Here is a 70929-nt window from a genome sequence, read left to right on the forward strand (position 1 = left end):
TGTCTCTCTCTCTCTCTCTCTCTCCTCTCTCTCTCTATGTCTCTCTGTCTCTCTCTCTCTCTCTGTCTCGCCTCTCTGTCTCTCTCTCTCTGTCTCTCTCTCTGTCTCTCTCTCTCTGTCTCTCCTCTGCTCTCTATGTCTATGCTCTCTCTGTCTCCTCTCTCTCTCTCTATGTCTCTCTCTATGTCTTCTCTTTTCTATGTCTCTCTCTCTCTCTGTCTCTCTCTAATGTCTCCTCTCTATGCTCCTCTCTCTATGTCTATGTCCTCTCTCTCTCTCTCCTCTGTCTCTTCTCTCTCTCTGTCTCTCTCTATGTCTCTCTGTCGTCTCTCTCTCCTCTCTCTGTCTCTCTCTCTTCTCTGTTATGTTGTGTGTTTTCGGTTGCGTTGTTTTTTTTCTGTCTGTTTGTCAGCAGAATTACTACTCCAAAAGTTATGAACGGATGTCACTGAAATTTTGTGGAGCGGTTGGAAATGACAAGAGGAAGCAGTGGATTAAATTTTGGCGGCGATTCAAATCACGATCTGGATCCAGGAATTTTTTTAAGGATTCTTCAGTATTGCGGGATACAGGCAGAGCTTCCCCTTTAAGAGACACCACCCACTTTTCTCTGCCCCGTGTGTGTGTATGCGGGCTAGCGTGGGAGATGAGCGCGAGGGAAAAAGGTGTGTTCAGTGGAAAAAGGAATAAAGTTCTGTTGCTAAAATCCTTCGACTTGCTGCATTTCTCCGCCTTGCTAAGGTGACCCACATGGATGAGCAAGTTAGTTACCAGCCACAGCCAAGCGAAGTAGAGACCTGAGGTCTCCCTACTACGGTTAGGAGCCGCGATCTGGTTGAGGTAACACACTATGGCGGGATAGGGGGTTATTGTTGTCTGGGAAAGATGAAAGATTATTTCAAAGTATTTAGGATAGCACGTATTACAGCGTCAGTGACCCTATGGCCTTGGCGGAGGTTTGTGCTCTGAGTGCTTCTAGTTAAATATATATCACACCTGGTGCTATTAACATGAGTTTCAATGGAGGTTTTTGTTGTGTTGGGCTGGCAACTGTCAGTCAGATCTGACAAACCCTGTGGATGGGCGGTGGTGATAACCTATTCAGCTTCAGTGCAAATTACGGCAGATGGAAAGGAAAGGTCAAAGCCATCAGGTGTGCAGTTTAGGAAAAAGAGAAAAGAACAACAGGAGAAATAAGCAAAGATGAAGGTAAGCAGAAGCTGTGTAATATTTCAGTTTCTTCCATGTTTTTTCAAATAAAATTTAAAAGAAATTCTGAGTGCCTGTGATGGTGGGGAGACCTTCAGTTAAAAGCTGTCTGTCAGACCATGGCAGAAAGCTACATGCACCACACAGCAGGTGCTCATTACCCCCCAAGTGGAGTAGTGCGGTAGGCGCTGCTGCGCGATTGCTATGGGGGTTGGGGTAGGGGTGGGAGGGCGCCGGCAGGGATGCTCGCCCAGGGCGCCAAACAGGCTAGGACCGCCACTGATTCCACTTGTCATTATTTTCATTTTGGGTTTATGCATAGCGGGTGGTGAAACGGCGCCATCTCTTGGTGGTTAGCCGCGATAAGGGTAGTGGACACAGGAACCTCGTTGCCAGTGTATGGGAGAAGAGCACGAGGTGGGTTCGCTGATATTAGCACTGTGGTAAAATGTTGTGTATTTGTATGTTCGTATATGATCACTGGCTAACTGTAATATGTACTTATATCAACCAGGACACTAATGAGTTGCATATTGTACCTTTGATGAGATTAATAACATTATAACACACAGTTGGAAAAGTTCGCTAGCCTGATGCTAATGGAAAATGCCATTCCTTGTAAGGTGCTGTACCCGATGATGAGCCCATGATTCTGACCAGTACATGTTCCGTTTCATGCAGGTATTTATTTCATGATATTGTATTTTATTTCAATATAAATGTATTAGACCTCGTTGCCAGTGTATGGGAGAAGAGCACGAGGCAGATAAAGTCAGCATTCATCTCATCCTGTCTCCTGATTGTCATTGAACACAACGCAGACACAAACTATACGACGAATTAAAACACAGAACTGGGTTATGATTATTTGGACCGAGCTGAATTAATACACGGCCAAGTTCAGCACGGTTACACTGGTGCCGTGACCCGTTCTTCAGCTGCGTCGGCGCGGGCAGAGTCTACTTCCCGGAGCGCTCCGCATCGAGTACCGGGGCTGCGTCTACTTCCTGGAGCCGCCTCGCTTTGGAAGTGCCTCGGATTCAGGACAGCTGTGTGGACTCTTTACCGCTTTGGCGGTGTGGCGCTAATTTGTTTAGTAAATGCAAAGCTATTTTTAACCCTTTGTACCGTTGTTTGGAGCTGTTTGTGGTTTTATGAGTGGCGGCACTGTCGCCATTGACCGCAAATTTTTTTTGCTCTCTCTACCTCAGTGAAGGAGGGGCGTTTGAGACAGCAACATATTTGAGTGTATTTATTTTGTGGATGATTTCTGTTGCCCTGTTCTACTTTGTTGACCTGTTGGGGATGCTTTTGTTCCCCTGTATTTGAGTGTATGTGCTTTATTTTTTTTTGTTATTGTTGACTGTTTTTTTTGCTGTTGTTGTAAAGTGTTGAGTATGGCAGGCAATTTTTTTGGTAGGGGGAGAGGGTTTTACCCCTATCCTGCAGCTGCTAGAGGGAGAGGTGTGCTTTTGTACACTCCAGATTCATCCTCACCAATACCAAGTTATGCAGATTTGGGTGGAAATGTTAATGACACTTTGATGCACCACAAAGTGATGTTAATGATAAACGTTTGGGTGATATAGCTCACAGATTGGAATTTCTATTGGTGAAAGTATTGCATCTTGCATATTGAAACCCGCCTTATAATACACTGTGTTCAGGAGTAGTTGGGGTACACCTAATGAGTCTGCAATGTTAAATGTTATTGTTCGCCCTGATGTTAACCTGTGAGTTTTACAGGGGATCATGACTCATGTTCAGTCCAAGAGTGGGAAGTCATGATGTTATCCTATTTGAAAAAGAAGGGCTCCCTGTGGCTGAACAAGCTGATGAAGTAGTATCTAAGCTTGTGGGGAGGGCACATGAAGTGGTTAAAGTGGGCTTACGCAGTAAGCCAGTTTTGGAATCTGCGTGAAGGACCTGAGCCCATTTTTGATTACTGAAGCAACACTTTAGTGATACTATGTCCTCCAGCTTGCCCTTAGCTGATTTTTATGCTACTGTGCCCATCCTGACGAGCACCCCTTTGACTATTGGCTGAGACTTAATAAAGCTCTGGAGATGACAGAGGACTCTCTAAAGAGACAAAATAAGGCTTTTGACTATCTGTCACGTGACTTAGCTGCCATGTTTATCCAGAACTGTCCTGATCCTGAACTGTCGCTCATATTCAAGTGTAGACAGCTGAAAGAATGGACAGTTGCAGAAATTCACGAGAAGCTCGTTGAACACTGCAGAGCTCGCAAGCGACTATCCAAACACAGTGTGACCAATGTTTTGCCTTCTCAGCAAACAGGAGGTCACCACTTCTATGCAACGTGCGACACTCACAAGGGCGGTTGTGCCTGCGGCTGCTGTTGTGTCGCCACCTGCTGGACAGGCAGCCGAGAGCTCCCCGGACCGCCTGGACCAGGTCATCACTCTGCTCGAACGTGTTCTGGAGCAGCAGCCACAACAGTACAAGTTTCACAAGTAAGTTCAATGTGCGCACACAGAGAGACCAACCAATGAAAGTAAAGCCCGTAGTACCTTGTGCGGTATGCAGCGATGATGGACACACTACTCAGTACCACTGCAGGTCAAAACAACCGTCTGTGCTTTAACTGTTTTGCGCCTGACCATGTGCGAGTGGAGTGTCCGGGGGCCGTGGTGAGGAAAGCTAGAGGCGCTAAGCAGGGGGCGCAACCACAGGGAAAACTGAGTGGCCTGCATGTGGTGGGGGCAAGTGTTGGGCCTAAAAGTGATCCCCCTGTCGCAAATGTTGATGATGACATGGAGTCTGTATGCCAAAGTGTGTGCGAAGTGAGAGAAGATGGGATACACACCTATAGTTCAAAACATTCAGAGACTCAAACAACATGACAAACTGTTTTATGAAGATGTGACGCTGGGAGGAGAGGTTACGGTCAGAGCTTGTTAGATAGCGGATCAATGGCATGCACCCTGAGCTCTGATGTAATACCTCGGCTGTTACATCAGCATGTGTTGAGGGGCCCCACCCTTGAGCGACAGACACCGTGTTGATTGGGTGTGGGGGTTCCAGAACCTTACCCTGCTGGAATGTGCGATCTGGAGATGGAACTTTACAGCTGCAAGTGGTTGTTCCAACATTGGTAGTTGAGAACCAGAATGAAGAAACTGATTGTTGGCAGTAACCTGCTAAGATATATTGTTGAACGGTTTAAGGTGAAGAGTGATCTTCAGAACAGGGCTCCACAGCACCCAGTGACAGTCGTGATGTGGGGCAGAGGTTAAGCTTGTTTTCAAGGATGGAAAATGGTGATGAAGATATCCAAGATGCGGTCGGAACTGCTAAAATTAAACGAGCTGTTACACTTGAGCCCATGACAGAGCACCTGATTTGGGGCAAGCTGCCGCGGGGTGATACTATGTTGGTTGGAAGTACTGTTGTTGCGGAGCCAACAACAGCAAGATCTAAACCACGGACAGTCTTAGTGGGGAGGTCGGTGTCGATCTTAAGGGGTGATGGCTGGCTCCCGCTAAAGGTGATTAATTCGTCTAACAAGCCAGTTACTCTGAAACGTAACGCTAAGTTGGCGGATGTGTCTATTTGCAGTTCAGTGCAAGTGTTCGCTGATTCCCAAATCGGTATCCAACAACAAGTACAGGTGCCGCTTGATGATGGTATGAGACACAGGCCTGGTTTCGGAGACCTCCACCTTACCAGATCATCCTCACCCTGTGACAGCATGTGTAACCGACCCTCCCCAGTCAAGCTAAGTGAACTGGACTCTCTGATGTGACATTGAGTCGTGTGACGTTGCCCCCGAATACAAGGCTAGACTGGTGGAACTCATAGTCGAATACCAGTCGATTTTCTCGAGGGACAGCTGATTGTGGTAAGGCCACTGGTTGCCTACAACCGTATCAGAGTCATGGATGAGAAACCATTCCAGTTACCATGTAGACGCATACCGCCCACCCAGTATGAAAACTGAGAGAGGTGTTAGATGAGATGGAGGAGCGTGAATCATTCGAAAGTCTAGCAGTGAGTTTGGCATCTCCACTGGTGATCATTTGGAAGAAGACGGGTGACCTGCGGATCTGCAATGATTTCCGCTGGCTCAACGCACGCACTATAAGGATGCTCACCCGCTCCCTCATCCAGCTGATGCTCTAGCAGCCTTGGGGGGCAATGCATTTTTTTCGACCATGGATTTGACCTCTGGCTATTACAATGTGGAAGTCCATGAGGCTGATCGAAAGTACACTGCCTTTCATCGCCATTTGGATTGTACGGAGTACAATCGGATGCTCAAGGACTTTGTAATAGTCAGCTACATTCATGAGGATGATGTTAAATATCTTTGGGACCAGAACTTCATGAGCTTACTGTGCTATCTGGATGATGTTTGGTGTTTGCCCCGACAGAGGAGCTGGCACTCGAGCGTCTGAAAATGGTCTTTCAGAGGCTGCAGAACCATAACCTCAAACTCGCCCCAAAGAAATGTCACTTTCTGAGAGGTCAGTGAAGTTTCTCGGTCATGTCATTTGTACAGATGGGATCCAGCCCGATCCTGACAAAGTGTCCTGCTATCACCGCTCTAACTGAGTCAGACCTTATGGAGGATGGCACGAATATTCCTTCTCAGAGAAAGATCCACTCCTTCCTTGGCATGGCAGTCTACTACCAGCCATTTATTGAGGGTTGTTCTGCCATGGCCAGACCATTATTTCAACTAATCTCAGGTTCTAAAGGTCCACGTGGAGGTGGGAGGAAACGTCGCCAAGCCGTAAACAGCTCCATGCTGAGGATTGGACTGGGGATTGTCAGCAAGCTTTCTGCCAACTTAAGCAGGCTTTGCTGGATCGGGTCAATGCTGGCCCACCCGAACTTTAGTGAGCCCTTTCTGCTGTCTGTGATGCTTCTTCTGACGGACTTGGTGCAGTCCTGTCACAGGTACCTGCTGGTGGTTCAACAGCCAGAGCAGTTGCGCACCAGTTATGGAACAACTACTTTGCATTTATGGGTTTCCCCAAGCGGCTACCATTCGATCAGGGGCCAGCTTGAGAGTTCGCTAATTGCAGAGCTATTGAATGTGGCAGGTGTGCAAAAGTCACACACTACACCTTATCACCCTATGGGAAATGGCTCGTGTGAAAGGATGAATCGGACTCTAGGTAACATGATTTGAGCGCTGCCACCAAGAGCTAAACACCGTTGGCCTGAGGCCCCTGAAATCCCTGACATTCGCCTACAACTGTACAGTGCATGAAACAACTGGATATGCACCATTTCTCCTCATGTTTGGGAGGGTGCCACGTCTTCCGGTGGATGTCATATTTGGCTCTGTACTCAGTGATCCAGAGGTGGTGGACTATGACCGCTACATTGAGTCCTTGCGGAAGGACATGAGAGAAGCCATGGCCGTAGCTCAGTCAGCGGCAACTAAACAGCTCCAGCGTCACGCTGATTTATACAACCGTAAGGTACGGGGTGTACCGGTGGAAGTAAACGACAGAGTGTTGCTGGCCAACAGAAAGGAACGTGGCAAACGGAAGCTTGCTGACCGCTGGGAAAGCACGGTGTATGTGGTGGTCGGAAAGGACAACGAGAGCCACACATTTAGGATTCAGAATCCTGTTACAGAGCAAGTGAAAGTGGTCCATCGCAACCTAATAATGCCAGTAAACTTCCTCCCTCTGTCCGAACATGACTCTGATGACCAGGAGGAGGTTGTATTGTCTCCATCTTCAAGTGAACTTGACCTTAGTGTCGAGAGGTCAGTTGTCGGTGACACTATTTCTGACTCAGCAGAGTTTAGGACAAGAGTGTGGGTGTCTGAACTGCCTTTGGGAGCAGGCAGTGGGCCAAGTGCAGAGGATGCTGAGCAGTTGGAGCTGGATGAAGCGTTGGAACCTGCTGATGTCTTGTCCAGGGGCAGTGCGTTACCTCAAGGCCAGCCAGTTTTTGATCAGTTGCAACCCACTGACGAAGCTACGTTGATGGACAGCAGTTCACCAGACTATGGCTGCCCGGCATCCCTGGCAGTTTGCCCAGAGACTCTTATGGCTCCTAATACTGACGCTCCTACCGATATACCTGCTACTGATGCTGCCACAGCAACAGTAATTGACGGTGCGACTCACCGTAGATCTAGAGCTGGGCGGTTGTTGAGACCAGTGACTAGACTTATTGAAATGATGCACCAGAAACCAACATTGGTCTCATGAGTTCTTTGTTATAGACTTACAGTTTTGTTTGTTCTCATTTTTACCTTGACGAGGTTTTGTGACATTTTTGATCAATTGTCCTGTTTGTCTTGCTATTCAAGAGGTGTGTTTTGCAGCTACATGTTCATTTAATATGTATATGGGCATATTTGTTTCCCCTACGTGTGTAGATAGGGTCTGGCCTGCCCTTTTCTCATACGGATCCTCATGGGATAGTCTTTGTGACTGGGTAATTGTAACTGTGATTTTGATGTGATAATACCTCACCAGCAATTTTGGAAACGGTGGTTCTGTCTTGGTTTCCATTGCATTAGAATAGCGGTTGTGCACCTTTTTGTGAGATTGTACCTGTGGTTTTATTGTATTGGTCATTTTTTTGTTGTTTTGTTTGTTGCAATGGGACAAGTGCAATTCAGCAGAGGGGAGTGTAACAGTTAATATTGTATTGGATTCCACTTGTCATTATTTTTCATTTTGGGTTTATGCATAGCGGGTGAAACGGAGCCATCTCTTGGTGGTTAGCCGCGATAAGGGTAGTGGACACAGGAACCTTGTTGCCAGTGTATGGGAGAAGAGCACGAGGTGGGTTCGCTGATATTAGCACTGTGGTAAAATGTTGTGTATTATTGCTGTATGTTCGTATATGATCACTGGCTAACTGTAATATGTACTTATATCAACCAGGACACTAATGAGTTGCATATTGTACCTTTGATGAGATTAATAACATTATAACACACAGTTGGAAAAGTTCGCTAGCCTGATGCTAATGGAAAATGCCATTCCTTGTAAGGTGCTGTACCCGATGATGAGCCCATGATTCTGACCAGTACATGTTCCGTTTCATGCAGGTATTTATTTCATGATATTGTATTTTATTTCAATATAAATGTATTAGACCTCGTTGCCAGTGTATGGGAGAAGAGCACGAGCAGATAAAGTCAGCATTCATCTCATCCTGTCTCCTGATTGTCATTGAACACAACGCAGACACAACTATACGACGAATGAAACACAGAACTGGGTTATGATTATTTGGACCGAGCTGAATTAATACACGGCCAAGTTCAGCACGGTTACACATAGATAAACGTGACTTTTCTGCAATGAGTCCAAACAGTTTACATTCTTTTATCTTTTAATTATTCTCTGCACAGTATATTTTGTAATATTGTGTTATAGTTATAGTTCTAATACCTCTGTATTTTGGAATTTGTAACATTGTCTTATAGTTTTTATACTTATTGTTTTTTATGTAAGCACGAAGTACCGCAGCAATTTCCTAATCACCCATATGGCAATAAAGCCTTCTGATTCTGATCACTGTTTACTGACTTTGTAGCTGCAGCTCAACATCAGAGTCAAACAGAAAATCAAGAGAGCTGAGCAGCAGTCAACCCGAGTCCAAGTTTTGCTGAGTCCAGAGGTCCCTCTAAGCCAGATGTTGACTGACAGCAGCTGGACATGATTCACTGTCAGGTAGAGATGAGCTGATGAGATGATCCTCACAGCTGAGAAGGGAAGAGCTGTGAGGAATGAATACTGTTCACATGAACTATAAATAACGTGTTACTATTATCGTTCGTGACGAACAGCAGAAATCTTGTGCTGTTGTTGCAGTCACACTGAAACACAAACTACACTTCTTTCAGTGAATGCACGCTCCATGGTGACCCTGCTGCTTTATAACTAATAAATCTGTAATCAGTTGAAGGCCGTTGCATGAAGCCACCTCTGTTTATTTCAGCATGAACACCTGCATATCCAGACCCTTCAGTGCTGAGTAAGTTCAAAGTTTAGGCTCTGCTGTACTGGTGTCAACACAACCTCATGACCACTAGATGGCAGCAAAGTCAAGATCACAGCTTTCTTAGCCCATCGAAGACGAGTCATGATAAAAATTAAAGCTGCAGCTGAATTTTAAAATAATAGCAAAATGTTTTGAGGAATGAAAATAGAATCAAACACAGTTATATTATATTATCTTTTTTGTGTTGTCTTGATCTTTATTTGTTTTTCAGAACTGGGTTGTAAACTGTGGAAGGGTGAGAATATTCTTGGAGCTGTCACGTTGGCAGGTATTGCATCATGCAGCAATCATACTCATATGTCTATATTAGGGCTGATATCAGGGCTTTTGACTGTACTTTAGACCATTAATAAGTATTCCTGTTGAAGAAGCTTATCATACTTATTACATTATTGCATATAATGTGTATTTTTCTGTATCACATTCACTTTTCAGCCCATTGTCTAGTCATGCTAGACGTTCCTTTCTTCAGTATTTTTACAGGCCTTCTGTTACACCATCCATACCAACAAATCTGACTATGACCAAGTGTGTTTTTATAGTCTATGTTGTATAAATATATTGAGAGACTTAATTCTCATCAAGAGGAAAATAGTGGCTATTTCAGACCTAATGGAATTATGGGAGTGGTGCTTATCTGACTACACCTGTGCTAATTTGTGACTTACAGGCACATGGTACACAGCAGACAAGCACCCTGGAATGAGTTGTGCAGATCCATAAACCAAATATTCATATCAATGGCATTGTGGGATTGCTTTTACTTTTTGAAGCACGTATCTGAAACATCTGCACAGAATTTGGTCACTTAAATAAAACTGTTTAGCAATATGTTTTGTTGTTGTAACACAGTTGTTCCAACATATACGCACCTTCAGATGTTACTGTAATGAGATTTTTCTGAACTTCTGAACTTTATACATGTCTTTTTTAAAAATCCTAATCATTGTTAACGGTATCCAGTCTCAAGACACTGGGTGTGGAAACAGCTGTTATGTCGTTCGGCTGTCAAAAGGCCAACATAGACGTGCATGAAGTGAGCAGCAAAGGAGCCGCTGGGTTTTGGATTCAGCAGACATGCTCAGTAGTTTTGCTTTGCATTTTAAGGGTCAAGCACACACACATTCACTGCGTTAAACCCAAACTTGTCATATCGCTAATTACAATGTTTTTCCACTACTTTTTTCAGGAAGCTCTTTAAAGGCTTCTGGTGCCAAAGAGCCAGTTGATGTCCTTGCTAAGAAGGTGCAGGAAGTATTCAGCTGCAACCGGACAGCTTACAACTACAATCCGCTTATCTCAGGATAAACTCGGACCTCTACATTTGAGGAACCCAACAGCCTCTTAACAAACGAATGGCACAACATAGAAGAGCCACCTCAACAGGACAATGCCAACGTTCACATTTTGGACAGGGAAGAAGCCATTTATTTCCACTGTGAACAACCATCACTGAACAGAGGAGGAACATTACGTCACCAACTTTCCCCCGTTTACAGTCCGATCCTGAGCTTCCTCCCACGCACCTCAACCCCCATTCACACTTTAGTTCAGGTGACCTCATAGATCACTTGACACTATGGAGCAAAGTCCCAAATTGGTTTCACCTGAAATCACTGATGTAATGACCCATGCCTCCCTTCACACCTTGGTGCATGTGATCATGCACATGAACAATAGAGGGTCACAACCACTTCCAGGGGACTACGCCACTGGGGTTTAAATCCCTGGTCTCTCCACCTTCTGGTTTGAGAACTGAAGAAGCCTTTGGGATGAGAGATGAAACATCTTCAAGAAACAAAAAGAGGTCCAGTCGCCCTTTTTCAAGCTAAAGAGACTGTTTCAGAGTTTAAAAAAACTTGAAGCCAGTTTACTTAACTGAGTTTCCACACAATGCATCTACCTGCCTGAATGACTAAGAATCTTCATTAAACCAACCCCACAAAAAGCAAACTCATACTTAAGAAATCAATAAGCTAAAGAAATGGATCATTTTGTGAATGGCTCAAACATGGGCACAAACTCTGCCTCATGGACGAGCTCCTGGATTTTAATTCTTATCCATGATTGCTTTGGTGGAGCCAGTCTCCTCGTGGCTGGAGCTAACTGAGCAAGCAGTGTGTTGTGTCATCCCTCCCTTGACTTCTTTCCTCTTCAAATACTCCTCCAACATCTCGTCACTACGCTTCCTCTGTGCCTTGCCTGGTCTGGGGGTCACTGCAGTCCCCCTCTCCTGCACTCTCTGCCTGATCAGATAGCTCCCCTGCTGCTTCTGTCTCTCTCTCCTCCCCATCCTGGCCATGCAGATTGCTCTATGTGGCCAGGATGAGGAGGAGACATAATCTTCTCACTGTAGCATGATGGACTTGTCGGCCGTGGTTCGAGTTACCTTTTTATCCTCAGGGTGGCCCCGGCCCTAAAATTTTCACAATTAAATCCATTTTCCTGAAATAATCCACTGGAATCGAGGAGGATTCGTTACAAGGATTTATTCCCACAAAGTGTTACAAAACGCAGCAAGCCCCTCCCGGGAGTGTACAGCCTTAAGCGGTTAGTCCAGCAAAATAGAAGCAGTGCAGGCAAAGAAAAAAGCTGCTCCAACCGCGACAAACAGGGCAATTATACCCTGTCCGCGGGACTTTCCTCCACCCCAAATTAATATGCATAAGTTTTCATCACCCTTTGATATTTAATCCTCACCCCATCAACACCCTTCACCCACTTTAGGACACATGCTTAAGGCTGCAGCTCACAGGTCTAGCTCATAGGTCACAACAGTTCAAACAGAGGTTACCAGTGATGACCTTTTCTACTCAAACATCTGTTAAGATAAGATCATCAGTCCCCCACTTAGCCAGGTTTTTAATTTCTTCCCCCCCTTTGGGCTGTAAACTGCGAGGGGCCCACAGAACTCCCTTTTTGGGAGTGCACCTGCCGTAAAACTCGACTGAAACATGACGGTAAAGTCCAAGTGTCAAGTAAGACAGTGCTTACACCAGCAACTCTTCAAAGGCCTCAAACAGACAATCTGATCACACAGGTCCTTCACTTTTGTCTCTCTAAAGATGTTATTCCTCTCTCCTACATCCTCGCTTGCAGCTACATGCAAATAACCAATTATGCAAATTGGGTGATGATGTCATATAGCGACTTTTAGGACATCCAATAGCTACTTTCCTTGCTGAGGAGTGGGCAACAGTGTTTCGAAATACAACCCACTCCCAAGCAGCTGCTTCCACAAGCAAACGTGAACGCCGGCGCTTGGTAGAGAAAGCGGGTTGGGTGATACCAAGTTTTTGTGGGGAGAGGGGGGTTACATTACCAAATGATTAAATATGCTAGTACTTTACCCCAAATTGATAATGAATAAAGAAAATTAACATGTTGTTCATGTAAGATTTTTTTTTTGTAAATGAAGTGACTTTATTGGGGGTTTATAGTGATTGGATCAGATTATTGGGGGGGGGGGGGGGGGGCGCTCTTGTGCGGCGCTCCTATGCATTGCATAGTGGTTCTGTTTCAGCGTGGGACTTGGAAGCTTCTTGCTGTGTCTGAATGTGGAAATGCAGTCCACAGACCTGTAGCTGTGGTGAGTGTTGACAGTGTAAAATGTGAAAGCCTCTCTGCTGCATTTACTGCATCTTCTGTTTCCTTGCTCTCCTCGCACAGCCGCGTATCCGGTCTCGAGCCCCTTTCTGAGACAGATGTGCCAGCTTTGATCACGACCACGCAGAAGACACGAAAACATTTTCCTGCAGTTCACCTGTAAAATCACATCTACGTTTCTGCATTATTTTAGATCGCAGCTGTTACGTCGCGTGGAACAGGTGCACCGCGACACATTTAAATTCACCTGTGACCCAGCAGAACTGGACATTGTAAACCAAAGAGACGAGAAGCTAACAGAGGCAGAACCTTTCAAGCCTGCAGCTGATTTAGAACCACCAGGTAACCTAACCCCACTGACTGCTGTCTGTGGACCGTGCGAGGAAGACGGAGAGAACCCACGCCACAGGGAGAAGATGAAAACTACACACAGAAAAGCCCCGGCCAGATGGTGGATTCGAACCCAGGACCTTCTTGCTGCGAGGCGAATCACTGCTGCCTGGAATATTTTAACAAAATCATGATTGCTTCATTGGCATGACTGGGCCTCCCTACCTCAGCTGGGGACGTTTAGGCGTTTCAAACTGACGTTAAACACGCCTGACGTCACATCTCAGCGAGGAGCCTCCTCCTGACGTCACGTAGAGTTTTTAGGGGATTTGCGCCGGTCGGTGGATCATTGATGGTGTGCGCGCGTGGGTATCAGCATGAGGAGCGCCAGGACGTTGTGGCAGGTCGCTGTGATGGTGAAGCGGAGCCTTCATCATCACCATCCTCCTTCTCAACGCTCTGCGGGGATCATCGGAGCACCTTTCTCCAAGGGACAGGTGAGAGCGCGAGGATAAACTGTGTGTGTGTGTGTGTGTGTGTGTGTGTGTGTGTGTGTGTGTGTGTGTGTGTGAGTGAGTGAGTGATCCTCCAGCCTCTCCTTGTGTGTTTCGCTGCAGTCCAGAGGCGGAGTGGAGCAGGGACCGGACAGGATTCGCGCCACCGGCCTGCAGCAGCGGCTGCAGCAGCTGGGTGAGTGTGAGAAGCTCTCCGCCTCTGTGAGGACATCAGCGGCTGCAGGTCCGATTCCCGTCAGCGGGAGGTTGTGTTTAGGTGGTTTTAATTTTGGAACTGTGCGATGATGCCAAAAAGCACCCCTTAATATGAGATAATAACAGTGATATATAAGAAAATAAAACAATGTGACAAAACAAACAATTTAATAAAATTAAAAACTAACCTGATGTCAAACTAAATAAAGTAAAATAAATGTGTATTAAATGTGAAATAATCAGAGTGAGCCGGAGCTTCAGGGCAGGTCCTGCGGGAACTGGAAGCTCAGGAATTTAATCCATCACATCAGCACATATTTCTCCTGTTCAGAGATCAGAAAGCTGCTGCACACAGTTCAGCAGAAAACAGTCAGAATTCATTCAAGCAGCAGAACCTGAGCGTTTGTGCTCTGCAGCATCCGGACTAATGATCAGTGTGTTTAAATGCTGTTTGTGACTTTTTGTCGCTGAATTAAAGTTTGTGACATGAAATCTCAGTACGTAGCATTTGGGAGCCGTGCATTCTTCCTAATTTCAGACTTTTCCAGTTCAGGAAACAGGATTCTTCTGAAGTTGACCTGGCTTTTTACCGCGTGATCACTTTCAGCTGCCTTGGATGGTTAATGTTCGCCCAGATTAATTTATCGCTCTACGTCCCGAACAGAGCCGGGCACAGCTGGGCACAGATGTTTGATGGACCTCTAACCACCTCTGGTTTGGAGATCTGGTCTTTGATACATCAACCACAGACTTCGGCAGCAGGAGCACAGAAAGCTCAGAGCTTCATCAGGGACAGAAAAATCCAACAGATGGACTCTGTTTAGTCACAAAAAGAAAATTAATCTGTAACTTTGGTAAAACATTCACATTTGAAACATTGATTCAACCATCACCGTAGGCAGTCTCAGTCTTTGGCACAGTTTGAATCTTAAGTTCTTCCTGCTCGGAGCCTTTGGAGCGTGACTGCTCTGTGTTTGCTCAGTTAACTTTATTCAACACATATTAAACAAAGGTGTGTTTAACAAACATCTTTGTGGCCAGCCTGTCAAAGGGCATGGAAAAACATTCACACCTATGGGCAATTTAGAATAACCAATTAACCAGAAACCGGAGTAAAGCTGCACAGACACAGGGAGAACACGCAAACTCCACACAAGGAAGATTTGAACCTAAGACCTTTTTTGCTGTCATACAGTAGTGCTAGCCACCACGCCACCATAGTGCCCATGTTAAACACACCCTTGTTTAATATCTGTTGGACAAAAGTGTGTTTATTAAACCCCAGTTCCAAAAAAAACCAAAAAACCCTTTGAGCTGATTTGTTGGTGCGCTGGTATAAAAATGAAATCTGGATGCATTTAATAAGACAGCACGTGTGGCAAATGTGACACTTTCTGGTTAGAATGAATCTAAAGGAATTACTGTAAGCCGGAGTAATGTCCTCAGGAGAGGTGGAAACATTTGTGATTCTGCACATGCTCAGTTTAATTGTTGGAGCAGCCCTGACCTTCATTTACCAGCAGCAAACAGTGAGTGTTTACAGGTCCATATGGGTCAGTGAACATCTCATTACACCATCTTCTTCAAGTCAGACCTGTGCAGGTGAACCTCTCAGGCTGTGCTCTTATTGGTCACTTATTCCTCAGCGTTTACAAAAAAACCAGGACTCTGATCTGCTTGCTGCCAATGTTCACACAGAGAGCATGCTGGGAAAACACTGTACCCTTTAATGTTGGATAATCAATATGACTGAGCCTGTGTGTGTGTGTGCAGGCTGTGCAGTGAAGGATTATGGGAACCTGACATTTGAAGATGTGACCGTGGATGAGCCTGTGGGTTTGCTGAAAGGTGTGAGGGCAGTGGGAGGTGCCAACCGGAGGCTGTCGGAGGCGGTGCGGGCAGTGAAGGAGGATGGGCACACGGCCGTGATCCTGGGAGGAGACCACAGGTCGGTCCATAAAGGAAGAGGAAGTCAGGACAACAAACACTGAACAGAAAAAAGATCTCACTCCTCTTTCTTCTTTCTGCTGCTGCCTTTAGGGGGCGCCAAAGCAGATCATCTGCCTGCATCTCACCCTATCCCAGTACCCCCCACCCCCCAGCATGTCCTCCTTCACTGCATCCATGAACCTCCTCTGTGGTCTTCCTCTTTTCCTCCTGCCTGCCAGCTCCATCTTCAGCGTATCCTCTCTCCCTCCTCTGCACGTCCAAACTTCTCAGCCTCTCTGACTCTGCGTCACTCTGATGTTTCCAGGTTTCTGCTCTCTTTATTGATCCATACCTGCAGAGAATGTGAAGTAGTCCTGGTAAACATCCTGTTTCTGGTTTCCTTCCTCAGTCTGGCAATTGGATCTATCCACGGTCACTCGGCGGCAGTCGGGGAGCTGAGCATCGTGTGGGTGGACGCCCATGCCGACATCAACACACCACTGACCTCGTACACGGGAAACATCCATGGGCAGCCCGTGTCCTACCTGCTCCATGAGCTGCACTCCAAGGTGAGCTCAGCAGCAGAGATCTTCATCACGCTGTCACGCTGAATCATTAACTCTTCTCTTCCTTGCCAGATTCCCGTTTTACCGAACTTCTCCTGGCTGAAGCCATGCGTGTCCGCCAGGGACGTGGTCTACATCGGCCTGAGAGACGTGGATCCAGCAGAGCAGTGAGTCCATGCAGAAACCCACCTGTCTGAAACCCTCTAAAAACAGTCAGACATCCTTCTGGGCACTCTACCTGCTATCTTGAGGCATTTAGAAGATTATCTACTTTAAATCTGTTATAAATGCTCTTTGGGACACAAAAACGACAAAATCTGTAGCCTGATAAAAGTTTACTAAACTCGCTCTATAATAAGGTTCAAAAAGCTGGAAGTTTAAAGTGTCCTCAGTGGACCTGCCTGCAGGGTTACACTGTTGTTCTTAAACTTTTCTCCTCCTCAGCTACATCCTGAAGATGCTGGGTGTGAAGATGTTCTCCATGTCTGAGGTGGATCAGTTCGGTGTGGCCCGAGTCATGGAGGAAACATGTGACTACCTGTGTGCCAGGTACTGTTCACGTGAACCTGTAACAACATGGTCATCTGAGCGGACGCAGTTCTGCTTTTAAATATCAAAAATGCTTTTTGGTGTTTAACAGAGGGAAGAAACCGATTCACCTCAGCTATGACATCGACGCCATCGACCCCTCTGTTGCCCCAGCAACTGGGACGCCTGTAGTCGGAGGGCTCACCTACAGAGAGGGAGTTTACATCACAGAGCACCTGTGTCAGACAGGTACGACTCATAAACCACAGGAAAGCCAAAAGTTTTCCCTCAGTTAAAGCATGGGTGATCCTCCCCTTCAGGTGGAGCGCCGGGTTCCTGCTCCGGTCCACATCCGCCACTCCCAGGATCAGTTTACACTAGATTTTCCAGTAGAAACAACAGGGAAATGTTTTTAGTGTAAGCAGCTCATGTGGCTGCTTACACTAAACACATCAACTGGGGGTGGTGATGAGGACGAATGACATGCAGGAAACGGCCAGAGACCCCGGAGACGCTTCAGTACCTGGGTCACATTGCCTCTGTTCATGGCTGAAGTCCTAAGTTCATAACAAAGAATTTGTCTGATAAAACCCTCGTTTGTGTTAGTTTAAGTCTTTATTTACCCGTGAAATGATCAGTGGAAGCGTGTGGTCACATGACGCTGAAGCTTCCTGTTAGTGACAGCGCTTTAGACGTTTACGCCGGTGACGTACGTCAAATATTTCAAACTGCCAAATTTCTGAGAAACAGCTGCGAAAACTGAGTCAATGAACTCAACGATAAACTGAAGCATGTGAACATCACATCATTAAATAATATGTTAAAAAATTAATAATGATTAATACAAATAAATACACAATAATTAGCTATAAAAATAATTAATGAAAAGAAATAATAATTAATGAAAATAAGTATATTATTAGCAGCCATGTTTGAGACCTTGTCACAAACCACATACCGAGTGTAATGTTGTCAGGTGACATTTCGAAACAACAGTTGGCGATGATCAATACATTCACAGAGGCATTAGAAACACCGGCACAGGGACTGTCAACAACCACATGGTGACCTCAGGTTACCAGGGAAATGTGTGTCTCTTGTGGCCGGCTGTCAAGTGCTTGCTGGCGGTTGTTAGCATGAAATCAGTCACAAAGACAGCATTTCAATGAAAACCTTGTGATTACTTTGGTCACCTGTAGTTTGCGTGGAAATTGCAGACTTGTCTGAAAACACTTGCAAACTGCTCGGCAGGCGTTTGTGGAACTACAGAAGTGTGACGCAAATTGGAAACAAAGGCTGTTTGCACCTTTTGAAATGTGTTAGCTCCAAGTTTTCATTGAAGCGCTGTTTTGTGACCGATTTCATTGAGCTACCTCCAGGATGATCACTGACCGATCTCTAGGTTTACCCTGCAAAGTCTAAAATATGAACACCTGTTCATCGCTACCGCACGCCACACAGCCTAAAACAGGAGTATGAAAAGATGCAGTATAACCAGGAAGTGACCATAAATCTTTTTTTTTTCTCGCTCTTCTTCTCTCCTGCAGGCCTGCTGTCAGCGGTGGACCTAGTGGAGGTGAACCCTCTGAGGGGTCAGACGGAGGAGGACGTCCGCTCTACTGTCAGCACCGCCGTCGACCTGGTGCTCGGCTGCTTCGGACGTGTGCGTGAGGGAAACCACGCGCCGGATTACCACCTCCCTGAACCTTAATACTGGCCTCTCCAATGACACCTGAAGGTCTTGCTCATCCCCAACAGAAACTGAAGGACCAATCAGATTTTTCCCTCTAAAGCCCACAGGTGGTTCATTTCATACAATTCCTTCTGCATGATGTCACCTGTCTGCACGCTGTAACAGTCGTAATTGTGATGTCTCTTTACGACAGTCTGGTCTTGTTGTGTTGATGTCACCAGTGTGCGCCCACCGCTCCTCGGTAGAGAGCGCGGGAGATGTTCTTGCAGACAGACATTTTGGCTTGAGGCGGACCTTTCCCTTTTATTTTTTGTACCGTCATAGGTTGTATGAACACTGCTCGTTTTCATGTGTGTTTATGTAGCAGCCGTTCAACCGGGCTTCATAAGGTTGTGAAGATTACGTTTATTAAAACGGCAACACTGAAATTCTCAGTGCCAGTGTGCTTGTGTGTTTTTTTGGCTGCTCGCCGCCTCCTCTTCACCACCGAACACAACCCAGACGTTACGCCTTGAAGATCTGGTCTTCCTGCCAACGGAGCGCATGCTCTGATTATAATAGCATCAATTAGCAACTGATCAATCACCTGTTTTGTTTTTAATTATTAAATTTATATGTAAAAAAAAAGTGTTTACTTCTTTTTTTAATACAACGAACGGTCACCATGTTTGATTCACAGCAGAAAGGCAGAGATCGCATGTTTCAGGCAGCACAGGTGAAACCCACCGTGACCTGTCACCTCTTTGGCGTTCTGAGCTGACTCAATCTGCTCACTCATTGGCTGACAGTCTGACCCTCCTGTAAGCTCAGCAGCAGTTACAAAACTGCAGCTGCCACTGTCACACCTCATAAAAACAGATGCCATTTTTTTCCTCATTTGCAGCAGCATTTTATTCTGATTAGAAACACATTTTCATCAAGTTAAAATGCACAGGACAAAAAAAAAAATGCACATCACCAACACAACAGACACACAAACAGGAGTGTCAAAGAGATAGCGCAGAGCAGAACCCTGTGAGCAACCTGAAAATCAGGGTCAGGAGCTTTGATCATCTGGCTGTTGGTGCAAAGAGGAAGAGCTTTACACTCAGCGAAGTACGCACACCTTCTACAGAGGAGTCGCCCCCTGCTGGCTGCTAGGCAGACTGCAGGTTTAGGAGACAACGTCACCAATCTTGATTCGAAATGTTTGGAGAAAGAAGTGAGCGTGCTCAGAATACACTGAAAGGGTTAAAGAGGAGTGAGAGGAGGTGGTTTGGTGCATGGCGTGCTTTGTTTATCCGGAGTTTGACCTGCGGTGCAAGAATGACCTCACAGTTAAATCTCAAACAATCCTGTTATTGGTGGAAAGAGGGGGTGTAACCATGAGGACAGTTGGACACAGTGAGGGAGGGCTTTAATTTTTCTCTCTGATGGATTTTGGACTCATTTCTGTCACCCCGATTTTCAAAATAAGACCACGATGTAACTTCTGGAACACAATCATGTCTCGCCAAAATAAAATCCAATCTGGAAAACAGGAACAGAAGCAATTATTTTGTAAGACTGAATGACAGAAATCATTTTAAAATGAAAGAAAAATTAAAACAGGAAATTTTAAAAAGTTTGACTAAAAATGGACCTTCACCCGAGTTCATTTGTGAAGTTGTTCAATGAGTTCCAGATATGAACAAATTTTCCTGTTTTCCAACACCCAAATTTATTGTTCATGTCCTGAATTTTTATTTTTTCAGTTATTTTGGACTCATTTCTGTTGCCCTGATTTTCAGAATAAGAGCATGGAGTAACTTCTTAATGTCTCACCAAAATAAAATGTATCTGCCAAAAAATCTGGACTAATATCATCTGAATTTTTCTTTGTGAGGGACCAGCGTTTTCCCTACACTTGGAGTGAACATTTATGGTTTTTTCCTGGTCCGGAAGACATTTTTTGAACTACCCTGACACCATAACAGCTGCTCTGATGGTATCACTCAGAAAAAGTGATGTTTGGGTCCAAGTTGAGGCTCTGATTGTTGCTTCTGCTGTTTCATTTCAATGTTTTATTGACTTAGGACTTATTTCTGCTGCTCTGCTCTTCAGAATAAGAGCGTTCAGCTGATGTGCAGAACGTTGTGTCAAAATAAAATCCACTTGGTTACGACAGAAATGAGTCAGCAGCAGAAAGCTTTTTCAGACTACAACAAAAATAAAAAATATAAACAGGCAACAGAAAAAATGATTTGCTAATCATTAAAACATCATGTTTTAAAAGAGGAGCCGTTAAGAAGAATTTTAAAAAGCTTTTACATATAAGAAAAACAGAAAACACAGTGAGGAGTTTAAAAAAAAAAAAGCCTGAGAGGTGAATCAATAAGCTGATCAATAAAATGGCTGAGGCGTTTAAATGAATCCTCTCAGAAAGCAATAAATATCAGTGTCAGCTGTGATTGTCTAAAAGAGCCAAATAATCGATTGATCGGTTCAGATGATTCTCCGCCTTCCTCCTGGTTGATTCTTGGTGATGAAGGTCGAGAGTAATTTGATTCCTCGCCGTCTTTGTAACAGTCGTAAAGGTTTAGGAGTGAAAACGGAGTGCTTCTCTGTCTGTAGTGACTAATTTAATCAGAAGAACAAAGAACGCTGAATGATGAGAGCTTCTCTTTTACAAGTTTCCTCCCAAAGATTTAATCCAGACTGCTGATCCGCTGACCTTTTGACCTTGTGTAGCGTTCGTGTCTGAAGCTGGGTTATTATCTGGGGAGCTGGATTGTTTGTGTAAATGGATCCAGGCTCACTAAACAGACTGAGGTCAGTTTCATAGTTTTAGCTGCAGAGCTCATTTTACGAGCTGTTAGCAACCTCAAGCCAAACTCCATTCAAAATTTGTCACATTTAACTCTCTTGCTTGCTCACTCCCTTTTAATTGCCCCCTTTTCTCTGGTTTAATCAGCATAACTCAGTCGATGTAACCAGATTAAATCAGTCAGATTTTCCGCTTGTAACAAGAAGCCTCCTCATTGGATAAAGGTGCTTCACTTGTCCTTAAATGGATTTTTCATACAGCGTTCTTTGCTCTTGAGATAAGTTTTAGCTTTTAGGCTGAACACCTGGACAGGTACAGATGTCTGAATGTTGGCATGTGATTCTCATTAAAAGAAAAAACAGCCAAACACACACATACACACACACACACACACACACTGTAGATAAAAATAAACATGTCTGATCACATGTGCAGTCACACTCTGCAGCCTGCAGGCAGGAAGCAGAGGAGGAGGAAGACGGCTGGGATGAAGGAGGAGGGTCGGTCGTCAGTCGGTCTCGTTGAGGCCGCAGCGCCGCCTGAACTCCTGCCCACGTTCATGGATCCATTTGTTTGATACTGCGGGAAGAACGAGCAGAGAGAGTTTCAGCAAATGAAACAGACCGACGAGTTTTAATTAAAGTCTCAGTTCATGAAAACTGAGCAGCGTGAAGGTTTCACCATCTTTACTCTTTAGGGCGTTTGCTTGGTCAAATTTAACGTCATAAATAACTATCTTCAGAGCAGAACGTGAACCACCTTCAAATGTTTTACTTTATTATTCATTTGATGTATTTATTTTTTTATGTATTTATTTTTTTTTAATGTCTACACGTGTGAATATGGCGTGATGACCTCACCCCACTTATTTCCGAGCAGCACGGGACAGGCGGCGTGTCGGGTCCGATAGTCACCTTCTCCGCTTGGATACAGGTTGTACCAGAACACCGCCGTCCCCTAGAGAAACACAGTCACATGACGTGTCACATGACTCCTCACTGTATCAGACGAACGATCTGATTACTGTATTAATGATCAATGGACTGAGAGTCATACAGCACCTCTGTATGCAATTTGAGCACTCAGAGCACTTTCTACTACAAGGCACATTCACCCAGCCAGACACACATTCATTTCTGTGTCTCTCTCTCTCTCACACACACACACACACACACACACACACACACACACACACACACACACACACACACACACACACACACACACACACACACACACATCCAGATGATGTTGATGAAAAAAATTTATAATCACATAAAAATACTGAGAACAATGAAAAAATATCCACAGTATGTATGTAAAATGTCTAAGAAATATGAATCAAATGCCTTAAATTAATCTTAAACAGAGATCCACATAAAAATCTGTTTTATGGTCGTTCTCATTTTTTTGTATTTGATTGACAAAGCAAAGACTCGCCCGTCTGACCTTCTTTCAGTTTTAGGACTTTATGAAACACAGACGGTGTTTTTGAGGTTTGACGATGATCAAAGCGAGCAGTTTTACCTTTTTCGGTCTGACGGAGGCTCCGACGTCGGTGAAGACGGTGGCGCCTCCTGCCTGCACATCGCTCATCTGCAGCAGGAAAGAGGAGACAGTGAGCAGCAGCGGGACACACACAGCAACAAGTTCAACACAAAGAGACGTAAAGCACTGACGTAAAGCAGCCATGTGGCGATCCGGTTCCCCGTGCCCAGCTCCTCGAATGCGTCCGGCTCGTCTTTCTGAAACAGGAAGTGCACACGGGTCAGAGTTCAGCCTATTTATGATGATGTTTACACTGAAATCAACATGTTTATGTTTGATTTTCATTTCAATATTTTAAAAATGCCTGACCCAACAATAACACGCCCAAACATATTAATATTTATCTTTTAAAAATTTGATGTCTAAATAAATGATTAACATGTTTAAAAAGCATCCAATAAATTATGATCAAAGCTAAAAATAATACCCTCATGTCAAAAATCTTGTTAAAATGTTTAAAAATATATTGATGAAAGTTTCTTTTAAAAATCTATGAAAAGTGGTCCATAAATAACAATTCATATTCATCAGTTTATTTTAGGACAATTTAATGAAAATATTCCTGCAGTTTGTTCAGATAAGCTGCTTCACGAGGTCTTTGTTCTTTATTCAGTTTTATTTACCCGGCCGAAGTCGAAGTGGGGCTCATACTGTCCTCCGACGCCGTAGTTAGCCACCTGCACGAAACACGGCCAAGAAAAGGTGACATCACTGCTCATGTTTAGCAATCTCTGAATCCAGGTGAGACGTTACCTGCAGGTCCTCGGCCGTTTTCACATTCAGCCCTGTGATGTCTTCGATCATCTGGTTGATCTTGTCCACCACGGGATGTTCGTACGCTCCGAGCCAGGCGCTGAGAGGACAGAGAGGTCACAGGGTCACTACTGAGGTCAGAACAGCAACACAAGCTGCCGGTGAACAGCGAGGAGAGCACGGCGAGCAGACGGAAGCGAGGCGGGGAGACAGCGACATGTTTCTAAAGTGGCTCCTCTACGGAGAGAAATTAGTGCCAATAAAAAGGAGGAAAGCATTCAAAGACAAAAACAGTGTTGACAGAGCGCGATGACAGCAACTTCACCTTTGACGTTTGTTTTCATGACATCAGCTTAAAGGTAGAAAAGCATGAAGGAAGAGACTCCGCCCCAACAACTGACCACAGGCTGTGAATAAAGATGGACGCCATGACAATGAGCTCAGATACATTTAAATAAAGACACATCTCTGCTGCCACTATCTTCCTCAAGGCCTCTGACCCATCTACCAAATTTACCCGAATAAAACTGGCAAATGTATGAGAAAAAAACTAAACATGAATTTTGTTTCCAGCATAACCCTGAAAAGAGCTACAATATTCTGACTAATTGAAAACCATCTCTGATCAGTTTGTGACTGATTAGTATTTGATGCTATGAATGATGCATGTGGCCTGGCCTGATAGCTGCTCTAGGTAAAATATTGTGGACGTTTCTAAAGGGGCCTCCACAGCACTTTATCCAGAGCAGCCATCAGTCGCCTGGACTGATGGCTGCTCTGGATAAAGTGCTGTGCAGGCGTGTGCAGGCGTGTGCAGGCGTGTGGGATTTTGGAGGATCTACGTCCATCTTTACAAACAGTCTGTGGTACGTTCTGTATCTCAGTCGACCTCTGAGCATTTGTGGGACTGAACCAAATAAGCCTGCAGCAGCTGAGTACCGCTGGTGTCCAGCTCTTACCTCTTGGAGACTCTGTAATGGGCCGTGGTCAGTTTGCCTGTCTGGGGGTCATGCACCGTGGCACGTCTGAGCTACTCCCCAATTATATATTTATACAGAGAGAGACAGAGAGAGGACAGAGAGAGGAAGGTCACTATCCACACAGAGACGGTGCAGTCAGGGAGGCAGCACGAGCTTCAAACTCAAATAAAGCCACTTAATTAGGTACGCCTGTGAAGCCCACAAATCTGACGGCATCTTGGCTTCCTGTTGAATCTCTGCCATGGAGAGTTCAAGAGCTCTGAAGGCAAAAGTGTACCTAATAAAGTGGGCACTGAGTGCATGTGGTCAACACTGAGAGGAGACCTCAGTTTGAATCTGTTCATTTCCAGCTCCCTGTAGCTTTGTTTTTCTGATCCTGCACCTCGGTGCGGCCCCTCAGTTCATCTGCTGCCTGAAACAGGCCGTTTTAGCTCCTCCCCCTTTTTTTCTGATCCACAAACAGAAAGTTTGAAAAGCACAGGGCTCAATATCCTGCCATAATTTGAGCTGAAAATAATATTTCAACCTCTCCCAGCTTTTTTCAACATTTTGCATAACTGAAACAAAGTAGTTATAAACTAACTATGCAGAGCTGAGCAGTGACCACAACAGGATTATACACCAACTACACAGTAACTACAAAGTAACTCCCCACAAACTTTACAGTAATTTCCCAGTAATTTTACTGTACCTCTAAAGTTCTCAAGTCTTGCATAAGGCTTTCATAGGTTAAAATAAAATATAAATACATGCAAACTTTATGGTCTGTGTCCACACAAAGCATTTTTTTATATGAAGACCCCATGAAGCACGATGACACAATAAAGACCGTCTCAACACTTTGGCATGCTGGGAAAAAGTCTGAGTTTGGAACGAGTGAACGAGCTTTATTTTGAAACTTTTGCAGACGCTCATTATTTTACATGAACATCCACCACCGGGGCAGGAAATGCAGAGGAAATAAGGAGAAGAACACTTTAGCTTATGACACATGAACCCTCCTGCTGCCTCCACAAAAACGTTAGAGACATCGAGACTCTTAAATCTTTGGCCTGCGGTCCCTGAATGAGTGAAGAAAACAAGCAGAGGCTTGAATCCCGGCGAGAGCAGAAACACCAACGGTACGTTTGATGGAAAAATGTCTGATATATTTCCAACAGAGTCTGAAAAGCTGAATTTAAAAAAAACTGAAAATCCAAAAGCACAAATATGTTCAGGTTACTCTCAGACATGAAAGAAAAGCAGCAGATCCTCTCACTGCAGCAGCTGCTACCTGCACATATTTGTCAGGTTATCTTTAAAAATATCTGCCGACTCTAAAAAGTGAAATCTCATAACCACATACGTCCTTTATACTCCAGTAAATAAAACTAGATTAAAATACTTTTTCAGGCTTATATCCCATATTTTGAAGATTATTGGTTGTTCTTGTTCATATTCTATGCCAGTGAAACAAAAACAAAAACTCTCCATATTCAGAGAAAACAACTGTTTTAACCATTTCAGCCGTTCTTTCCTTCGATGCTGCAGGACCTTCTTATACACCTACCTGCATTTACTCCCGTGTGGCCTTTCACACCTGTTCAGGTGTGATTTATTGAGCTAATGAAAATGAGAGTCCCAATTTAAACTCTCTCTGTGCTGCAGCTCCCCCTGGTGGGAGGACAGAGGTAAAGCCAACTTCTTAGGAACAAATAGATCAAATTAAAAATTTAGGGATCTGCTGCCGTTTTAGAATTAATAAAAATAATTCACAGTGAATTAAAGCTGAGAGCATCCTGGACATTAAAGAACATTTAAAAAGTTCTTAAACGTTTTTTAAAAACTTTTTACCCAGAATACGAGAACAAAAATCCAGGATTGTCCTGCAGATAAAAAGTTATTCATGTTTATTCATTTAATGCTCCAAATGTCTTCCTGTTAAACTCTGTGCTTTAAAATCCGGTGTAAATTGGTCCAAAACATGAAAACTCCTGTGTTTTTAAACACTGACAGTCTGCAAAATAAGAACTTATTTAAGCATTTTCTGCTATTAATGCGTATTGATTCTTTCTTATGTGAAATTTAAATGTAGTAAAAGACGAATCCAGTAAAAGAAGAGTCAGACTGTGGAGGGAAAAAAAAAAAATCTTTTAAAAGGATTAGTCAGACTTTTCTGCTCTTGCCAGGATGTCCACCATCACAGAGGGGGGAGGAGAGGGTGGTGTTGGGGGCAGAGAGGTGAAGTCCACCCCGCAGACGCCGCCTCCTGCCCCGGTAGCTCTTACCTCTTACTGATGCGGTAGTGGGCCGTCTCCAGCACGCCAGTAACAGGGTTGGAGATGGTGGCTCGACGGAGCTGTGGAGCCAATCGGCCGACAGTTACAGGGAGACACAGACCGACTCCCCGAAGCACCGACTAACGCCTACCGACACTGACTGAGGAGGCTCGCAGCACTGACCCGGATACAGGACGACCCCGAGTACAGTTTCTTCATTTGCACTCGTTTTACCGTTTTATCATTTACTCCTTTCACTCTGGTGCATTTACACTGCTTTAGTTTCCTTTATGGCTCAAATATGAGGTTTGTTTCATCATAATTTCACAGCAACTTTGTAGTAACTTTCCACTAAAAATAATTCAGCAGCTCTACATTAATTTTACATTAATTAACTCTATAACTTTACTTTATAGGACTTTTGACATAACTTCACCAGTACTTATAATATAATTAACCAATAACAATTATGCATTTACTTCCCAGGAATTTGACGGTAAATTCTGAGTCATTTTTACTGGAACCTTCCGACAGCATGTGCTCTGAAAGTCCGGTCATGGGAGCTTCTGTGGGTACAGGCACTTCTAGGTGTTTGAGATTACACCAACTTCCCAGTAATGGTACAGTACACAACTTCTAACTTATTTTTATTTAGTTTTTTTTTTTTTTCTCCTTTCTCTGTCAGACATTTAAGCGAATTAGTGCATCACTAATGAGGTAATATCTAAATTTAAAAATGTAAACACTAAAAGTTGGTTCTTGTTTAGGGATAATTTAGAGTCTGATTTATTGAACTCTTTCCTGTTTTCTGACTGATTTATTAACTGATAAAATGCGATTTTCCAACTCCTAATGGAAGAAACATTCTGACACTGTTTTTCCTCCAGTGTCCAGATTTATATCTGCATATTTAATATACGCCTATTTAATGAGATAATCTCACTGGTATATTTATGCAACATTTCAGAAAACAAAAATAAACTATGTTAATGTAAGTAATCATCTGCGTGAGTTTCAGGAGTGGAAAAAATATATGGGTATTTATTTTTTTAAGTTCCTGTCTGTTCCTGTGGTTTGTACAGATGAGTTTGTCTGAATTAAAGAACATTTAATTCATAAAAACATGCAGAAATGTTCTTTTTCCTCATTGATTTATGAGGTACCCAAAGGAAACCTTTTTCAATCTAAACAGTTTCAAACGTATAAAAATGAATGTATGTGTTACCTAATTTCACAGATTAAAACTTAAAATTTAACAAAATGTTATATGAACATCTGACATGAATTTTCTTAAACTGGTTAATCATCTGGATACATGAGCTGAGTGCAGCTGATAATCTGCCGATATTTTAGGCAAACTGTCATATTTTGACCAACCAGCAAACACGTGCGTCTCCAGCTTTATATGCAGATGAAGTCTCCACGTAGCCTTCGTCCTATATTCAGGCCAGCACGAGCCATAAAAACGAAAGCTCTGAATATACGACAATTCACGGGTGGAATCGTAACTATACAGTACAACGGTACAGCAATTACCGTCCAGTTTTAATATTCCGACAGCTCTCCAATTCATTTTTCAACATTTTCCACCCTGTGACTTTCTTGCTCTTCACCTGAGTTCTTTCCTCTCCATCATCTGACAAGCTCCACCTGCAGGAGTCATGCAGTCGCGACTGTTAGGTCGGGCTGGCGGGGGAATAAATAAAAAACTGATATTTAGCACCAGTGCATCGCTAAGTTTTCGGGGAGGATTATTTTTACATATTGGTATTTAGCTCCACCCTGGTGAAAGGTTCACGGTGGAAAACACGAACTGCTGGAGCTTTTATGGAATCCGATCTCCAGATAAACTCTCCAGCAGTGCGTGAGTTAAAGTTCCTGATGCTCTGACTCACCCTGGGTTTGGCCAGCTCTTTCACCTTCTCCATGTCTTTCTCTGACACGATGTTGTGGTAGCGGACGATGTGGGGGCTGTCCCACTCGTCTTCCTGTTTCACCGGACCAATCACGTACCGCGGGTGCCGGTTGTTGTCATAGTAGCGGCAGAAGAGGCGGCTCTGCCTGCGAGGAGTCTGACAGGAAACAGAACTTAAAGCGACACCGATAAACACCTCTCATGAGTTTGTTTCACCCGCCTCACCAGCTTGATGCCTTCGCCGCGACACAGCTGCTCGTACTTCTTCCTCTCAGGCAGGTAGTCGTCTTTGGTCTCTCTCCTCTCCCTCTTGTCTTCTTCCTCCTTCTCCTCCACCTCCGCCTTCTTCTGTTTGGCCAGTTGATACTCAAAGTATTTCAGGTTCCCGTTGGCTCGCTGGTGTGTCGGATCTAATAGGAAGAATCAGAACTTCAGGTCAGTGAAATAAAAACTTTCTGGATAAAACCTCTCTGATCACATAACGGAAGTTACTCATGTGGAGGGTGAGGAATTTGGAGTTCTCCAAGGCAGCTAGCTGGGGCCACTTACGTCTTTCATCTCTTACCCATTTGTTTTATTAATGTTAAACTTAATCATGTATGCTGATGATACCACATTATACACAGAAGGAACAGCACCACAATGATCTAACTGCCACTTTCAAATATCCTCCAAGGTCGTTTCATCATATTCTCGAAGATATGAGCTGGAGCTTAATCTCATCCATCCCCCCATTTTCTTCCGTTTATCCAGTCGGATCCTGGTGGCAGCAACGTAGCAGGTTATTCCACATCCTTTTGCCCAAGTGACGGTTTCCTGGTTCCTCTTGGGAGATCCTGAGGCGTTCACAACCCGGATAAGATATATAATCTCTCCAGCAAGTTCTGAGTCTCCTCACCCTATTTCTATGGGAGAACCATGAAATCCCTTCAAGGGAAGCTTATTTCAGCTGCTTGTACTCATGATCCCCTTTACTTCAGCCACTACCCACAGCAAGTGCTTGTAGGTGGAATGTAGACTGACCAATAAATCGAAAACTTTGCCTTCTGGCTCAGTTTTATCTATACAACAGTGGTGTGGTACAACACAGTGAAACTATGGATGCAGGACTAATGTGCCAATCAACCTCACGCTCCATCTTCCCGTCAGAAGACTTCGATGTTCTCTGTGTTACCCCAACATGGCTGAATGGGACGCTCCATAGCGTCTTCATAAATCCTCTGTTACAAGATATACTCGACTGTACAGGCTATCCTATGTGTAGAAATTTCTGCCTGTATTCTATAATAATGATGGGCAGATAACATGTTCCTATGAATTATTCTGTGATTGTTATTCTTCGTTAAATACCACGCAGACAGCTGCTGTACTGTGTTGTTCTTTGACTGCTCTGCAGAGGCAAATTAAAATCTCACAAAGACTACCTGTTTGTGTATAAATCGATTTATTTCAAATTTCCAGAACAATTTCGTGTCAGAAGTGGGATTCAAACCCAAGTCTCCACGATCCTATAGCAGAATAGCAAGTCATGCTATCTGGGTGCAGAGTCAGACTGGAGAGCCAGCTTTAAGTCAACAAAACCTGTTCAACCTCCAGCATCCATGTCACCAATAGCAGTAAGTGGTGCTTCCAAAACAGCAGAGTTTTTGGTAAGTTCTGAACTGCTTCAATGCACCTGGGTGAGAGAGAGCTGCTCTCAGCTGTGATCACATGACCCAGAAAAGGTGACCTGTTGCTTTACAAACTGCAGTTTAGAAAAACGGAGTCCCTCCGCTGCCAGATGCTTCAATAACCTTACAGAGTCAACTTCACATTATTCTTTACTTGGACTGCAGATCATTAAATCATCAACATACTGCAGTATATTAGTCAGTGATTCCAAACTTCTTCTTAGTGCATCAGCCTCACAGCAGCCAGGACACAAGCAAGTAAGGGTATAACCTTTCCAATGAAAAGTAAAGGCAAACCAGTTCTGGCTGTCCGGGTGAACTGGAACACTAAACAAAAGCATTCACCAAATCCACCACAGAGAACCAGCCAGCATCAGGAGGTACCTGAAACAGGATAGTGTCGGGGAACATTAGGGGCTCAGCTTCACAGATCCATTTACTGCCTGTAAATCTTGCACAAATCTCCACTCTGCAGACTGATCTTTATCACCAATTTCTTAACAGGGAAAACTGGTGTGTGCAATTGTCAGATGAAGCAATTAATCCCTTAAAGACTCAAAAACAGGGGTAAAACCCACAATGGCCTCCTGACTTAATGGGGTTTGCTGTTGGTGAAGGTTAAAATCAAAATCCCAAGACACTCACTTCTCCCGCCCAGAGAGGATATTTGATTTTCTTGTTTGCTGAGCTTTGACTGAACTAAACCATCTGTTTGGGTCTCTGCTGCATGTCTGCAGGTACTAACCGAGCTCCAGCAGCCTCCTGGTGAACTCCAGCGCTCTCTCCAGCTCCCCCTGCTGGTACACAGAGTAGCTCAGGTAGTCGAGGACGGTGACGGCATCCACAACCGCAGACGTCTCGCCTTGGTCCAGCTGCCTCAGGGCCTGAACCATCCACAGCTCAGTGTGGTAGTAATCCGCATCTGAGTACGCCACCTTCCCGAGGTCATAGCAGTCATCCACCGTCAGAGCGCTCAAGGAGGAGGAGGTGGGGGACATGCCTGAGGAGGCGAGAGGGGAGCATTAGAGCTGTAAACTGAGCTGGAGGAATATTTTTAACTGCTTGTTCCTGCTATTAAAGCCTGAGCTGTAAGTTTACATCATTTTATGGTAAATTATTTTCAGACAGCCGACTGAGAATAAAAAAACATTTCTGGTTTAAGTTATTTTCCCTCCTGAATGAAGTCTGACTGAAATGCTTCTTTCCATCAGGAAGAAACAACATCAAATTCAGAAAGAGTCCGGAAAAGTCCGGAGTCAGGAAAAATATGCTCAGAAACCTGTGATTCTAGGATTATACTTTGTGATTTTAGCCTATAAATATATTTTTCCTTATAAACTCAAAGTCACAGTTCTTTCCTTTAATCATGATATTTGTGCAGCAGTGTTTCTGGGTCACGTGTAAACCGAGGGGAAGGCAGGAGGGTCTGCAGACCTGGAAGTTCTCCGGTGGAGATGGCGTTGGTGTCCAGCTGGTAGGTGTCCTGCAGTCTCAGCAGAGCTTTGGCAGCTCCCGTCTGGTCGTCGTCGTTGGGGAAGTGCTGCCTCTGGATGGTGAGGTTGGAGATGAACACTGAAATACCACAGAAGAAGAAGAAGAAGAGAACAGTCAGACAGAAGATGAAGGGCAAAATTTAAATGATCAAACGCTGGAAGCTTGTGCTCCTCTCTGAGGTTGGCGTTGCTTTTGGGTATATTTTAGCTAATTTCCTAAAACTGAATGTAAATAAAGTAGACTTTGAAACAAGTCCTTCATGGTTTGTTGGAGTTTAAGGTGTGTTTATGAAATCAGGAGTATTTAGCGGATGTTACCATGTAAGAACAGAGAGTCTAAAAAGTGCTTTGATACTTTACGCCACAGATCTGCTGTAGTAAATCTTTAAGTTTCTGCTGCTTGATTTAAATGCCTTTTTACACAGAAATACTGAAGGCGTCACCTCTTCATGTCATCATCATTTATCTTAATTCCTAAACCCCTTTCAAAATGTTCTGCACACAATTTTAAGGAATCACGCTCATCTCAACCGTGTTAAGAAGTCTGCCTGAAAACAAGAGGAGCAGGAGGATCAGCCGGGAGAATACCAACAACTTCTAAACTGCTCGGCAGTTTTGGATAATAAAGGCTGCCGACTCCCGAGTTAGACTATGCAATTTCTGGAGAAACTGTGGTAGGATTGTTGGTACTGCCAAACTTTGTCTGTAAATAGGTTGGCTAAAAAAGCTGAAGGGAAATATGTGAGTCAAGTTTGTACAAATGAGCAGCTGCAGCAGAAGATGGAGGTGGAGAGAACCTTCTTTTAAAGTCTTTTGCTGTTCTTGGGTGTGTCCATACTTAAACACAGTCAGGGACACAGACTGGTTTAAACAGATTAATCGACTCCACACCTGCTGAGAAACGGCTCAAAAACTCAAAACTGTATCGACTCACCTTAAAAACTATCCAAAAAAAAAGCTGCTCTACAGTAAATGTGATCACAGGAGTGAGAGAGAAAAAAATGTCCCCTTCTGCTTCTGTCCAAAAATCCTATAATAAATTATAATGGATATTTATGAGTCAGTTAGATGGCTGTCCTCCAGATCAGAGAGTGTGCTAACAGAGGCAGAGTGAATCCTGGGCTTCTGACCTGATTCTGCGATTGGTTGTGTTTAATGTTCCAGCTGCTGGAACACACTTATTTCCCAACATCTGGATGAAGTAAAGTAGATTTTATCTCATCTGATGAAATTTTGGGAGAGCATACCATCAGACATGTCGGTGAGCACCAGGCTCTCCAGCTCCCCCCACTCTGTGTTCAGCCTCTTCATCAGTTTGAAGGCGTTCACCGGGTGACCCAGGAAGCCTTCGGGGTCCTTAGTGGCAGCAGCTGAGAGGGCGTCCAGTTTGTCCGCCCACCTGAATACACACACACACACACACACACACACACACACACACACACACACACACACACACACACACACACACCAACAAATAGATGTCTGTTAAGAAAACTGTCTCTGGAGCTTGCAAAAAGGCGACTGGACTTCTTTTTGTTTCTTGAAGACGTTTCACCTCTCATCCGAAAGGCTTCTTCAGTTCTCAACCAAATGGTGGAGAGACCCAGGTATTTAAACCCCTGTGGGCGTAGTCCGCTGGAGGTGGTTATGACCCTCTATTGATCATGTGCGTGAACACATGTGCCCAGGTGTGAAGGGGGCGTGGGTCATATTTAATCAGTGGTTTCAGTTGAAACCAATTTAGGACTCCGCTCCATTGTTTCCTGTGGCCTATTGAGGTCACTGGAACAAAGGTGTGAATGGGGGTTGAGACGTCTGGGAAGGGAGCTCAGGACAGCACTGTACGCGGGGGAAAGTTGGTGACGTAATCCACCTCCTCTGTTCAATGATGGTTGTTCACAGTGGACATAGATGGCTTCTTTCACTCCTCTTTCAAACCATCTGTTTTCCCTGTCCAAAATGTGAACATTGGCATCCTCAAAAGAGTGCCCTTTTTCCTTCAGATGCAGATGTACTGCTGAATCTTGTCCTGTCGAGGTGGCTCTTCTATGTTGTGCCATTCGTTTGTGAAGAGGCTGTTTGGTTTCACCAATGTAGAGGTCCGAGCACTCTTCACTGCACTGAACAGCATACACTACATCGCTGATCTTGTGTTTGGCGGGTTTGTCCTTGGGATGAACCAGTTTTTGTCTTAGGGTGTGACTTGGTTTGAAGTATACTGAGATGTCATGCTTGGAGAAAATTCTTCTGAGTTTCTCTGACAAGCCTGCCACATATGGGATGACAATGTTGTTCCTCTTGTCCTTCCCATTCTCTGTAGTTTGTGTTTGGCCTTCATTCCTGTGCATCTTAGCTGATTTGATGAAGGCCCAGTTGGGGTAACCGCATGTTTTGAGGGCTTTCTTAATGTGTGTGTGTTCCTTATGCTTCCCTTCTGCCTTAGAGGGAACACTTTCCGCACGGTGTTGTAGGGTCCTGATCACCCCAAGTTTGTGTTCCAGAGGGTGGTGGGAGTCAAAGAGGAGATACTGGTCTGTGTGTGTGGGCTTCCGGTAAACTTCAATGTTGAGGCTTCCATCTTCCTCGATAAGCACCGCACAGTCCAGGAATGGTAACTTGTTATCTCTGGTGTCCTCCCTGGTAAAACGTATGTATTTATCCACTGAGTTAATGTGACGAGTGAAGGCTTCTACTTCTTGGGTTTTGATTTTGACCCAGGTGTCATCTACATATCTGTACCAGTGGCTAGGTGCCATCCCTTTGAAAGAACCAAGTAAAAGGACATAGAGCTGACCAAATTCTATGGAGAGCACAGAACCACCTTTTAAGTGAAAGGATAAGACAGGTCCATTTCACCATAGATGCACTCCAGAACAAAATCCACCAGACGCAGCAGAAACTCTCATCACTCTTACCTCACACCATCGCAGAAGAAGTTTCTACATTTGTGGACAAAGCCCAGCTCGCACAACACATCAAAGGCAAGGAAAGACAACTACGTAAATTTCAAACTCTGCAAACCAAGGCATACCATTCATCTGTTAACAAACAGGACGACACGACAAGCAATGGAAACCAAGGAAAGTGGGTGAAGAACCTATCAGATAGGGTCCTCACCAAACCAGAAGAAAATGTGCTAGCCAAAGGACTCAACTTTGCCATAGCCCCACAACAGCTTCCTATAGTAGACCTCATCACAGCAACAGAAACCGCTATAAGAAATAACAAACTTTCTCATCCTGTAGCAGAACAGATCAGGATGAAAGTTTCAGCCACTCTTTCCAGTGCAAGACTTCCTCCATCCAACCTCACCATTCAGGAGAAGAAGGCCATCACAGCCCTAAGCAAGGATCAAAACATCACCATACTGCCAGCCGACAAGGGGAGGTGCACGGTTGTGCTGAATTCATCGGATTACCACAACAAAATTACTACACTCCTCAGTGACAACAATACTTATGAGGTCTTGAGACGTGATCCCACAAGCAACTACAAGAAAAAAGTTGTTTGCTGCCTGCAACAACTTGAAAAGGAAAAAGCCATTGACCGCCCCACTTACTACCGCCTGTACCCTGGAGAAGTCACTCCATGCATTTATGGACTCCCAAAGATCCACAAAGAAGGAGTCCCACTTCGACCCATTATCAGCAGTATAAACTCGGTCACCTACAACATTTCCAAACACCTCGCCACCATCTTATCACCGCTTGTTGGCATCACACCCCACCACATTGAAAACTCTACAGATTTTACTAACAAGGTCCAGAATCTTGTACTGGATCCAGATGAAACCATGGTGTCCTTTGATGTGGTTTCACTTTTCACTTGCATACCTACAACTGAGGCAGTGGAGACCGTCAGAAGACGACTACAGGAAGACGATTCCTTACTGAACAGAACCAGCTTCACCCCAGATCAGATTTGTGCACTTTTAGATCTCTGCCTTACCACAACATATTTTAAATACAATGATGGATTCTACAGACAGAAGCATGGATGTGCCATGGGCTCCCCAGTGTCTCCCATTGTAGCCAACCTTTACATGGAGGAAGTGGAAAGTAAAGCTCTTGGTTCTTTCAAAGGGATGGCACCTAGCCACTGGTACAGATATGTAGATGACACCTGGGTCAAAATCAAAACCCAAGAAGTAGAAGCCTTCACTCGTCACATTAACTCAGTGGATAAATACATACGTTTTACCAGGGAGGACACCAGAGATAACAAGTTACCATTCCTGGACTGTGCGGTGCTTATCGAGGAAGATGGAAGCCTCAACATTGAAGTTTACCGGAAGCCCACACACACAGACCAGTATCTCCTCTTTGACTCCCACCACCCTCTGGAACACAAACTTGGGGTGATCAGGACCCTACAACACCGTGCGGAAAGTGTTCCCTCTAAGGCAGAAGGGAAGCATAAGGAACACACACACATTAAGAAAGCCCTCAAAACATGCGGTTACCCCAACTGGGCCTTCATCAAATCAGCTAAGATGCACAGGAATGAAGGCCAAACACAAACTACAGAGAATGGGAAGGACAAGAGGAACAACATTGTCATCCCATATGTGGCAGGCTTGTCAGAGAAACTCAGAAGAATTTTCTCCAAGCATGACATCTCAGTATACTTCAAACCAAGTCACACCCTAAGACAAAAACTGGTTCATCCCAAGGACAAACCCGCCAAACACAAGATCAGCGATGTAGTGTATGCTGTTCAGTGCAGTGAAGAGTGCTCGGACCTCTACATTGGTGAAACCAAACAGCCTCTTCACAAACGAATGGCACAACATAGAAGAGCCACCTCGACAGGACAAGATTCAGCAGTACATCTGCATCTGAAGGAAAAAGGGCACTCTTTTGAGGATGCCAATGTTCACATTTTGGACAGGGAAAACAGATGGTTTGAAAGAGGAGTGAAAGAAGCCATCTATGTCCACTGTGAACAACCATCATTGAACAGAGGAGGTGGATTACGTCACCAACTTTCCCCCGCTTACAGTGCTGTCCTGAGCTCCCTTCCCAGACGTCTCAACCCCCATTCACACCTTTGTTCCAGTGACCTCAATAGGCCACAGGAAACAATGGAGCGGAGTCCTAAATTGGTTTCAACTGAAACCACTGATTAAATATGACCCACGCCCCCTTCACACCTGGGCACATGTGTTCACGCACATGATCAATAGAGGGTCATAACCACCTCCAGCGGACTACGCCCACAGGGGTTTAAATACCTGGGTCTCTCCACCATTTGGTTGAGAACTGAAGAAGCCTTTCGGATGAGAGGTGAAACGTCTTCAAGAAACAAAAAGAAGTCCAGTCGCCTTTTTGCAAGCTCCAGAGACTACTATGACCTGGATGACTGAGAATCTACACAGACATGTTAAGAAAACTGCTTAAAAAATATGATTTTCAGTCCTCCGGGTAAAAGATGTTTGAGAGACACCAAAATTGTCTCTAAAAAAAGAAAACCAGATGCAGATGTTTAACACCCCCATTTCATTAACACTTTGGTTCCTGTCTCAGTGCGAGGATGAAGTTTATTGATGAGCAGCAACTCTCACTTTTTGATCTGCTCCAGTTTGTTCTCCTCTGCTTGGATGTAGTCCTTCAGGGATGTGACCAGGTCCTTCTCTGTGAACACCAAGTCCGTCATCTGGCCTGTTTAAAAAAAAAAGAAAAAAGAAAAACAGAATAAATATAATAGCAGAGAAGAGAAAGAGAGGATGTGGAAGGTGAAGGGAACTGGGAGACTGGCTCCAGCAGATTCCAGGAACGACGCCTGAGATCGCTGTCCAGAAGAGCGCAGTCCTGGGAGCTTGGAGGAGGACAAAGACCGCCTGCAAGGCGAGTACGCATGTGCAAATGATCCTGCTGAATCAGGCCACAGCCATCAGCAAATACCATTTCCATGAAAGGGTCTACATGGTGTGCAACAATGCTTAGATAGGTGGTATGTGTTAAATTAACATCCACATGGATGGAAGGACCCAGAACACTGCCCAAAGCATCACACTGCCTCCGCTGGCTTTCCTTCTTCCCATAGTGAATCCTGGTGACAGGTGTTCCCCAGGAAAGCGACACACATGCACCCAGCCATCCACATGACATGAAAGAAAAATCTGACTCATCAGACCAGGTCAGCTTCTTCCATTGCTCTGTGGTCCAGTTCTGATGCTCATGTGTTGGACAGGGGTCGACATGGGCACTCTGACTGGTCTGCAGTTACGCAGACCCATTTACAACAAACTGTGATGCACTGTGCATTCTGACACCTTTCTATCAGAACCAGCAGTAACTTTTTCAGCAGTTCGAGCTACAGTAGTTCATCTTTTGGATCAAACCACACAGTCTAGCCTTTGCTCCCCACGTGCATCACTGAGCCATGACCCTGTTGCTGGTTCACCACTGTTCCTTCCTTGGACAACTTTTGATACATACTGACCACTGCAGACTGGGAACACCCCACAAGAGCTGCAGTTTGGCCAGCACAATGTGGTCCATGTCAAACTGGCTCCGATCCTCATGCTGCCCATTTTTCCTGCTTCTAACACATCAATTTTGAGGAAAAATGTTCACTTGCTCCCTGATATATCCCACCCACTAACAGCTGCCACAATGAAGAGATAATCAGTGTTACCCACTTCACCTGCCAGTGGTCAAAATGTTATGCTTGATCATCGCATACATGCCCACTGAGTGAGGGCTTCAGTAGGACTATCTGTGCAGCATGATACAGGTGACTTAATAAAGGAGGAAAACAGACGTGATAAACTCACCAATGGAGGTGAAGAAGTCGTGAGCCGAGCAGGAAGTGAAGAGGAGGAAGTGGAACAACCACCACCGACAGAGTGCCATCCTTCCTGTAGAGAGAGGACAGAAACAGAAGAATGAGACAGTCCCCAAAATCAAACATCAGTGCTGAGCCCGTCTGCCTCACAGTAATACAATAAATAAATAGACCAAAATGACCATAAAGACACAAAACGTACCATAGATGCAAAAAACATCCATGAAGAGAAAAAAAAACCTCAAGGCACACAAAAGTACCACAAAGATACGAAAGACCACAACACACACCAGGGTTTATACAGGAATCCTAGAGTTAAATTTACTACCTTTTACTACCCATTTTTACTACCTCTAAAATATTTTTACTACCAGGACGACATCGAGCAGCAGCCTTTTTTTGGGGTAGCGGTGGATTCACAGCACTAAGACATGTAAGATGATCGCCCATCTCTCACCAAAGATAAACCTTTATCCCACTTACTTGAAGGTGTAACTGTGACTTTGTCTTGACTAAGACCTCATACACATTAATATTTCAAACACATTTCAAAAAGTGGCGCAGTAGGTAGGCACCTGTCTTGCAGCCGGTGGGTTGCTGGTTTGAGTCCCTGTCCCTGTGCTGCGTTGTGTCCTTGGGCAAGACACTTAAACCACATTGCCTAACAGTAGTGCAATGTGGCTGCATGACCGCAGATGCTCGTCTCTGGATGAGTGATCTGGAACAATCATTTCATTGTGAGCCTTGTGCGCACAATGACAATGAGTTGAATCTATCTAAATTTGTTTTTTTAAGAATATAAACAAAATGCAATGAAATTCAAGTTTCACAAGCCGATTATTTCCCAATAGAATATTGGAATACTGGTTTGCTCCTGAGGTGTGACGGCAATACTCGTAGCTGACCTTGAGGTTGCAGTTGCAGTGCTTTGTGTAGCACCAAAAAACAAAATAGGGATCTGCTCAACACGTGCACGAATCCGCTGCTGGTGAACGGTGGATGCTCGGTGTGATCTGATCGCCGTCACACCGTTTCAGGTCAAATTTATATTTTTTCTGCACACTTTACAAAACGCCTCTTGATCATTCCCCATGACCACCTTAACCCTCTGGGGTCCGGGGTATATTTGGCCATTTTTGACTGTTTTTGGTTTAGCTTCATAGTTGACCTTAGAAACTGTTTACCTTGCCTTGTTTGGTATAATTTATAATAAATAAAGTTAAATACAACTATTCACATTAAAATGCAGGAAAGGCCTCAGGTGTTTTTGTGTACAACTATTGGCAGAGCAATCAGGACTCACATTAAGATGCTACACAAATTATTTATGCCACCTCAAAAAACAGTTTCTGACCTCCACAAGACTGAGGAGCCCATCACAGGCAGAACTTGCCAGTAATGTCTCTTTTACCACTTTTTCACCTGCTCCTCAGCAGCCAAATGCACCCAAATGCATCGTGTTACCACATAATTTTCTGATTGGTTGATTTTTCCACCAATAGGAAAGGGGTTGTCGGGAATTTTGTTTTGTTGTTTTTATTAGCAAGCACTTCCTGTTAGTGAAACTCACATTTTCGCCGTTTATTTCTGCACAAAACGCGCATCGAAGGTGAGGACAATATACAGGAAAAAGCATGGCGTAAATTATTGGGCATAACTCTGGTTTTACTTGGCCTATCAACGTAATTTAAAAACTGGCACATAGTTTGAAGTCTGCACTTTCGATTCATGACAGCAGCGTCCCGATGCTACGTCATCTAAAATCGGCGATGTCATTTTGACGCGCCAGCGCGTCCGTGTACTCCGGAGGGTTAAGCCAGTCTTTGCCGGGTCATCGAGCCAAAGTTGTGAAAACTACATTTTCCCATGATGAGGCGCAAAATGACTCCGCGCATGCGCACAGCAGATCGGACAGTGGAACCACTCGTCTATCAACGTCAGCTCAGGTCCTGCTGATTAGTTATATTTCTATACATTTCTTATAGTTAAATGAACTTAAAACAAAAAGTTTGCAACAACGGAAAAGTCAAAATATATTCAAGGGGCGATGAAAAATTTACTACCTTTTACTGCCCCGCGGAAACCCTGACACACACACACACACACACACACACACACACACACACACACACACACACACACACACACAAAATGAATACAAACCAAAAATACCACAAAAAAACTAAACAAGAAAAACAGTGACAAAAATAAAATAGATTAAAAAACTAACACCTGCCTGCTGGAAACAGGTGAGTTGCTCATGTTACAGGTTACAGTGTGGAGCAATGATGTGGTCTCACACAGATGGTGAGCTGATCTTCATCCTGGTTTCATGTGGACCAGTGTGACTCTGTGGAGGAGTCTCTGCTTCACACAGCAGTAATGCAGCCCGGAGAACACAATAACTTGGACTAAATGTGTCAGAGAGCTTCTGGCCTCGCTTGCAACAGGCGGGCCAGCATAAAATAACACACCAGAGCTTTTAACAAACACACTGAGATGAGGTTCCACAGCTGCACACGGACACACTCTGGCCCGATGACAGGAAGCAGTGCCAAGAAATGAGGCGCCGCATCCTGTGACTGCACGCCTCTGCTTAAAGAGCCCCCGGCCTGATTTCAGCACCTCTCAACAGGGGAGGACGTCACCTACAGCCACAGGTAAACCCATACCTGCATACCGAGAGCAGCTTTTCAGGGCTCACATCCTTCTTTATCTGACACACAGCACTCTGATCATCCTGAGCAGAGAGAACACCTTACAGGTGTGCTGCTCACGAATACTGCTGATAAAAAGCTGGACAGGTCCATTTCAAACACCCCATACAAGGTTGTCCCCTCTCTGTGACGTCACACAGATCCCAGAGTGAAAAAATGGTGACACGCAGCGTTTGCAGCAGCTTTTCCTACAACATCCAGCACTGGGACGGGAAATGACAAAAGTGACCCACCAACCCCTTTAGTTTCACTTCTGAGCACTGAGCAGGTAGACCTGTGCCGGACTCACCTGTGCTGCAGGATCTCCGCCGGCAGCTCGCAGACTGCATGAACATTACTTCGGTCTGAGCAGCACCGTGTGTGACGCCAAGGGTGCTGCCGCCTCAGGTAAAAGTTACGGGTCTCCGCCAAAGAAGTTTCCAGATACCCAGACCCGTCACCGCTGACAACTTCCGGTCAAAAAGCGGACGCAGCGGTTGGATTTCCTCTGCTTTCACCGTGTTTGTGTCCGACTTCAGACCGAAAACAGCCGCGCTCAACTCGGGACCCGATATGCAGCACCGACCTCCGCAGCCTTCTCCAGAGCCAAGCTGGCAGCACAGACCTCTCCTCTTCCTCCGCTTTCCCGGCTTCCTCTACCGGCAACACGGCGGCGCCTCCGCCTCCTGCCGGACTGGAGGTTTCCACTCTGATCGTCATCAGTCTATTTACCTGCATTAATGTGCTGATTAATGTTCTATATGCGCTGCTTACTCATCTATTGTATGAAATACCATTTAGCAGACATGCAGTTGTTTATGGATCACTGAATAAAAAGTGTCTTTATAACAGAAACGGACCACAGAGTCCAAAAACGATCCATAAGGACTAAAATTACTCAAAAATAATGATCACAAAGACACAAAACGACCAAAAGACAACAAATATGCTCACTACGAGGCACAAAGATCACACGAAATTAACACAAGGCGACAAACATGAGCAAAATCAGACAAAAAGAAAGACTGCAGAGACACAAATCAACAAAAAACAATTACAGAAGCACAAAATTAACACAAAATGGCTCAAAGGACAAAACTGGATGAAAAAAATATCAGAATGAGATAAAAAACGGTTAAGAAAAGAAACAAAAACACAGAAATCACATGACTAGACAAAAATGAGTACAACACAAATTGACCAGAAAGACCCACAAGATGACCACAGTGGCACAAAACAACCCACAAACAGACACAAGTGAAGAAGAGCAGATAAATAAATCAACACACAGACAGAAGCTCAGGGGCTTAAAGATGAATTTTACAGAAACGTGTGTGAGACCTGCAGAAGAACTCAGAAAACAGGAGACACGAAGCAGGACACGTGCGCTCTGACGGCTGAACTTTATTGGAAACACTGCCGGTAAACAGTGACCTCTGTGGGGCAGAGGTCACATTGATCTTCATCATCATCATCATCCACACACGCATTTACAACACGTACAAATATTGTACACAAAAAGTTAGTGTGTCTGAAGAAGTGTGCAAAAATACAGCTTCAAAGTGCTTCTATGTACAGGTGAGTAAAGGTGAGTACAGGTGAGCATCATCGTCTGTGCTCCTTGTTTGTAGAAAGCATCATGCGGAGGATTGAAGTGGTGTCACACCTGTAGGAATAAAAAAAAAAAAAAACTTTCCGCAGGTAAGAAAATACGTCAGACTGTGGGTCGTACCGCAGAGTGACGTCAAAAACATCGTGCGCTCTGGGTAACAGCGTCAGTGTTTGGAAAAACATCATCACCACGGGAAAGAAGTCGAAATGTGTCATGAGAGAAAAAATGATTTTAAGAGCAAATTAGAAATTTTCCAAACTTTAAAACATTCCTGTCAGTAAAATTCTGCAGAAAACAGAAAGTTTACAGAAAAATTCATCTCTGAAATAAAAAGTCACAACATTCTTCTCAGAAATGCTTATTTATGAAAAAAGTCTGAGCTAAATTTGGTGCAAGAAGAAAATCTGAATTTTTGACCTCATTTACAAAAAATAAATATATATTTTAATTTTTTAACATTAAATCTTTAAATTTTCCCAGAAAATAAGAAAAAAGTGGATTTGTGAAATTAAAAAACAAAAAACAGAGTAAAGTAGGAAGAATAAAATGTAAATATTGAGCAGTTTCTGCTGCAGCTCTGAGCTCAACATTTATTCAGGTTTTATTTCATTGTCCAGAGTTTTCTGAGCGGTTTGAGTTGCATGAATAATTTTCACGTTAACGTAAACCGGGATGACGCACGTGCTGCTTTTCCCATCAGCGGCCTGATTTTCGCCGCAGGACCGACGTCAAGTCACCTGCGATCGGATGGTTACAGGTGAAAACAGAGGCACCTCTGACGTCAGCAAACAGGAAGTTTTAGGGGCGGTTCCGATCGGTCGAACCGAGAGCGGGTGGTGCCTTCACTGCCGTTAGGATATTTTACAGCTGTTTCTGCAGCTCTGTGCCTGCGGGCTCAGGGGCGGCGGCCGGATCAGTTTGGGTTTCTTCAGCAGCGCCCCTCCGCTCCTCTTGGTGGCGGCGGCGGTGACGGAGTAGGAGCGTCCGTGCATCATGCGGGCGTTGAGGCCGTTAGCCATGGAGAAGGACTTGAGGTGGGACTTTAAGGCCAGTGGGAGCGGCAGCGTGTCGACCAGATGGACCGGAGTGCAGGAGACGATGGAGCGACAGCAGAGGTCCTGAAGACTCAGCACTGACACACAGAGAACAACCAATCAGGTCACAGCAATCAATCAAGTGTTCCTTTAATTATTTTTTTTGTTGAGCAGTATATTTACGGAATAAAGTACGGTATGTAAAGCTTAACGATTTTAGAAAAAGTTTTAATATTTTTGGATACATATTTTAGGACTAAACTGATTACATTTTAGGGGTAAAGTCATAAAAAATAAAAAAAAATTTAAAGAATAAAGTTATATTTAAGAAATAAAATCATATTTAAAAGAAATACTTTAGAAATAAAGTCACACGATTATGAGAAAAATGCTCTAATATTTCAGGAATAAAGTGATAATATTTTATTAACGAAGTGTAAAGAACATGTTAAGAATATAAGAATAACATCTCAACAATAAGGTGAAAAGATTAGAAAAAAGTTAGAATATTTCAGGAATAGAGCCAAAATATATTCTAAGAACAGCGTTATAGGGAAAAGTAATATATGAAGAATATGAATGTTGGAATATTTAGGTGTATAAACAAACTAAAATGATGATAAGAGATGAATCAGTGATGCTGCGTGAAAACTGCAGAGCCTCCAGCAGAGGGCAGCGCAGAGCTGAAAGCAACATGTTGAGGGATCAGGAGGAGCTGAGCGTCCTGCACGAAAACTACCTCTAAGCAACTCCCTGGACCTTGAAATGTAACCACAACCCAACACTAATGTCAGACCTTTGTTGGGCCTCCACAGGCGCTCCATGCCATGTCTCATCAGGACGATTCGTGCGAGCTCCGTGAACGACTCTGTGATGTTGAAGTTGCACAGCGGGCTGACCTCGAAGAAGGTGACACCCAGCTTCTCAGCATACACCTGTGCCTGCTCTGTGGTCACCTGACGCTTGTAGGCCAGGTGGAGACGGTTCCCAACAAGGATCTTAGGAACCCCTGGGGCATGCTGGGTAAGCAGGAAACAGAAAGGAGATTGTAACAATTACCACTTAGTTTGTGAAAGATGTTCTTGTTAGTAATTTTGAAACTGATTTGCATCATTAAGCATGCTCAGTGTTACAGGTGTCACTACACTGATCCTCAGGTACACAAGCAACACACAACAGAGGGAGCAGAAGCAAACACAATGAAGAAGCAGCTTTACACACGGTGAAACATGAAAGGTCTAAAAGCCTGAAGGTCTCAAGTGAGCGTGGGTGGTGGTTGTGACATCACTGTCAGCCTGTTAAATCTGAATGATGAAGAGCGTGCTGACTGCAGGGAAAATCGCAGAAACTGGATGGGAAACTGATGGAGCGATCCGCCGGTCTATCGCTAACCTCATCAATCTCTTTGATCCACCTGTCGATGCCGTCAAAGGACCAGCGGTTGGTGATGTCATACACCAGAATGACCCCCTGGAAAACAGAGAAGCAGAATCAGGATCATTTTGAGAGAAATTACAGGAAGTGGTTGAAACTTATCGACCCCCATGTTAACATTTCCATGTTAAAACTCTACAGCAGAAATAAGCATATTTACAGCCTGATTTCCCCTCATAAAGGGGGTGGGGGTGTGTGTCTATAACTCACCTGTTTAAACGGCATTAAAACTTGCATCATCAGGGGGCGTGGCCTTGGCTGCAGCTGTGAGTACACCGCAGGTCCTTACCTGCTCTTTCTGACTTTACACAAACTACAGATTCAAGATCAGCTTTAAGTCTCACCGTGGCAACAGTCTCACTGTTACCATGGTGATGTCTCCTCTGTTGCCACTAATAGCCTGACGAGTGATGACAACAGCGCAGCGTTATTCAGAGAGAAGTGCTGGGAAGATAACAAAGCAGCGTGTTTTGGAGGTGTGGGATGAGTTTTCTCACACTTCCTTCCACCGCTGCGTCTCTGCGAGAGTCACACGCCTGAAAGCATCACGGACAGCGGGTGGCTTCATTTCCAATCAGAGACGGCGCACAGCTCTGACACGTTTGAAATAACCCAGCTGACATATTCAGTAAATAAAATGAACTCATGCTTTTCAGTTTGTTTGTTTTTTTTTTGCAGTTTTGGCCACAGCGGCTTTTATCGGCAGTGGAAGGAGAGAGGAAATGGGGGAAAGATACAGGGGAAAACACGCGGGCAAATTGGCGACAGGCCGGGACTCGAACCCACGCCGCCACACAGCATATGTATGTGGTCACCGGCTTCACCACTAAGCCACCTGGGCGCCCTGAACTCATGTTTTTATACCCAAATGTGAGCAGGACTCTCTGAGCAGTCAGAAATTAATCAAGCAGGACGTTCAGCCACTAAAACTCACACTTCTGGACAAAAAGAAACAACAGCCAGAAGCACGACCTCCTGACCTCTCACTGCCTGCTGTCACCTAATGAGCTCATAAAGCTTCTTGAACTTAGTTCCATTTCAAAGTAACCTGGAAGAACCTCCGATAAACAGTTACATACAGTTATTACACTGAATGCAGGGCTGGTGTAATGGGGATACCTGCTCCATCAGTTTGATTTTAGAGCTTCATGGGCAAAGATGAACAGGATCCTTTTTACAGCATGAACTGAGAAAGTTAAAATAAAGGTATTCAAGCTGTTTCATTGAATTGTAGTTTTAGGGTTGGCACGGTGGTGCATCAAGAAGGTCCTGGGTTTGAATCCACCATCTGGCATTTCTATGTGGAGTTTGCATGTTCTCCCCATGTCTGCGTGGGTTTTCTCCGGGTTCCTCCCAAAGTCCAAAGACATGCAGTTAGTGGGGTTAGGTTACCTGGTGATTCTAATTGCCCATAGGTGTGAGTGTGCATGGTTGTCTGTCTCTCTGTGTTAGCCCTGTGACAGGCTGGCAACCTGTCCAGGTGTACCCCGCCTCTCGCCCTATGACAGCTGGGATAGACTCCAGCCCCCCGTGACCCTGAATTGGATTGGCTGAAGAAGATTGATGGTATTTTTAAGTTTTGTGCCTCTTATGTCATCATAACCAGTTTAGTTTTTCTGGGAGAAAATTAACTTTTTTGTTAAAGCTACAAAGCTGGAAGGCAGCTATTTCCTGATTTTTAACAGACTCAGGTGAAAAGTCTTTAATATTATTGCATTATTGTGGAAACCTGGTATATTCAAGGTACAATCCAAATCTCATCTTGCAGGCCTTCATTATAAGACCTTACGAAAGAGAGACAAACCACCTGAGGAATCCTGAGTGGAAACGTGGGTTAATTCCTTAATGCCAGAGGGTTAGGGTCATATATCAGGAATATATCCCACTCCTGTCCCATAAAAAAAGCAGTCGCCTGCTTTATAGCAACTGAGCCAGGAAACACAGAGCCAATTCTGCTGGTGTTGTGAAACAACAAACTTTCTCCATGCAGATATTATGTCCTGTGGTCACTGATATTGTTCATGGACTTCATGGAGGTCTTTGGTCCTATTAACCTTAAATAACTGCCTGTGGGTGTTACCAAGGTGATGCCGACTGGAAAGACTCGTCTAAGGTTGCGGTCCTTTTTCCCAGAAAGGTTCCAAACTTTGAAGTAACTGAATAATAAGAGCTGGTCGGGGTTAAATATGTAAGCTGTGCAGTCCATCATCAGAACATAAGCAAGTCTCACAAACCTTTAACCAATCAGCATGCAGCGTGCAGAGCCTCTTCTCTTTGTTTGGTGCACTCTGCTTACCTGTGCTCCTCTGGAGTAGGATCTGAATATGGTGCAGAACCTCCCCTGACCCGACGTGTCCCTGAAACAACACGGACAATAAGAGGTTAAGGGTCAAGATGACACGTTTAAAGTCAGTTCCTTTGGCTTTTTCCTGCCTTGTAACGAGGTCTAAACAAACACTTGAACATTACTGGTGAAAACTACAAGCCAGAAGGTGTGAGGATGATTCAGAGGGCTGGGATCTGTTTTACATTCCCTCCAAGAACTACGAGGTCGTGTTTGTGCCAAAGAACTGTTGTTGTGTAGTTTTATTTCAGAAGCTCCCGGGGCGTTTCATCTGTGCTGAGAGGCCACAGAAGGGCGAGCACGTCAAACAAAGCCTTTTTTCTTCTGTTATTCCAAGATTTCCTAACGATTCAGGTTTGAGCTGGTTCTCTCCTCTGCATTACAGGAAAGCAAATCCAGACTTTTTTTTTTAACCTTCAGCTGAAAATTATTTGTGACAGATTTGAGTCCAAATGCAAATCCTCACATCAGCAGACTCCTGATCCGCACCTGCAGAGGTATGAACTTGAGTCACTTGGATTAGTTTTACGTAATGATTCAGAAGCTGAAGACTTGACATGATTCAAATGAGTTTGGAATAATTTCTTAGGAACATCAAGACGATGCCTACTAGTTTTTGAAGTTATCATTCCCACTGTGCAGTTTTGCTTTATCTGTTAATGGGAAAGAATCTTAACTCCAAAAATTAATCAGATTCATGCTCTCAGAAAAATCTGCACAAATTTTTGAGTAATCCCGTTAACACACAGACAAACAAACCAGTCCCTCTCAGAGGAGGCAACAACAAAAACAACACACTTCCTGCTTTACTTTGGAGAACTGTCACATGGTTTATGACTTGATCCAAACATGAAAACGTGTTCTAATTATCGATTAGAACAAGCACAGAGTGGAGGTGGACTTCACTTTGGACTTTACAATCTCTGATTTGTCTACAGTGTGCTTTCTTGTTTTAAGGGTTTTGTTACCTTCAAAAAACGGTTCTGTGACTGGTTCGGCTTATCTGCTTCTTGGCGGGATCATCCATGAAGGCTTGGACAGATTAAAGCTTTCTCTGAGGTGAAGCTGAGAAGTGTGGACAGATTCCTTACAGTGCTGCAGACATCGGAGGGCTGCCTGAGCATATTTTATTAATTTGAGAACATCTGAAAAAATGACCTGATCGGTTTAGTGTTCATCTCCTCACTCTTATTTTGAAAGTTCAGTCAATGCCGACCTCCACTGCTTCCTGGTCAGACAGAGCGCTCCGGCTGCTGCTGGGCTTGTTTCTTCCTCTTGTTTAAACATGTTTTATTTGGTTTTCTGAAACCAGACAGTTGATGCTTTCATTGAGTCTATAACTGCTCACTTATTCAACTTACTGTATTTTACTTTATTAATTATTTTGTGTAAGGTTAGAATTTTAATTTGTTTGCGACCTTTTCTTGTTTCATATGTTCTGTATAAATGTTTTTTTGGACATCCTCAAAAACGAGATCTCAAGAGCTTCTTCCTGCTTCGAACGTCCTTCAAGAAGCCTGGAGAACGATTCCTGACACGAAAGCAGCCTCAGAGCGTTCAGGCTGTGCTGAAGAATAAAGGTAGACATAAAATATTGACCTTCAGGCTTGTTAGATCTGTACAAATGCTGACATATTTGCACATATTTTAGGTAATCTCTGCAGCTATTTCACATGTTCCTGCAAGATCTGAAGAAATGAAGGGTGGTTCAAGACTTTTGCACAGTACCAGCTCTGACTGTGATGATAAACATGTTGACAGACGCTCGTCCCTGCTGTCACACTCTCCACCTCTCCCTGAAACACAGCCTGCTCTGAGGGTTCGTTGTTCTTGTGAGTCCACAGTGAAAAACAAGCGTGTTTCTGCAGCAGCTGAATACCGCAGCAGTGTTTGGTTTGGCTGGCGAGGACGCTGGCTGGATGCCGGCCCGCTGCTCCTGACGGGGAAAAGATGGCAGCCAGCTGCCTGTTTTCATGTCAGGTGGTCAAACAAAGCCTCGTAGAGCGATCCTGATTTAGAGTCCAAAGAGCCGAAGGAGTCACGTCGGATCATGCAGGGATTTACTCAAAGTGTGTGAAGCCAGAGAGAGCTAGTGACACACACACACACACACACACGCAAACGGAGTCTCATCCGCTTAAACATCAAAGTTTCAGATTAAACATTTAACGGTGTCTCGGCTGAAAGCTAAAACACTTTCTAAAAATATGTCTGAGGGCTCTGAGGAGGTCTGTGCAGAGCGGCAAACATCATCACTGAGTACTTCTACTCGAGTACAGCTCAGCTGATCTTATAAAACAAACCCAATGACATCATTCCTCCTTTAAAGGTTTAATGAAAAATAAAAATTCTGTTTTTCCTTTGCAGGAACTCCGTCTTTCTTCATCATAAGAACATTTGGACATAGTGCTGTATTTAGTGCACTTCTTCAGTCTTAATGGTAACAAAGGATTTATATGGTAATAACCATTTCCTCTGCCATGTGTGAAAACTGAGTGTAAAACCTGACCTCTGTGTCCATTAAACATCAGCCGAGTTGCTGAGAATAAAGAGGTTTTGGTGCAAAAGTAGATGCTGCTGTCAGTGGGAAAAAGCTAAAGGCTGTACTGGACTTCTGGGTGGATCAGTTGTGGCTCAGGAGGTACAGCAGGTCATCTACTAATCAGAGGGTTGGTGGTTTGATCCCTGGCTGCTACATTCTACATGCCAAAGTATCCTGGAGCAAGATACTCAGCCCTGAGTCACTCCCATTGTGTTCATTGGAGTGTGACTGTTTGTATGAACGGTGCTCACATAGAGTAGAAAAGTGTCCATTCATCATCCTTCAAAATAAAACTCCCAGTCATTTCCAGGTTAGTGTGTGTGATATGATCACACACACTAACCTGGAAATGACTGGGAGTGTGTGTGATATGATCAGCTGAAGGGTGGTGTGTTGTTTGGTCAAGCTTTTAAACTGTTTGGGTCTCATAATAAAAACTCTCTCAGCTGTAGGTCACAGTGTGGGCTCAGTCACTGAGATCAGAGCCTTCAGAACCAAAATGAGCCTCAAAGGAGGTTTTTAATCTGATTCAGTAATGAATCCAACCTGCTGCTTCCTCACTGTCAGATGTGTGACATCAAAGGCTTTTAATCATCAAACCTAAGTTTTTTTTTCTAATTTTATCCTCTGAAGACCTGTCTCTGAAGGGAGAAACGTGTTGTGTTGTGAGCAGCAAACTAATTCCCATTCCCCTCAGTTTTATTAGACATGAGGCTGAAACATCAAAGTAAACTGCCTGCATGGACCCAAACCTCTGAGGTAAAAAAACTGAAGGAATATTTTTCACTAATTGAGTGAATTGAGCCTTTAATACATCACTGGACTGAAGCTGAATGGAGCTCAGCATCAACTCTTTTATCGAGTCAAAGCAGCCTCACATGCTCCCTTATTCCTCCTCTGCTGTTTTTACGCAGCGGGCTTTCTGCGACCGATCTCGTGACACGAGGACAGCTGGGAGGTGAACGGCACCGGTGTGACGGTGTTTTCATACCAGAGCTGCAGCTTCACCCTTCTCCCGTCCAGGAGGATGGTGGTCGTCTTGTAGTCGATTCCTGAAACAAAGCAGAGGTAAAGATGAATTAAAATCAGACGCACAAACAGATGACTGACAGTTTTAGATTCAGTCTCAGAGGAGACCGTTACCTCAAACGTACATCATAGGTAACATGAAATGAGGGAAAAAAGGCCGCACATCGAGATTCTCATGAAAGAAAATTGTGCTATTTGGAAGCTCCAGGATCTGAGAACTCAGTTTTCTTTCAATCCTTTCACATTTCAGCTGTACAGAGAAAAACAAAGATTACAGACTCATCAGTTTTTGAAAAGGATTATTCCTGAAAATGCACCAGAGAAAATAATAATTTGACACAGAATCAGAAAAGTACATACAAATAAGCTCAGAGCAGAGTAACCATATTCACGCAACACAAACACAAAGGTGGGAACCAAAAACTACTTCCTGGTCAGGTTTAAGAAAAGGTTGCTGTTTAGGTTGATATCCGTCCTTTTAAAACACAAACCCGCCAGTGAACGTCTGCTGGTGTTGGTTATACAGCAGCTGGTGCTAATTCTCCAGGTAGGGCCATTAAAGCCGCTTTCATCTGTGTCTCTGCGGTTTTTGTTGTCGGGAAGAAAAAAGGAGGTGTTAAAGGATGTGACGGTGAGAGAGGTGAGTAATGCTGGTGGAGCGAGACGAATGCTATCAAAGGTGCCTTTGGTTCAACTCCTGGTATGGGAAGTTTGTAATTTCATAGGTTAGTTATATAAATGCTGAATTTGTGAGAAAAAAACAGAATAAAACAAAGAACAAACTCATGCAAAGGAACAAGTCCAGGAAAATTACACAGAAATTACTTTTAGATGCAAAAGCTACTTTACTTCACAAAAGGGGGGGGGACCTTCAGTTGGTTGAAGGTCAAAAATTCAACTCTTGAAGCCTAAACCTGCTCAGGTACTTTTTGCTACTTAATGTAGTTAAAAACTTCCTGAGTAAGTTTAGTACTTGAAAATACTCACAGGTAAGAAATGTATTTGTTTTAATAATGAAACTACAAACTTCCCATACCGGGAGTTGAAGCCGGGCCACCTGGGTGAAAACCAGGAATCCTGACCATATAGGACTGTTCAAGGAACCTTTGATAGCATTCGTCTTGCTCCACCAGCATTACTCACCTCTGTCTCCATCACATCCTTTACCACCTCCTTTTTACTCCAAAAAACAACACAGATCCTGCTAAAAGCTAACAAACTAGTTTTTCCAACCTTAATCAAGTAGTTTTTTTTTTTAGTTTTTTTTTAACCTACTGAGGTAGTTTTTGCTACCTGAAGCTAACGAAGTCACTTTTTTCTACCTGAAAGTACTCACAGAACAGAAATTTCAGTGTCAGAATTTCTTGCCTGTGAGAACTTTCAGGTACAAAAAAACCTCCCTGAGTAGGTCCAGGCTCTAAGACACTTTAGATACCAAAAAAACACTCGGTTAGCTTCAACTGCCAGCACGTGCAGGCCGTGTCCAGGTGTATCTGCTGCTGACCAAATGAAATCTTTCTACAGTCACATCTTTGTTCGCTCATTCTTTGCTGGAGGGTTTCCAGCAGACATTTCTGTGTGTGTGACTTTCTTAATTTATGCTAAAACTAGTTTTTGAAATATTTTCATCTTGAGCTCGAGTTTGTTCAGGATTTTGGTCCAGATGAGCATATCCAGGGAGCAGCGAACTTCCACTTTCAGGAGTTCATGAGGAACTTTTTCCAGTTCTGATCTTATTCATGAACTCATGAGCCCCGAGAGCTGCTGTGTTTCTTAGGGGACTAGAACCAGCAACCTCCATCCATCATTTTAAGAAAAATGTCCTGGTTGGAAGCCTCTAACCAACATATCCCTGGATTTACTGAGGAATTTCAGGGATTTGAACCAGAGCCCTGCAGCTGCCAAAATCCATCAGTGATGCACAGTTATTCAAAGCATCCTGCACAGGCCTCTGGTTTCTCTCCCACTTACTCCTGATTGCTGCTAATATCAGGCTGCTCTCACACGGGAACAAAAGCAGCAGGCAGCTCGTCTCTTTTATAACAGTAATTATCAGGAGCTTCCTGCAGCGCGGCCTCGACACGGGCTGCACACACACTCACCGTCATGTATGGCACGTGAAAGCTGTTGGCTGCTCACAGGAGGTACGAAGATGCTGCCTCTGAGCCCCACTACGTCACTAGGATGGAGTACAGATGGGACGGACCTCCATCACTTTTCTAATAACCTAAAATGATTCCTTCTGCTGTTTCATATGTGCTTAATTATTACACAAACGACGGCACTAATACGACTCCCGCCTCTCTAACCCAACGCTGAGAACTGGATTAGCTTTGACATCTTTTAATGTGAGGCAACAGCTGCATCTCACAACCAGACGTCCACGTAGGCCGAGAAGATGCCAACATACAAGACAAACGTCTGTTATTGAACCAAAAAGAACATTTTATTTTTTAACAGCAGGTGATTCTCCAGTTTACTCATTCACCTAACCAGTGAAAGCTCACAGTCCAGTCCCAGGAGGAGACGCAAATCCCTCTGCAGCTGCATCAGGATGCTGGAGTTTTTGCTTCCACCAATACTGAAACCGATGGCCTGGCTTTAGATTGAAGAAAATGAGGTTTACATTTTATGTGTAAATCTTTGGTTTGAATCTTAAGTAATTTATGTATTTATTAAACAAGTCTTTATGTAGATCCTCAGGTGGATGCTGGATTATAATCCATCTAAGCGTGTCATTTTAAACATTTTAAATATGCACAATCCACAGGCTGCTAAAAACTACAAGCCTTTACAAACTGCTGCAGTGTTCAGCAAAAACACGTTTTCTCTTTCTGTCGCCTCTCCTCGAGAAAAAGCATAAAAGCAAAAACAGCATACTAAATGATGAACACTGAGAAATATGCCAGCTCACTGCAGGCTGAATTTCCTGCATAGCAATGAACATGTACACATTGGCAAGTTAATAATTAAACAAATTAAATTGCTTAACCAACAAAAGGGGGCTCCCTGATAACTGACTATAAATTAATAATGTGCCATTAGCAAAGAACAAACACTCAAAGCCAGCTTTTTGTACATGAAAATAGCTCCAGCATCCCAGCGAGGACGGAGATCTTGAGAGAACACGACATGGAATAATGCAGGAGTTATTCTTGGAAATGTAAGTCCAGCTGACACGCACGCTATATGTCCAAGTTATTGCACACACACTCTGGCATGCATGATACATGAAGCATCCTGGGAAAGTGGAGTTACATAAGCAGTTATAAGAGAAAGGTCTGCTGACAGACGTCTAAGCAATCAGAGCTCCAACCTTCAGTACAAATACCAACACAACCATGAAATTAAACACAATTCCTTTATTCAAATCTGCAGTTACACACAAATTAGCTTTAATTCTTCACTTCAGCACAACAAAGACCGAAGCTGAGACTCACACTCAGCCCCTCACTGTGTCCTGACATTAAATATGCTGCCGTAGACCTACTTATGTGTGCATCAGAAGGTTATTATAGTTGACTTATACCAATTATTGGGGTATAATACTGCTCAGCCTCCAGGGGACAGGAGGCTCCGGTCGAACATCAAACCTTGGGTTCAGGAGGAGCACTGCAGATTAAGTCCTCACTGTGGAACAGATCTCCACCCTTCATTGTTTCGTGGACTTGGGAGAAGGCTTACGTCTGGGTTCCCTGGGGGCACCTGTGGGGTGTACTGCGTGAGTATGGGGTCACAGGCCTGCTGCTATGGCCATCGGGGCCCATAGCATCAGCAGTAATCCAGGCATTGTACTAGTCTGTGGTGATGAGCAGAAAGGAAACCCTTTCAATTTACCAGTCCATCCACGTCCCAAACCTCACCTATGGCCATGAAGTCTGGGTAATGACCTAAAGAGCAAGCTTGTACGGTGTCTGGGCTCAGCCTTAGAGACAGGGTGAGGAGCTCAGACATTAAGGAGCCAATTGAGGTGGTTCGGGCATCTGCTTAAGATGCCTCCTGGGGAGGAGACCCTGGGGTAGTCCCAGAGCCTCCTTACTGTTGAGCATACCTGGAAAACCTCCAAAAGGAGAGATTATATATCTTGTCTGGCCTAGGAATTCCTTTGGAGATCCCAGGAGGCACTGGAAAGTGTGGCTGCAGAGAAGGATACCCTACCGTGACCCACCTTAGATGGAAAATCTCACACTAGACTTGTGGCAACATGAGAAAAACTACGATGAGTGTTTGTGTTAGTTTTTGTGTTTGGTTAGTTGTTATTTTAATAACTGGTAGTTTATCCTTCCTAATGTGAGCTGGCATTAGACAGACAGGAGCCCTTTATGTTTCATTAGCTTAATGTTGAACTCATGTTTTAAATTTGGTACCTTACCAATTATTTCTGTGTTAGCGCTGTGTCCTAATTGAGTCTGAATAATTAAACAGTTGGTAGAAATCGACATTAAGCTTTATTGTAACACCTGGGAGAACAGACACACTGATCATTTTATTGGACCGCTTTTAACTCTGGGAACTGAAGGAGGATTTGGACTCAGAAATGAGTAACGATGTTAGAGTTTTCCAACTTTGTGTCAAGTATTTCTGTCGTGCTGCTGCCTTGTGTATTTTAAATAAAAATGTGACCACTTAAATCTCCTTGTCTCCCACATGAAGTATGCCACACAATCAGTGCAAAACCAAATAAACACATCACCTCTAATAGTGTATTTTTCATGTACCAGTCAAGGTCATCTGTATGAGTGGGTTCACACATGCAGAGCAATGAGTCAGCCTCTCCTGGCAGCACCAGCAGCATCTCCACTTTCTTCATCATTATACCCCCACAAAGCAGCAACCACATAAACACTCTCACACTGCACATTTGGAGAAAATGGAAGTGTTTTTTGGAGTTACACAACACTCAGAAGGATGTTATAAAAGAGCTGATCGTGGCATTCAAACCGTAAACAAGCACTTGGCCGGTTTTCACGTGTCTCATTTGTGAGTAATTATCAACGGCTCATAAAACAGAGAATAAACTAGGAGGCTGTTTGTGTGCATTTTTCCGAGCTCACGTCGGCACTAATCAAGACTTCCCCGTGTGGGTTTGGCTCAGTTTTCTCGTTGCAGCCGGTTCTTCTCTGGACTTGGCTGAAGAGTGAAGCCCCCTCCAGGACCTGAGAGCCAACAATCGGCCCACAGTTTCACCACAGCTATGTCTGTCTGCCGTCATGCCTCCTATTAAAGCAGATGACCCAGAAACAGAAGAAACCAGCGCTCCAGCTTTTCCAGCAGCAGAGCCAGCCCGAAACTGTCCTCAACTGACAGAAAACCCAGAAACTCTGCGACTCTGACAACCAGCACGGCAACTCTAATCACAACTGACACGACAGGCAGTTGGTAACAAGACATTTAACTCAGGGCTGATAATGACTCTTGTTGTTACTGATTAATCCACTCAAGGGTAGTCATACCTGTGAGACAAAAACCAATCAGAGCCCAAAAACAAAACTGAATTTTATTCATCAGCAGCATCACAGACGATGTTTATCAAAAATTCAAATCATGGCACCATGAGGAAACTAGTCCTGTTCCTCTGGAAATCCACACATTTTCCTCCACTTGTCTGGGGCTGGGTTGTGTGGGCAACAGCCTAAGCAGAGAAGCCCAGACCTCCCTCTCCCCAGCCACCGCCAACCGAGAGATATAATCTGTCCAGCATGTCCTGGGTCTGCCCCAGGGCCTCCTCCCACTAGGACATGGCCGGAACACCTCATCCAAGAGGTGTACAGGAGGCATTCGAGTCAGATGCCCAAAACACCTCAACTGGCTCCGTTCAATGTGGGGGAGCAGCGACTCTACTCTGAGCCCCCCCCAAATGGCTGCACTAATCCTATCTCTAAGGGAGAGGCCAGCCACCCTTCAGAGGAAGCTCATTTCTGCTGCTTGTATCTGCAATCTCGTTCTTTCGGTCATTACTCAAAGCTCATGACCATCGGTGAGGGCAGGGACGTAGATTGATGTTAGCACCTGTAAGGTAATAAATATTCTCCTGACATTCACATTTCTTCAGTTTTTTTAATAATTCAAACTTTCTGGGCTGCATTTTTCTACATTTCAGTTTTGTTAAAAGTTTTTATTGTATTTGTGCTGTTGGGTAGAAAGTAACTTGTTACTGTAATCACATTATATTTTTCAGCATGTTAGCACAAAGATAGCCGAGACCCCAGAGTGATGATAAAGCTGAGTGTGTGCTGATCCCAGACCAGCAGCAGAGCCCAAACTTCAACAGGTAGCAAAGGTTGTGATGAGTCAGGGTGCAGCCACCACTGTGAGGAAGTAATGTAATGAGTACTCTAATTACTTTCTCCACCAAGTACTTAAGTAACATACTGCATTACTTTTAAGAAAAGTAAGGAGTAATGTGTAATACATTACTTTTCTCTGAGTAACGATCCCACCGCTATCTTTCATTCTTACTCTGCTGAAGCAGCTTTGCATGACTCCCAGTTAATAATAATTCATCTCATACTGAAGGTTTCTTCCAGTTGGCTGCGCCTCAGAAGGTTTTAACAGCTGGTGGGTGGGGCTTCTGTGCCTGAGATGACCATATAAGGATAGCCTCTATGACATCATAGAGAGTGAAGGGCGTAAAAAGACAGTGATAAACGGAGTGTTTAGAGCAGACTGTACACACACTGAGCTCTTTAATGTAAACTTTGGTCATGTTTCATGTGATGATCCATCTCTGGAACATTAGATATGCCATTTCACTTTTAGGAGCAACAACTTTTTTCAGCTCAGATATTCCTGAAAGTGCATCTTTGTGGAATATTTTAAAACCTGGATAATTGGATCAAACTTATTTTAACTTTTTTGTTTTTACACATTTTCAATTTTTTTATTGATCTTTTATTTTAGAATTAGACTTAAAGCCTTTTTTATTTTACTTTTAATAAAACTGCACCTTCCTTCCTCCATCCAGGATGATTCAGAGACCATGCTGTTGTTTTTCTACATCCACACACCATGACACTGGCCCGTCATCCTTGATCTTTGACCTCCTCACTGCGGCTGGCCATGTGAGCAGGGCTTTTCCTGCCATTCCACTAAGTCGCTGTAGATGCTGTCAGCCTGAAATATTAAAGCTGTGCAGCAGGGATTTGTTTCCATGTGAGGACACGCTCAGATTCTGCAGCAGTGAAGTCTGTGCCTAACATCCGGCTGCCATCCTCAGAAAGTGACAAATCCAACATCCAGACTGTTCCCTGCTGTTACATTTTCTCTTCTGTCTGAAGCATAAAAAGACACAAAAACATGAGCCTGTTTTCAGGTGGATGATGTCACCTGCTGCTGCTGGATGTGAACATTAGGTTGAATTTTTCTGCTGTAAATAATGCAGAGAAATTACATTAATCTGCAGGATGTTACATGTTTAACTATAAAATCTGCATTTTTCTTCATCTGTTTTTACAGCAGCAGGTTGTGCATGTGATCATGTGACTCAGTGAGTGTAGTCAGAGCACAGCGTGTTACATCATGTGTCAGTGTGTGAAGCTGGAGAGCTTCAACTCGTCCTGTCGGCCTCCTGCAGGCCAGGCGTGAGTCATGAGCAGCTGCCTGCCAGCGTTTATTAATACACACACACACACACACACACACACACACACACACACACACACACACACACACACACACACACACACACACACACACACACACACACATACACACACTACATGGCAACAGATACGAATGGCTCCAGTATCACAAACAAAAAGCCTTGTGGAGCTGCTCATGTTTCCCAGAACAAAGCAGCAACATTTCAGGGACTAAAAAGCACCAAAACCTGCAGTTCCTCTAATGTCCACTTGAGGCCGACTCCAAAAAAAAAACACAGCCAAACACCAATGTTTGACGACATCACAGCGATTATGTCCAGTTTTCATATGCAGACTATGGTCTAATTCACAGATTAAACATCAGTTTGGGGGTTTTCTGGTCATCAGAGAAAAACCTTTTTTTTTGCCTCTTATTTTGAAAGGGACTTGACACTGAATGTTGGCAGTAATAAATTACACTAGCTGTTAATGCAAATAAACTTATAAATTTGCAGGAAAAATCTCACAAGTTTTCTCTGATAAGGTTGAGATTTCTATGCATAAAACTGTGCATTTATGTCACTAAAACTGTTTTTTCTAGGAATTAAAAAAAATGTTCTCGTAAAGATTAATCTAAAAAAATATTATTTTATTTTTTTTATCTCTGAATAATATCCCCTTATGTATTTATTTACCTCTGATAGTCACAGTAGGCCGCTGTAGAGAAATGGAGTGCTTGAAGTTTTAATGAGTAAAGTAGAAGTGTGTTTACGCTCTCGCGCTGCCTTCAGACTCATGACGCGAGGACTCTGCCAGAGTCTCATGTTTCCCCACGAAAAAGAAAAGAAAAAAAAAACTGGCTGCGCACTCGGGACTTGAACTGTCGCTTAAAAAAGTGCATAAAAGCAGGACACCCCTGTGCCTAAAACCTACAACAGTAACCCGACAGGTGGCCCCCACTCCCACCCTGACCCCCTCTCTTACCCATGTTGTACCCGTACGGGGACTCTGTCGCTCCGTCCTGCAGACTCGCCAGGATCTCGCCCTTCCCCACGTCGCTGTCGCCCACCAGCAGGAACTTGAGCAGAAAGTCGTACGCACGCGCCGGACTGCTTCTGTGGCTCATCCTCGCGGTGGATGACAGCTGCGGTGTCCCATCATGAGATGAGAGCCAACCTTCCTCCTCCTCTTCCTCCTGCTAAGCGAGGATTACACAGATGCGTAAAGTCCTTCAGTCCCCCTAGAATCCAGCACTCAGATTCTGCTGTTCGCTCTTCAGATTCGGAGTCCACAGTGAAGCGCTGATGGAGGATGCACTGCGCTCTGTGCCATCGGCGCGCACAGGACGCGGCGAGCTTTTACGCACGAAGGTAAAAATCCTCTGCACACGGTTCAGGTCTGCTCCTGGACTCCCGAACTGAGGAGGACCAGCTGAAGCCTCTCTGGCCCCCTCCTCCCTGCTCCAGCTGAGGAGGCGGTGGGGGTGGGTGGGGGTGCTGTTTGCCTCAAATTGATTGGGCCATCATTTGAGTTGCTAGGGCAACGTTGAGCTCGGATTGGATGCTGCAGACGTCCATCAGTGCACGGGACGAGCTCTGCAATCTTTATGTGTGCAATGCTCTCCCTGAGTGACGTCAAGCCGTACAGAATGAGATAAGCAAACTGCTTCCTGTTTGGGCTGACAAAATAAAAGCGTAACACCGCATGGGCGGAAAAAACATTTAATGACTCTACCCTTCGGTTCAGGTTAATGCGAGCAAACAAATAATGGTGGGTTATTAATTTATTTAGATCCACAAATTCAGTTTTTCTACATTTACAAGTTCTTTTACTCCCAGTATTTGCAGTATAAATTATGGTATCAGAGTATTTGGACTCTGGGGTGTATGGGGTGTTGTTACAATTTTAAATAAGATCTGAACTCTTCAATATTTAAATAAATTATATCAAGATGAATTTTATTTATTGCTGTCAGGCATGTGTGACATGTGACAGAGAGGCTGCAGACTAATGTTTCAATGTCTGTAAGTTTGCTGCATTATGGAGAATAAACTGACCCAAATGCACTTTGTGGACTTTGTCTTGTTTTTTTGACCTGCATAAGATCAAGTCCTAGAGATGCCTTGGTGGCCATTTGATTTGTTGTTGGTGTGGACGAATAGCCACTACAACATTTATAAAACAAGTAAATTTAGGCGAACTTAAAAACAACAATGACTTCATTGTTTCCTGTTGAATAAAATGTAAACACACACACTCACACACACACACACTCATACTCTCAGTGGCAGGGGAACAGCCCCCCCCCCCCACCAAGGCTGGAGACAGAACAATACTGGAAGAGCATATGGAAGAAGGATACAACACACAGCACCAATGCTCAGTGGCTAGTGGATCTAAGAGCAGACCATGGCAACCTCCCTGAACAGACTCCAGTAACCATTACAGTGGCAAACATCCAAGAAAGAGTCTAATATATGAAGAATTGGACAGCTCCAAGCCCTGACAGGATTCACACCTACTGAGTAAAGAAGCTATCTGCACTCCATGAGTGCCTGGCAGCACAAATGAACCAGCTGCTAATGGCTAAGATGCACTTGAAATGGCTGACCCAAGACCAGACAGTCCTGATCCCCAGTGATCCCCAGTGATCCCCAGAAGGGACCTGTCCCATCCAACTACCAGCCAATAACATACCTCAACACAACATGGAAGCTCCTCTCAGGGATCATAGCAGCCAAGATGAGCAGGCACATGGTTCAATGCATGAGTGAGGCCCAGAAAGTAATTGGCAGAGATACAAGGGGAGCAAAAAAAAAAAAAAAACAGTTACTGGTAGATGGAGCAGTCACCAGAGACTGTAAGACCAGACTGATCAACCTGTGCACTATCTGGATTGATTACAAGAAAACCTATGACTTGATGCCTCACACATGGATCTGGAATGCCTAGAAGTGCACAAGATCAAAAGGACCCTAAGAGCCTTCATCAGGATGAAGGGGATGTGGAAACCAACAGCACAGTAGAGGCCAACTTCAAGCCAAATGCACACGTCACCACCAAGTGTGGGACGACACTGTAATGTCATTCAGACTGGAGCAGTGTAGTCGGATGGTAACAAAGAGAGGGAAGGTAGTCAGACCTGAGGGGATTGCAATACCAGAAACCAACATACCAGCCAATGACAGACTGATTTTTTTCCTCTGGCCAGATTGCTCAACTATAGCATCAGTTCACTGCAAAATGATGTCACTTCCTGTTGTAGTTAGTGGCTACTGTTAACAGTTGATCGGCTCAATAAACTGGATTATCATGTTTTTGTTCTGTACGCTTTTTACATGATTTCTGCAAACATATTAGTGGAAGGAAATGGTGCTCTGGGACATGTTTAATGTGTGATATGTAAGTGTAACTCTGGTTTGTATGCAAAAAGAATTATCTCTCTAATTGATAAGATAAGATAAGATAGTGTTTATTTGTCACATGCACAGTTATACACAGTACAATGCACAGTGAAATGTATTTTGTACCTGCAACCTTATATACACACACATATAAATAAGAAGAATAAAAATAAAAAAAGTAATTCACACTATACACTATACTCTATATACTATACACTATACACACTTTTTAAATTATAATATTTACACTGTGCAATAATGGTCCAGTTAGGGCTCAGAGTTGAGCAGATGGATGGCTTGTGGGTAAAAACTCTTCTTCAACCTTTCAGTCTTAGCCCTCAGGCAGCGGTAACGCCGGCCTGATGGGAGCAGGGAGAAGAGAGAGTGTCCAGGGTGGCTGGGCTGTTTTAGGATCTTCATGGCCCTCAGCCTGCACTGCTTGGTGTAAATGTCCTGCAGGTTGGGGAGGGTGGTTCTGATGGTCCGTTCAGCTGAACGAACCACCCTTTTTAGGGCCATGAAGTCCTGCTTGGTGCAGTTTCCCATCCAGGTGGTGATGCTCCCACGCATGATGCTCTCGATGGTGCAGGTGTAAAAGTTCCTGAGCACCTTGAGTGGGAGCTTGAAGTCTCTCAGCCGCCTGAGGAGGTAGAGACGCTGTCTGGCCTTCTTCACAGTGATGTTTATGTGATGAGTCCAGGACAGGTCCTGTGAGATGGTCACTCCCAGGTATTTGAAGGTGTCCACTCTTTCCACCTCAGCACCACTGATGACAAGTGGATGGTAGTCCCTCTGCTGCTTCCTGCTGAAGTCCACGATCAGTTCCTTTGTTTTGCTGACGGTGAGCAGGAGGTGGTTCTCCTGGCACCAGTTCTCCAGGCGGGAGACCTCTCTCCTGTAGGCTGTCTCCTCATTGTGAGAGATTAGTCCCACAACAGCAGTGTCGTCAGCAAACTTGATGATGACGTTGGACTCTGACGTGGCCTCGCAGTCATGGGTGTACAGTGAGTACAGCAGAGGGCTGAGCACACAGCCTTGGGGGGATCCAGTGTTGAGGGTGAGGGAGGATGAGGTGAGGTGACCCACTCGTACCACCTGTGGTCTGCTGGTCAGGAAGCTGTGAACCCACCTGCACAGGGATGGGCCCAGGCCCAGGTCCAGCAGCTTAGAGACCAGCCTGGAGGGAACTATGGTGTTGAATGCTGAGCTGTAATCTACAAACAGCACTCTCACATAGTTCCCCTTACCAGTGTCTATGTGTGAAAGGGTCTTGTGGAGGAGGAAGGATATGGCGTCGTCTCTGGATCTGTCTGGCCGGTATGCAAACTGTAGTGGGTCGAGGGTGGTGGGCAGTGAGGAGGTGATGAATGTCTTGATGAGTCTCTCAAAACACTTCATCACCACAGAGGTGAGTGCTATGGGCCTGAAGTCATTGGGGCTGCTGGGGTGTGGTTTCTTTGGGACAGGGACTATGATGGACTTTTTAAAGCAGGTGGGAATCACACACAGTTTCAGTGAGAGGTTGAATATCACTGTAAACACAGGTGCCAGCTGGTCAGCGCAGGTCTTAAGGACACGTCCACTAATACCGTCTGGTCCAGCCGCTTTCCTGGTGTTTACACGTCTAAACGCCCTCCTCACGTCGCGCTCCGTCACAGTGAGTGTCTCCGCCCCTCCGGCCGGGAGCGCAGCGGGCTGTCGGCTTCCCGACTCAAAGCGCGCAAAGAAGATGTTGAGTTCATCAGCCAGAGAAGCGTCGGCACTCACCGGGTGTGTGTGTGGTGCTTTGTAGTCCGTGATGGTGCGTAGTCCCTGCCACAGTCCCCTGGGGTCAGACTGTTGTAGTTGCTGTTCCAGTCTGCGGCCGTAGCGATGTTTTGCCTCTTTCACCGCTCTGCGGACGTTGTATGATGCAACCTTGTAGTCCTCCATGTTCCCAGAGGCGAGGCCGGAGTTGTAGGCAACGGTGCGGGACCTCAGGGCGTCGCGGACAGATTTATCCACCCACGGCTTCTGGTTGGGAAAAGTCCTGATGGTCCTCCTAAGTGAAGTGTCTTCAACAACTTTCCCAATAAATCCCACAACAGTTTCCGTAAACCCATCGATCTCTCCGCCCGCGCTGCTGCGAAACATGTCCAGTCGGTTGAATCCAACGCACCCTGCAGAGCGGCCTCTGTTTGATCAGACCACCGTGTCACTTCTCTCACAGCAGGGGGTTCCTGCCTGAGCCGTTGTTTGTATTTCGGCATGAGAAGTACAGAGGTGTGGTCAGACTTCCCAAAAGGCGGAAGAGGCTTTGCTTTGTAGCCATCTTTGAATGGAGAATAGCAGTGGTCTAGGGTCCTCTCTCCTCTGGTGGGGCAGTCGATGTGTTGAATCAACTCCGGTATCAGCTTTTTCAAGTTTGCACTGTTAAAGTCCCCGGCTACGATGAGAGCCGCATCACGCTGGTTAGCCTGATAGGTGGAAATAGCCTCATGTAGCTCGGATAGTGCAGTGTTTGTGTCCGCCTGAGGTGGAATATAGACGGCGCTGAAGATGACCGACGTAAACTCGCGGGGCAGGTAGTGGGGACGGCATTTCAGGGTTAGGAGCTCCAGGTTAGGTGAACATGATTGTTTCAGAAGGACAACATTCCTACTGTCACACCAGTTGTTATTAATCATTAGGCACACACCTCCTCCTCTTGATTTTCCAGACTCACTCGTTCTGTCCGTGCGATGAACACTGAAGAACTCCGACGGCTGTACGGCGTGGTCCGGTATGAGGGGGGTCAGCCATGTCTCCGTGAGACAGATGATGTTGCAGTCCCTTATGTCCCTCTGAAACTGTATCCTGGCCCTGAGTTCGTCCAGCTTGTTATCCAGTGACTGGACATTAGCCAACAGGATGCTCGGCAGTGGCGTTTGGTGCGCTCTGCGCCTCAGCCTCTCTCTTACGCCGGCTCCTTTCCCTCGGGGCCTTGTCCGTGACCTGGGTCCTTTGTTTGAGCTGGCCCACTGGAAACGCAGTATCTCCCGAGGCCAAGTCGGGTCGGGAGAAAAAGGTGTCAGAATACAGCCAGAGTGCTGTATTCTGATATTAAAAAGAGTCTGTCTGTCATACGTGATATGACACAGAGCAGGCGGAATTATAAAGTCCAAAATTAGAGCTAAACCTAATATATACAAAAAGAGCGTAGGAGCAGGTACGACGGCTGCTGACCTCACCGGCGCCATCTTCAGTTTTATTGTACACCATTGCTGCAATTAGCAAGTGGGTGAGGCATTTAGTGCTTAATATTAGCAAGCGCTAGGACACGGGGAAGCCAAATTGAACACAATACACATGATACAACACATTAACAAAATAAGACAAAAAGTGCCAACCACTAGGACAAAGACTCATACATCCAAACTTGACACCAGGACAGGAAGGTGAACAAACACAGAGACACACACAAGAGAGAAAACACAGAGACAAAGACGAGACTAGGGTGGACTGAATCAGAAAGGAACAAACATATAGTGAGGAACTAACATAAACACAGAAGTCATAGAAATCATAATATCAAAAGGCACAGGAAACAAACTAGACAATCTCCCCCAAACCAAAAACATTATCTTGGCTTCTGTGCTAGTTTTCTCAGGTCACTGATGAATGTGTGCTTGTTTGGGGGATTGGTTTGAACACCCTATGTGCCTTATTATATAATGTCAGGTTGTTATGTGACCTGGTGGTTGAGACTTTCAAGATGGTGAAGTAAGCAGTCGCGCTTTTTGACGCTTGTCTAAATTCATCCCAAAATTAGTCTAAAACTCTATTTTGTCCACACCTGACCGTGAGAATGAGTGCACCTAAATTTGCTAAAGCTGTTAAGGACTCCAAAGGACCTAAACCTTTGCATCACACAGAGAAGAAAGTTGATAGCTGAGAGACGAAGCGTGACTATGCTAGGGGGGTGTCACCAAAAGGTAAAAGAGACCATGATGGAGACGACTCTGCACCAACAACACCAAGCAAGCAACCCGTGGGTAAGAAAGTTAAACCAACAGACGACAGCGAGAGTGTGGAAGTGTCTAACAAAACCATTTTGTAGGCGATACTGAAGTTAGAGAAGAGGGTGGATGGACAACTCGCTGAGCTAAGTGAGCAAACAAAACAGAGCAGTGATTGCTAGCTTAGCCAAGGCGGTCCAGTTCAACACGGGGGGAGCTAACAGAAAGCACAAAGAAAGCTGATGATCTGAAGAAACAAAACTAGACAGTCTCTGCAAAGAGAACAGAGAACTTAAGGAAAGAGTCAGAGAGCAAGAGAGGTCCAAAATGAGATGCCTGAAAGAAAAAAGATGATATCAGAGCGCAGCTAATTCAGATTCTGTGCAGGGTTGCCCCAGACATGGAGCTAGAGCTGGAAGATGCGGTGGACCTCATCCATAGAGTGGGTAAAAGGATGGATAATAATGTTAGACATGTTATCATTCTTTTTGCCAAAAGACATGTGAAGGAAGAGAACTGGCAACGCACCAAAACATCCCCAGTCTGCAAAGAAAGAGGCATCTGTTTCGCTGAGGTATTACCACGGGAGGATTGGGAGGAAAGCAGAAGATTGTGGCCCCAAATTGAACAGGCCAGAAGGAGCAGGAAAGTGGCTTTCTGTCAAGGGCCACATGCATACATAGATGGATTTTTCCTTTTCTTTTTTTTTTTATATGGTGAATGTTAAAATTTCTTGTGGTTCATTAAATGTTAGAAGCTTGAAAGACATTGTTAAGAAAAAAAGCACTTTTCTTCTGAAGCTGATGTGACTTTCTGGACTCCACAGTGGGGTGACAGGATCAAATCGATCTGGCGGTGTAGCAATATGCTACAATAAATTCCCTGGAGAGATTGTGCCGCACCGAGCTGATAAAGACAGACATTGGCTGAAAACTCCTATCATCACAACCAACATTTATGGCTATAATTATGGGCAAAACAAAACACTGTTGGAAACTGTTACAAAGGGTGTTTCTGATTTTAAAGTATTGTACCCTACTGATCACACTTTAGTAGGCGGTGACTGGAACATGACACCAGATGAATGGGAGGATAGAATGCCACCAAGAATAGTTAAGCTGCAGCCAGAGGTGGCAAAAGTACAGACATTCAGTACTTTAGTAGAAGTACAGATACATGTGTTAAAAAATACTCTGGTAAAAGTATTGAAAGTATTAAAAGTACTGATTCAACTTCTTTATTCAAGTAACAGTGAAAAAGTACAGGCTCTGAAAGGTACTTAAAGTACGAAAGTAAAATTAACTCTTTGGAGGACGTTTCTACCAGCTATTTTTGCACAAAGCTAACTGAACTTCATGCTGTATTAATGTAATAATAAAACAATATTAGTCCATGAGAAACTTTATTTCAATCTAAATTCTAATTAATGTACTCAGCTTGAACACTGTTAAGTAGAACATGAGCAGAGAAAAAGATAAAATAAAAAATAAAGCTCTATTTGCTGTTACCTACATCGTAGATGGGTGACTCTGCCTCATCACCTAAACAGAATTGTAGGGTCTTTACCTTAGAGTCCAACGTCATCATCAAGTTTGCTGACGACACTGCTGTTGTGGGAGTAATCTCCCACAATGAGGAGACAGCCTACAGGAGAGAGGTCTCCCGCCTGGAGAACTGGTGCCAGGAGAACCACCTCCTGCTCAACGTCAGCAAAACGAAGGAACTGATCGTGGACTTCAGCAGGAAGCAGCAGAGGGACTACCATCCACTTGTCATCAGTGGTGCTGAGGTGGAAAGAGTGGACACTTTCAAATACCTGGGAGTGACCATCTCACAGGACCTGTCCTGGACTCATCACATCACACTGTGAAGAAGGCCAGACAGCGTCTCTACCTCCTCAGGCGGCTGAGAGACTTCAAGCTCCCACTCAAGGTGCTCAGGAACTTTTACACCTGCACCATTGAGAGCATCATGCGTGGGAGCATCACCACCTGGATGGGAAACTGCACCAAGCAGGACTTCATGGCCCTAAAAAGGGTGGTTCGTTCAGCTGAACGGACCATCAGAACCACCCTCCCCAACCTGCAGGACATTTACACCAAGCAGTGCAGGCTGAGGGCCATGAAGATCCTAAAACAGCCCAGCCACCCCGGACACTCTCTCTTCTCCCTGCTCCCATCAGGCCGGCGTTACCGCTGCCTGAGGGCTAAGACTGAAAGGTTGAAGAAGAGTTTTTACCCACAAGCCATCCGTCTGCTCAACTCTGAGCCCTAACTGGACCATTATTGCACAATGTAAATATTATAATTTATAAAAGTGTGTATAGTATATAGAGTATAGTGTATAGTGTGAATTATTTTTTTATTTTTATTCTTCTTATTTATGTGTGTGTGTATATATGGTTGCAGGTACAAAATACATTTCACTGTGCATTGTACTGTGTATAACTGTGCATGTGACGAATAAACACTATCTTAATCTTAATCTTAAAGCACCTTGAGGAAGCTGATGTTGTGATTTGGTGCTTTATAAATAAAATTGAATTCTTCTACTGCAGGTTTTTTTTTTATAGTCTCGTATCGAGTGATTCCTACAGAAGTTTATCAACGGCAAAGTCTGTGTAGAAGAAAAAGGGTTAATCCAGATAGTTTAGAAAAAAATGTTCCAACACAAGTCACTCTGGGTACCTTGCTGAGGCAACAACCTGGCATTGAGTGAGAGTTTTCCACCATCTTATACCTCCACTCCATTAGTGACATGAAGAACAGGTGTGACAGATCAGCCACAGGTGAGCCTTGGAACCGTGGGTGGAGTCTCAAGGACTGCCTCCCTCTGCCACAGGCACAACTCCCCACAGAATACCCAAAAAACACATGCAAAGAAAACTAAACAAAAACACACAAGCAGGCCAGCTGGAGCCCAAAGGGGACCATGACAACTGTACGCACACAATTTTCAAATCTCTGTAAATAAAGTTTAACTGATTTTTTTGCACGAAACATCATGATTGTTTCTGAACTTCAACAGCAAACTGAGGATAAAGACAGATTCAGCTGTGTTATTATTAGGCTTTTATTTTGAATAAAACAAAGCTGCCTCTTTCGATTTCAATAGAAATGGTGCAGTGTGAGTTCATGTGGAGTTTGATGGTGAAATTATTCTCCACATGCTGATGAACTTTCATTACATCCTTACAAGTGAAGCCTTCGATCTGAGAGTGGGTGTGTTTTCTGTTCACCATGACTGCACACAGCTATCACTGAGGTCTGACCTGAGGTGTTTCACCCTGCCGACCCCTCCGCAGGTGGAGCTTCTCGTTCTTTAAAAGTGGAAAAGCTTCACTTTTTATGGATTTGCTTTTTAAACTGTATCTTGGAAAGTGCAGCTTTGAGAGAAGATCAGCTGCTCTCAGCAACCTTTCACACCTGAACACTTTGATAACAGGGACATGAAACTGGCCAATTCACATGAAGTCAGCAAGAGGTGAAGGGTCGGCCCACCTTCATGATCACGCCGTCCTCTTCTTTCTCTGAAGCAGACCTCACTTCCTCCTGAACTCCTGCTGTTAACCTCAGTGGCTCTTTGATAAGCTGCAGAAGTTAGACCTGGATTAATAAAGTTTCCTAAAAGATTTTATAAAGTTCACCTGAGGAACAAAACATCCTCAGAGAGCTGCAGCGAAAACTACGCTGAAAAGAGCCTCAAAGTTTACCCAGAATGCACTTTGTGAAGTGAACCAGATCAAACATCTGGGGTACCGACGTTTGTTTAGGCTTGTCTGCATCACAGGCATCAAACTGCTGCAAACTATGATGGATCATCACGCTGATGCTCACAGCTGCTGACAGAACAGAAACCAGAGCCTGTGTGAAGCTGATCTGGCTGCAGTTTTTAACGGAGCTTAAATGGGTTTTTCAGAGGAGTCAGGTGGGGTTCTTCTCATTTTTCTATTATTCTAATGCGGCGGTCTGTGTGGGACCTCAGTGCTCAGGCTGAAGGTGGCTGGACTTCTTTCAGGTGTTTCACCTTCATACAAAAGGCTTCTGCAGCTCCAAAAACTGATGGGGAGGGGGGGTCCTGGGTGTCTGACCTCTCGTGAGGCTGTCACCTCGAAGGCAGTTCTCAGCGTCATCGTCCTATAATCACGTGAATCGTTAGGGTCACAGGGTCACGGTGAGAGTGGGGTCTGAGTCATCCAGGACAAGGCCACACCCCTCATAATGCACACTGCTGCCCTTTCTTCTTTGTGCCAGCAGAGGGCGGCATTTCTCTTTCTTAGACAGAGGAGGTCCTCAGAGAAACGAAGCCTTCATCCTGATGGGCGAATCCATCAGAAAAACGCAGCTTACGCTGATATTGTTTGAAAACCTGGTGGAAACTTTCAGTGCTTCTGTGTCTGTTTTGCTGCTGTGAACACGTTTTAAGTGCTGTAACCTGAACTTGTTTCTCCAGCCTGATCATGTGCACTGCTGGAGATGAAGCAGCAGCTGCTGTCTGCAGT

The 70929-nt window shown here is 44.5% G+C and overlaps 3 protein-coding genes and 1 long non-coding RNA gene across 9 annotated transcripts; 2 read left to right on the plus strand and 2 right to left on the minus strand.

The window, feature by feature from the left end:
* The first annotated feature begins 1568 nt into the window (after positions 1–1568).
* LOC115797878 (uncharacterized) lies at positions 1569–2050 on the plus strand. Its single transcript, XR_004021461.1, has 3 exons — positions 1569–1626; positions 1833–1890; positions 1972–2050. It is a non-coding gene; the product is annotated as an uncharacterized LOC115797878 (long non-coding RNA).
* Positions 2051–12698: 10648 nt separating this feature from the next.
* arg1 (arginase 1) lies at positions 12699–19226 on the plus strand. Of its 3 annotated transcripts, XM_030754503.1 has the most exons (9): positions 12699–12809; positions 12890–13653; positions 13774–13846; positions 15640–15814; positions 16205–16364; positions 16434–16528; positions 16806–16910; positions 17002–17138; positions 18437–19223. In XM_030754503.1, the coding sequence occupies exons 2-9, from the start codon at positions 13534–13536 to the stop codon at positions 18598–18600; spliced, it is 1029 nt and encodes a 342-aa protein (XP_030610363.1). In that variant the 5' UTR covers positions 12699–12809; positions 12890–13533; the 3' UTR covers positions 18601–19223. The 3 variants fall into 3 exon arrangements, with proteins under 3 accessions (XP_030610363.1, XP_030610365.1, XP_030610366.1); XM_030754505.1 differs by lacking the exon at positions 13774–13846 and having other exon boundaries at positions 18437–19226; XM_030754506.1 differs by lacking the exon at positions 12699–12809 and having other exon boundaries at positions 13519–13653; positions 18437–19225.
* Positions 19227–19465: 239 nt separating this feature from the next.
* Positions 19466–42096, minus strand: LOC115797922 (prolyl 4-hydroxylase subunit alpha-1-like). 4 transcript variants are annotated; one of them, XM_030754502.1, is made up of 16 exons: positions 41783–42096; positions 38766–38849; positions 37551–37647; positions 33232–33383; positions 31926–32063; positions 31237–31491; positions 29047–29231; positions 28802–28978; positions 26916–26986; positions 24628–24693; positions 23669–23768; positions 23539–23592; positions 23047–23112; positions 22895–22963; positions 22228–22324; positions 19466–21946 (listed from the first exon to the last, which is right to left on the minus strand). In XM_030754502.1, exons 1-16 carry the CDS (start codon positions 41826–41828, stop codon positions 21876–21878), a joined length of 1728 nt encoding a protein of 575 aa, XP_030610362.1. In that variant the 5' UTR covers positions 41829–42096; the 3' UTR covers positions 19466–21875. The 4 variants fall into 4 exon arrangements, with proteins under 4 accessions (XP_030610362.1, XP_030610359.1, XP_030610361.1 ...); XM_030754499.1 differs by lacking the exon at positions 26916–26986 and having other exon boundaries at positions 24628–24698; XM_030754501.1 differs by lacking the exons at positions 26916–26986; positions 41783–42096 and adding an exon at positions 41013–41225 and having other exon boundaries at positions 24628–24698.
* Positions 42097–42866: 770 nt separating this feature from the next.
* rab40b (RAB40B, member RAS oncogene family) lies at positions 42867–60473 on the minus strand. The gene is made up of 6 exons (XM_030755643.1): positions 60032–60473; positions 51430–51490; positions 47849–47909; positions 45511–45588; positions 44915–45137; positions 42867–44216 (listed from the first exon to the last, which is right to left on the minus strand). Exons 1-6 carry the CDS (start codon positions 60171–60173, stop codon positions 43936–43938), a joined length of 846 nt encoding a protein of 281 aa, XP_030611503.1. The 5' UTR covers positions 60174–60473; the 3' UTR covers positions 42867–43935.
* Between the last annotated feature and the right edge of the window lie 10456 nt (positions 60474–70929).

Source organism: Archocentrus centrarchus, chromosome 19, assembly GCF_007364275.1.
Source record: "Archocentrus centrarchus isolate MPI-CPG fArcCen1 chromosome 19, fArcCen1, whole genome shotgun sequence".
NCBI lineage: Eukaryota > Metazoa > Chordata > Actinopteri > Cichliformes > Cichlidae > Archocentrus > Archocentrus centrarchus.

Coding starts and splice junctions, on each gene's coding strand:
- arg1 (XM_030754503.1), top strand. CDS start 13,534: ATGAGGAGCGCCAGGACGTTGTGGCAGGTCGCTGTGATGGTGAAGCGG. Junction 13,654..13,773: donor CACCTTTCTCCAAGGGACAG/GTGAGAGCGCGA, acceptor GTTTCGCTGCAG/TCCAGAGGCGGAGTGGAGCA. Junction 15,815..16,204: donor ATCCTGGGAGGAGACCACAG/GTCGGTCCATAA, acceptor TTCCTTCCTCAG/TCTGGCAATTGGATCTATCC.
- LOC115797922 (XM_030754502.1), bottom strand. CDS start 41,828: ATGTTCATGCAGTCTGCGAGCTGCCGGCGGAGATCCTGCAGCACAG. Junction 38,850..41,782: donor GCGGAGATCCTGCAGCACAG/GTGAGTCCGGCA, acceptor CTCTCTCTACAG/GAAGGATGGCACTCTGTCGG. Junction 24,694..26,915: donor CACTACCGCATCAGTAAGAG/GTAAGAGCTACC, acceptor GGAGTAGCTCAG/ACGTGCCACGGTGCATGACC.
- rab40b (XM_030755643.1), bottom strand. CDS start 60,173: ATGAGCCACAGAAGCAGTCCGGCGCGTGCGTACGACTTTCTGCTCAAG. Junction 51,491..60,031: donor CCCGTACGGGTACAACATGG/GTAAGAGAGGGG, acceptor GCTTTGTTTCAG/GAATCGACTACAAGACGACC. Junction 45,589..47,848: donor CCTACTCCAGAGGAGCACAG/GTAAGCAGAGTG, acceptor TCTGTTTTCCAG/GGGGTCATTCTGGTGTATGA.